At 43.3% G+C, this 65,398-nt stretch overlaps 3 protein-coding genes across 5 annotated transcripts in view; 1 reads left to right on the top strand and 2 right to left on the bottom strand.

The window, feature by feature from the left end:
* The window catches only part of LOC308119019 (tubulin beta-2A chain), a 4,832-nt gene extending 4,226 nt beyond the window's left edge, over positions 1 to 606 (bottom strand). The window contains exons 1-2 of the mRNA XM_080478792.1: positions 469 to 606; positions 52 to 160 (exon numbers count right to left, since the gene is read on the bottom strand). Of these exons, the coding sequence (XP_080334918.1) occupies positions 52 to 160; positions 469 to 525 (166 nt within the window). The 5' untranslated portion in view covers positions 526 to 606. The remainder of the gene's footprint in view (positions 1 to 51; positions 161 to 468) is intronic.
* Positions 607 to 5,614: 5,008 nt separating this feature from the next.
* On the bottom strand, positions 5,615 to 50,375 carry LOC308116753 (solute carrier family 22 member 23-like). Of its 2 annotated transcripts, none has more exons than XM_080475120.1 (10): positions 49,812 to 50,375; positions 35,987 to 36,090; positions 35,739 to 35,893; positions 20,487 to 20,655; positions 17,385 to 17,512; positions 15,623 to 15,725; positions 12,952 to 13,187; positions 10,823 to 10,855; positions 8,636 to 8,759; positions 5,615 to 8,167 (listed from the first exon to the last, which is right to left on the bottom strand). In XM_080475120.1, the coding sequence occupies exons 1-10, from the start codon at positions 50,271 to 50,273 to the stop codon at positions 6,583 to 6,585; spliced, it is 3,099 nt and encodes a 1,032-aa protein (XP_080331246.1). In that variant the 5' UTR covers positions 50,274 to 50,375; the 3' UTR covers positions 5,615 to 6,582. The 2 variants fall into 2 exon arrangements, with proteins under 2 accessions (XP_080331246.1, XP_080331247.1); XM_080475121.1 differs by lacking the exon at positions 49,812 to 50,375 and adding an exon at positions 45,053 to 45,075.
* Positions 50,376 to 62,127: 11,752 nt separating this feature from the next.
* Positions 62,128 to 65,398, top strand: part of dspa (desmoplakin a) — a 24,229-nt gene continuing 20,958 nt past the window's right edge. For both annotated transcript variants that reach the window (XM_080463045.1, XM_080463044.1), the window contains exons 1-3: positions 62,128 to 62,576; positions 63,824 to 63,908; positions 64,589 to 64,707. In XM_080463045.1, coding sequence (XP_080319171.1) covers positions 62,296 to 62,576; positions 63,824 to 63,908; positions 64,589 to 64,707 — 485 coding nt within the window. In that variant the 5' untranslated portion in view covers positions 62,128 to 62,295. The remainder of the gene's footprint in view (positions 62,577 to 63,823; positions 63,909 to 64,588; positions 64,708 to 65,398) is intronic.

Here is a 65,398-nt window from a genome sequence, read left to right as displayed (position 1 = left end):
AGTCACAGATATAAAAGTGGATTTTCATTTTAAGACGTTTAAACTAATTACCTGATGCCTCATTGTAGTAGACGTTTATCCTCTCCAGCTGCAGGTCACTGTCACCTTGGTAGCTGCCGGTGGGATCGATGCCATGCTCGTCACTGATCACCTCCCAGAACTAAAACGAGGACAATGGAGTTACTTTCACTCCACCGGGGATTTGGAATTTAAAAAACCCAAAACATTTTGAGGTGCGTGCAGGTCACACGGTGGCAGCGCATGCAGCGGCCAGAGCCACCGGACTGAACCGCACCCTGCAACCTCTGGCAGGCTTTAAGAATCAACACTTCTTTTATTTTATTTTTTTTAAATCTAAGATATCTTTCTTCACATAACAGGTTTAATTAACTCTATTCTGGGGTTGACGTAACGCACGGAAGAGGTGACGAGTTTCATCCCCCTGCAGACATGAGATGACCTTCATACCTTCGCTCCGATCTGATTCCCGCACTGTCCGGCCTGGAGGTGAACGATTTCCCTCATGGTGATGCTGCGGATGCGGGCAGGAGAGCGTGCTTTGTCGGCTTCCACTCTTCGGGGGTCTCTGGCACTCAGAACCTCCGGAGCAGCGAGAGGAAGGAGAGGAGGAGAGGAAGAGGGGGAGGAGGAGGAGGAGGAGGAGGAGGAGGGGCAGCAACGTGGAGAGATGTAGCCAGTGACGTCGCATGCATCCTCAGCATCTCTGTCAGCCAATCAGAGCGCAGCGGTTTGATGCAGTGGAGCAGAGGATGGTGCCGCATCATCCTCTTCCTCCTCCTCCTCCTCCTCCTCCTGTTGACATCACTCTGTCCCATGCAGGGGAACAAAAAATCTTTTATTTCTGCTGGACAGAGGTGCTTTTTTTTTTTTTTTTTTTAATAAATAATAGTTAGGAAATGCCACCGGCATGTTGTCGGTGTGAGACATGCAGAGTGCTGATTCAGTGTGCAGGAGCGACACGACGGCACCTGAGGGGACGGTCGATGGGCTATTTGGACATTTTAAGCAGTGCGATTATCCACCTACGACTCATATTGATTGGAGTTTATTTCAGCCGATTCGGTGTAAAACAAAAACAAACAAACAAAAACAAACGAAGCAGGATACAGTCAAGACAGGGACAAAGAAATCGCATTGGTTTCAAACCACATATATAAGACTAAAGCAGCTTTGTTCGATCCACAATCAAGTTTAAAAAACTAAAAAGCTGACCCAGTTTAACCCAGTTAAACTTAATATTTTCTATGTTTTTGGGGGGTTTAACTCTCTCTCATGCTGTTTAAAACACGCAGTAAAACATCCACCAAAAACCCAGAATCTTCCTGCTGTTCCGAATCACCATTTTAAAAGGTGCAGAAATACATTTTAATAAAACCGAATTTGCATTTTTAGGCCGGAGGTAAACAGCAGGGCAGTAAAAAAGCATCTCCGATAGAAACCTCCACAAACTTTAGCAGGAGATTGTAAATTCCAGTGAACCGGTGACAGGAAGATATCAAATGCTGGAATATTTCATCTCAACATTACGAGAAGTGTGCAAAACAGAAAAGGGAAAATTTCCATTAAACCGAGGGGGAAATGCAGGAATCATACGTGGAGGCAGCAGGATGCTGCAAATAGGCAGCTTGGCTTCGTGACATTTCTCTGTTTTGACTCAGGAAGCATCATGAAATATGTTGTCATAATAATGTGGACATTTTTCTTTAACTTCGTCCATCATTAAAATCTTTTAACAAAACTTGACTGAGTGGCGTGGTGGGTCAAATAGCTTTTTGTGGTCGGTTGGTTTCCATGGGGACAAATGTGGAGTCGGCGAGGTCTATGCGCTCTACCGCGTGCCCGTTCTAGTTTTGTAATGAAACCACACAAATATACACAGAACAATAACAGAGGTTCTTGCACGTATGAGTTGACGACGATGTTGGATTGTTATTACGGGAGACTCGACTATAATACAAAGTCCCGGGAGAATATGGCCTGGGAGTCATGACACTCTGGAGGCCGCCATTGTTATTCTACATCCACACATGCGTTTGCAGAAAATCTATTAACCAGGGCCGTGGTGCACATGCACAGTAGCAGCACTTCAGAGAAGATGCTTTTTCCACCGTTTCTATGGCGACGGAGTTGGGAGTGTTTTTGGAATGTTCCATCGAAGGAGCCATTTAAAAAAAAAAAAAAAAGTTGCATTTTCAGTGTCCCCGAGCAACTTTGCCGTGTAAATAGACTCCCACAATGCAACTAAGGATTTCCGGTGTCATGTGAAAAGGTATCACGTAAAAGGGGATTTACTGAGCTGATCTAACTCGGATCAACAGTCAAATATTCCAACAAACAGGAGCCACTTCCTGAGTCATTGTTCCAATGGGGATGGGGTGGGTGGGGTGGGGGCGGCTGGGGGTGGGGTGGGGTTTGCAGCAGCAGCAGCCTTCCTGTGGTTCTCCAGGGAAACCAGCAGCAGGGACAATGCGCAAAATTTAACAGAATAAATATCTCAAGGGATCGATAAAGATTAACCACACAGTCATAGCCTGGGTTGATCAATAAATAGTGGTTTATTTTAACAACAGGTATGGCTTATGTACAAGTGCATTACGTCTGTTAAAACAAAATGAAACACTTGGAACTTATAAATGGTACAATCCATGTTTTGTTTTTTTTTTGTTTTCTTTTTCTTTACATTCATTCAAATCTCCCTGCAGAGAGATTTTTAAGTCGCACAACTGAGAGAAGCAAAACCTGAAATGTATATCTGGGGGACTTCATGTGTCCGAAGCCCGTCCGCCCTCGGCCGGTCTCCGATTCTTCATCTCATTGAAATTGGGTGTTTTCACACATTTACTATTTACAATTTAAAAAAAAAAAAAAAAAAAGGCAAAACGCATTCTGCGCTCGAGCTCGTGTCCGCCCGCCCCGTCGCTGGTGCTGGCATCGCCAAGTCAAACCAAACTAAAACAGGATGTGTTCACTTCCCCATCCTCGCCGCGGACCAGCTGCCTGGGAGAAAATGGAAGCCACAGATCTCAGAGAAGACACTCTTTGTTTTGTGCTGTTTTGTTGACTTTTCACTGGTGTTGCATGGAAGGACGGGGTTTTTGGAGATTTCATTTCTGCAGGACACACACCAACACACACAGGCAGAGACAAACAGAACACACTCCGACCACTGCAGTCGACTTGCCCTCGACTCCACCTGCTAACATGACCTCAGCATCAACACCATCTTTCCAAAAAGTAGACGAAACATGAATCTGTTGGAAATGTTCACTGTAACGGTTTTCTGTTTTATTTATCACCAAACTATTTTCCCTTTTTGTTGTCTTAAACGGTCAGAATACCAAACTCCACCATGTGATGGCGAGCCATTGTGCTTTGAGGCGTAGCAGCACAGGCCGCACATATGTTGGACTTTAGATGATTGAAGAAATACTTTTAAGAAGTCGGAGGAAAAACCAAGTGAAAAAAGATGAAAAACAAAAAGGGGAAAATAAAAAAAATTCTAAAGAAGTTAAAGAAATGGAGGAAAAATAAATTCATAGTTTTTAAAAATTTTTTTTTTAAATAAATCCCCCCAAAATTAAAAAAAACAAAAAGGTAGAAATTTTTTTTTATATTTTAAAAAATTGGGGGGGGGAAAAAAGAGTCAAAATTTAAACAAAAACTAAGATAAAAAAGAAATTTTTTTAATTATAAAACAAATTTATAAAAAGAGAATAATCCAAAAAAAATCGACATAAGAAAAAGTACAGATTTAAAAAACTGAAACAAATTAAGAAAAGAACAGATTGAAAAGTAAATGAAAAATAGTTTAATAGAAATAAAAAAAGAAGCAAAAGAAAGGGAATCATTACATTTGAGCTGCATGGAGACGCAAAAAAAAAAACCCCAACTACCCCAGCTAGGATTATTCAATCATTTAAATCCAACAGATGTGCAGCCAGTCATCAGTACACAGCTGAGTTTGAGGAAGTTTGTTGATTGAAGTACCTGTGAGGGTCACAATAAATCGAAACCCCCAAAATCTGATAAACTGTGTGAACTTTATCACATCTGAAACCACTAGACACCCCTCAGTCGGCTCGGTTTTACAGTACAGTGTAATTATTATTCATATTTATGATTATTGTCATCAGGAGGATTGTTGTAAACAGCGCAATATCCAAAATCTCACTTTATTTTTTATTTTTTTAAACGCCTCCTTCGAAGCATGAATCAAGTTACTCACATTCAAGTATAAGAGTCTTCACAGAGGAACACGAACTTTGGAAGAAAACTGCTTCCTTTTAAAAGGGGTCAAATTATCCAGCTTTTCAACACTTTCACATGAGTGTCTTTGGTCCTAAATTCAAATTTTATTGCCCCAAATCCAGATTTTCCTTGATTTTCCTCCATTTGAATATTGGATCATAAGAGCTGCATTCAGAATCTGCTATGTCTGTGTGAGCTGGACTGGCTCCGCCCACACATACCCATCTTGGGAAGAGGAGGACGCACTTCCTCTAGTGTTGCCATGTGCCAGAGCAGAGCTCCCTGATTGTGGGAGGAGTCAAAGGGAGGGCAGACCTTGATTGGGTTTGATTTCTGATTCGCTTGTTGGAGCAACACACTTTTTTTTTTTTTTTTTTTTTTTTTTAAATGAAACAAGCCATGTAGAGAGATTGCAGATTTTTGTCACTTCACGGGTGTCATTCCAGGTCATGTTGAAAAACCATGAGAAAGTGAATTTTGTATAATATGACCCCTTTAACCAGAGTTTGATCATTTAAGGTTCCTCCAAACCAGAGGGCTTCAAAGTGTGACAGGATGAACCTTGCCTCAAATGCCTTAGCACTCAATCCCCTAAGCCTAACCCTAAATCCAATGCACAACTTCAGCCCCGAACCATAACTCCAACCCAGACCCCTAAGCCTAAACCAAGTCCTAAACCTAAACCTAATCTCATCCCCTAAACCTAACCCCTAAGCCTAACCGTTAACCTAATCTCAAACCCCAAGCTTAACCCTAACCTAACCTGAGCCTAAACCTAGCCCCAAGACTATGCCTAACTGCAACCCAGCTCTTAAAATGTGGTGTACATTGTCCCAAAAGTCATGCTCGGAAAAAGTGTCCCCCTGATTTGTCCTGAAGCTCTGGGTCGCCCCCCAGAGGCGGCCCACTGCACACTTTGAAAGCCACTTCTTTATCTAGAAAAGTGACCTGTTTGTTGTATCAAGTATTGCCTCATTATTATTATTTTTTATAGTCATTATTTTTATTTAATTTTTTTTAAAGATGAATGCAGATGTAGCAGTATAACGGTTTGAAAAAAAAATGTTAGCGATGTTGCGACGTTAGCGATCACATCAGACGGTTTTGTTTCATTTTACTTGTTTTGTTTGTTTCTGTTGTCACGTTCACAATAAACGTCATGCTTCGTCCCCACGGCGAGAAAAAAAAAAGTGGCAGCACACCGAGGTGCCACGAATACTGTAAGAATGAAGTCTAGCTCTGTACAATTAACGGCACGCCATGGGAGAATATTCCAAAATAATACTTTGATTATCAAAATTAGGTTGAAATAAAAAAAAAATAAAAAAAAGAATCAAGCTCAACAACTAATTATCCATTTACTTACATCATCACATTCACAAAACAGAAGAAGCGTTCGCTTACCATCAATTTCATTGGCTGAAACGACTGGAAAAATAAAGGTTTCTCGTCAGACCGACAAAATGCGGGTCGTTGTTTTTTTTATGAATACATCACTGCTTGCAACCACGTGTTGACAAAAGCGATTCATTTTTACTTTCAGTCAGATTTTCCCCAATTTGGAAAATGAGCCGATTCAATCTGCATACAGGCTTATGGCAGGGGGCAGCACTGAGCAGCATTCCCGCAACACTGCACAGCTCGTTCTGCTTTTTTTTTTTTTTGGCACTATGTATACAATAATTTTTGGTCAGGGTAGAATTTTGGCATTTTATTTAGAGGAATAACTCAAATTTGGATGGTTTCTTTCAGATTTTCTGTTCGCGTAAGTAATCGGACACACAAATTCATGATATTGACATTAAACTGGAGCGAAAGCTTCCTAGTTTTTCTTTTTTTTTTCTTCTTTCTTTTCTTTATACTCGCATCTTTTCACCAGTGCTGATGACACATCTCAGTGGTTTTGGGTAAAATGGAGTCTCTTCAGAAACAGTGGTTTTCCTCCCGATCGTTTACATCAGAGTAAGTTTATACGCTGGTGATTTCCAGTGACATTCACGAAGACCAGAAGTTCCTGTCACATTGTCACAAACCAGCCTGTGGTCTCGTTTTATTGGCTGAATGCACAAGGAGGGCAGCTGGGAGGAGGGTGGTGGGGTAGGGGTGGGGTGGGGTGGGGTAATTGAGAAACATTCAGCAGCTCTGTAACACACGTCCACTTGACTCCAGGTTGGATCAGCCTTCTTTAAGCTCCTGAAGTCCAAGCAGAACACTCCTTGCACCCCCCCGGTTCCATCTCCGGCCTCGTTCACGCCGGGTGGCTGCGTCTGGGTGCAACGCTTAAAGCTTCTTTCTCGGGACGGCGGCACCGGATCACGATGGCGCTGCGCCGCTGACGGCACCGCTTTCCATGCTGACGCTGTCTCTATTGTCCTCGAATGAGAGGACGCCGGAGTCTATGGGGGAGGACACGGTGGTGCAGTCCAGTAGAGGGGATGGAGTCACCTCCGCGGAGCCAGAATCTGAGCAGGACGTTGGTGCGAGGGGAGTGACTGAATCTGGTAAAACGTCCGTGACAGTCAGAGTGGTTGCTTCCGGGGTGGAGGTATGAGCAATGTCTGTGATGGGGACAATAGTAGAAGGTGGGGCAGTAAAGGAATCCTCCATTGGTGGAGGTGGTGTGGGTGAGGGTGAAATGGGGGCGGGGCTCGGGGGGCCGCAGGGATCTGTGGACGCATCGTTAAGATCCAACTGAGGCTGTTGGGAGTCTGTGATGGAAGGAGTAGATGAGGATTCATCTACGTTTTCTAACTGAAGAGGAATGTCAGAGTAAGGGGGAGGGGAAGGAGGAGGAGAAGGGGGAGGAGGAGGAGGAGGCTGGGTGGGGGGGTTCGAGTCCGTCACGGGAACAGGAGACGAGGGAGGCTGGGTGGGGGGGTCCGAGTCAGTCACGGGAACAGGAGACGGGGGAGGCTGGGTGGGGGGGTCCGAGTCCGTCACCGGAACAGGAGAAGGGGGAGGCTGGGTGGGGGGGTCCGAGTCCATCACGGGAACAGGGGAGGGAGTGGGGGAAGGAGGGGGGCTCTCATGCTCAGATGGAGCAGGGGAGTCGGGCAAAGAACCTGGAGGATCAACATCTTCCCCCGGCGGGTTCGGGGACTCTAACGTGGAGGTGGGCGGGGGCTCGATGATGGGTGTGGTGCAGATTAATAAAGAGGCGGGTATAGTCTGAGGGGCTGGGGGAGTGGAAGGGTCCGGGGAAGGCGCATGGGCTTCTCTTGCAGGAGAGGCAGTGGTGTGGTTCAGTTCAGGGAGGTTCGAGGCCTCCAGTAGTTCGATGGACTCCAGGGCGATGGCTGGAGGCTCCTCTGCATCGGCCAGCAGCGGGTCCATGATGGTCGGCGCTTTGTGCAGGGGAGTGGAAGACAGGAGATGCTCTTTACTGGCATGTATGACGCCGTCTCCGTCCGGCGGCGCCGTGGACGGAGACGCGGCTGAGCGACCGTTGTGGTCTTTGGATTCGAGCTTGCTTGGCTGCATCTCCATAAAAGTTGGACCAGTCGCGTCTCCGACCGACGGCGCGGTGAGATCCACGGCCGAGGAGGCGGTGGAGTCCATGGTGGACACGGCGGTGGCCGCCGCCTCGTGGAGCGGCGTGTCGTGGACCCTGGTATAGTCCCTGCTGCTCTCCGACTGCGGCAGCAGGAGGCGCTGTTCTCCAGGTTTCCTCGGGGGGAGCAGGGGCTGCCGGGTGTAGCTCTCCCCGTCGGCCAGCGTCTCGGGGAGGGGCTGGTCGCGCGTCTCTGGCAGCAGGAGGATGCAGATGATGCAAATGAGCGTGCAGCAGGCGAAGATGATGTGGTGGAGGAAGTAGCCCTTCTGATTGTGCAGCTCCATGATGGGCGCGGTCAGCATGCCGAAACCAGCGCTGGCCAGGACCAGGCCCAAACCGCCCCCCCTGTGGGCACACAGCACAGAATTACCCTGTAGGACCTGAAAGCTTCTTTCAGCGATTAACATTCACTTTATTTTTTTTCAAACACTGAATAATCCTCATTTAGCTCTCAGAGATCCTCTGTCATTTCTGTCTCTTTGTTCGGAAGCAGCAGAGAGCTGCTGCAGCAACACACACACACACACCCTCCTCTACATGCACTTCACCCTCCCCGTCCACCAGATGGAGCTCTTTAAACACCATCGGCATGGCGGCGCCCTTTGAATAACCCCACAGGATGAGCATCAAGTGCTGTGTCATATGCTGTGGAACGGGGGCGGCTGATTTTCACAAGACGTGGATTACGTCTGACACCAGACGGTTGTTTCCAGCAGGCCAATAACTGCACACAGGCAGGAAACGCGTACGATTCTTCATATATTACCTCACCATGATGGCACGGTCTGCTTTTTTAAAAACTATTATAATTACCTGATGACAGTGGGCGTGATCTCCGCGCAGAAGAAGATGCTCAGGTTGCTGACGGCGTGGGAGGAGAACATACCGATGATGGAGAAGGCGATGGAGAAGTTCTTTTTCAGTGTGTCTGAGCTATCTGCAGATGAGACAGAGACATGGGAGAGTTTCCCCGTCAGGACACGGCTGCACATGTAAATGAAGGGCAGGGGTAAACGTTTACTTTCTAATCGCCTGCATCAGGATAGTAAATTACAGCAATTCAGCTATTTTCAGGATGAAAGGGGGGACAGTCTAGGTCTGCACCCTCTTCAGCTCCTCTCTAGTGGCTCTTGGAAGATTTCACAAAATGACAACGACCGTCTCCGAACAAAGCCTCAACTGTCCAAGGTGACAAAGGTTTTATTGAAATAATGGTTCAATAATTTGTTCACTGAAGTGATTCCAAAGCTTGGTCATCTCGTACGATGAAATCCTCACAAAAGGAAAACACAGTTTCATTCCACGTGGACAAACTCATTTACGTTCACAGCTGATTAGGCGGCTTTGGCTTCGTGGTCAAAAGAAACTACAAAGAGTTTCAAGTATGAAAAAAAAAAAAAAAAGCTCAGGAAGGAAGCCTAAAACTATTAAAAAAAACAAACACCTGAGGAAAGAAAGCCTAATGGCTAAAAAAGGCAAAATAGAACTTGAAACTGCCAAAACTTTTAAATAGTTTAGATACTGAAATTGCTCAAAAATCGACAAAATGGCTATATTTTTTCCGAATGATTTGAATTGTTTTAAAGGGACAAATGGCCAAAATTGCAATCCAACTTTGTCGTCTGTCCGCATGAATTTCTGTGTACTCACCATTTTGAATGTTTATAGTGTATTGTCCTCCGCAGGCCTGCGAGTGTCGTTTCATTACACAAACAAACAATAGCCACTTGTGGCCTAGAAGGCTCACTTCATTGTTTTCAGCCTTGTATTGTATGCTTTTTTTTTTTTTTTTTTTTTGTGCTTTACATTTCACAAATAATGTTTTTGTTTTTCAAATTGTGGGAAAAATAAAGTGAAGTAAAGCAATCAAACTATATTATATTTTGTATTATTGACATGGGGCCTGAAGTAGATGTTTAAGATCCCTGCTTAGAGGGTATAAGCTGGTTCTATTACATCATCCAGCAGACGTATAAAACTCAAACACTTGGGGAGAGTGGGCGTGTCCACCCACGTTTGGCTTCATCCCGAACCACAGAGGGGGTCTGCAGCCTTTTAGAGCCGACCTGTGGGATCTCCAGGGAGAAAACCACTGATTTAAACCACGAGGAAGTTAATAAAAATAAAAATAAATGATCACTTGTGTATTCTAGGAGAAACTGCAGTGTGGAAATGAACCTCATTGACCACATGAAACCAGACGGATTAATTTCAGAGTGAAATCACATCAGCAGAGTAATTGTGTCTGTTGTTATTGAAACTATTGGCAGCTGTGGATCGTCTGAGGTTGTTCGGGGATTATCGCAGTTGCTTTCTCAATGTGAAAACCTCACGCTAGAGTGCAAATAAAGTGGGTCAAAACGTTCCGGCTCCTGGTCTCCGATGCCTTTTTTTTTTTGTTTGATGAGGTACCGGGAAAGAGGCTTTCAAACAAAAAGCCCATTTAGTCCGCTGATGTTTTTTTTTTTTTAAATGAATAAGACATGTTGAAGACGGCATCGAGAGGATCGGAGATGAGCGTGAGCTTCCCACTGGATTGATTAGAGAGCCGGGAGAAGAAAGAAAGAAAACTGATAAACAGAGGGGGGGGGGGGGGGGGGGGGGGGAAGAGAGAGAGAGAGAGAGAGAGAGAGAGAGAGAGAGAGAGAGAGAGAGAGAGAGAGAGAGAGAGAGAGAAGCAGAGGGTTCACAGCTCGGTAACAAAGAGCCTCGCCCTGTTCAACACAGAGGAGATAAATAAGTGAGAAGCTTGATGTAATTACATCCAGGACTTCATTACAGGTCTCTGCAGGGCTTTTTACACACCAAATGAAACACACAGTTTCTGAAACCTCATCAAGATACTGATGAGTAGAGCAGGAGAAAAGCAAGAAGGAACAGTGTGCAATCTTTTCATCTCGATCTATTCCGGCCTGCAGATCGAATCACTACTGAGAGACCAACAAAGTTTTTTCAGTCAATAGAGGCTCCGATCAAAAGAGGAATGAATGAAGCTCTTACCTATATTCAGGTGGTCACTGTACTTCCCCAGCACTGGAAATAAAGAGATACACACAGTGAGAATCACTCACACACACACACACACAAGATAAATAGTAAGATACAAATGAGTATGTATGACTGAACGATCATTCGAGTTCAGGCCACATACATTTCCTTTCACTCAGAGTTGGGTTGAAATGGTCAAATCAAAGCAGGATAACATATAAATGATTAAAATGACAACATTTTCCCTCAGGTTTCCATCCAAAATGTATCATAAAATATTGACTTTTAATGTACTTTTGTATTTGACTGATTGGAAGGTCATACCACGGTCCACTGTAATGACCGATACAGGGATGTAAAGCTTTACTTTCGCTTCGTTTCAAGATCTAAACACAGAACTTATCAAAGCAACCCAAAGCGGAGAAATCAGGAATGACCTTTTATGATGTACGGTGTAATCTGTTTTTCGGCTGCGGGGTACATGCCTAAACTCCCCTGGCACAGAACGACACCATCAAAGGGAACAAGACATATAACCTTGGTGTGTTTACCGTGTGGTTAAACATTAAGAGGAGCTCATTTGTGACCGACTGAACTGGCTTGTACGGCACCGATCATCTGCTACACATTGACTAGAAACCTGCGTTAAAAAAACAAAAAAACAAAAGAAAAAAAACCTTCATATACAAGATACGTTTCCAATTTAGGGTCACTGCAGCTCACTGGTTGTCGCCAAAGCGGAACGTGTGCAGATGTTTAAGAAGCCATCACGACTCGGCTCTTTCCGAGTGCCCATAAATGGTAACATCAAAAAAGAAAACCTGACAAAGCGAAATGGAATCTAGCCGTCATCAGCATTATTATTATTGTTACACACCTGCGCTCTACTAATTATAATCCATCTACAGAATATAATGAGGCTTCCACTGTGACTACAGAGTCGCCTGGGGATGGTATTTCTGTCTTTTTTTTATTGCATGGAACGAAATAAAGTTTAATATATAACTGGACATTCTATTTCAAGTCATAAAATACAGTTTCGGCTTTGTGACTCAAACCTTAGAGGACTTAGAAGAGTTCATTGTTTGATTGACATTCTCAACAGCCAATCAGACTCACAGGGGTCACCTGGTGTGGATGGGGGCGGGGCATAGACATTCAGGAGGATGACTCAGCAGTATTTATTTATATATATATATTTTTTAAACAAAATCAAGTTTAACAAGCAATGTGAACATTCTAAAATTTGTTTTGGGCAATTACTTAGAACAATAAAATGTTGTCTTATTACAAAAGACATTTCCTGCAGCTTTCGGTCTGAGTCACTAAGCTGATCATTGCTAAGCTTAGCGAACTTAATTAAATTCATCTTTTGTGCGACTGCTGGCAATATTTGTTAATCAAAACTCAATAAACTGGTATTTAACTTTGAGAATTAGTTATTTAAAGCAGTAAAACTTGATTTTTGATATTTGATTTTTATTGATGATTTTATGGGCACAGGCGCCAACACAGATACAGCAGATTTATAGCTTAATGTTTTTTTTTCGTCCATGATTTGATTTGAAAATAAATCATTAAAAGACAATCTGATGACATAAAATATCACTTCTGAAAAATGTGCCACAATAATAACGAGTCAAAAGCAGTTTCTAATACTTCTGCCTTTGTTTGATACAACTACTTCTACTCAGTTCCTGTTTGAGATGTGTTTTCCAAGAGTTATAAAGTACACAGACGAGTACGAGAATAATCTGTAGGTCCCTTATACGCAACAGCCATTGTGTATTATTACAGCTCGATATTGTGTTTGAACAAACTTGCAAAAAGTTTCTGATCCAATAGCGTCTATTAGAAAAGAAATGTAATTTTGAAACAGAAGTTGCTCCTCAGTGATTGTCCCTGACGTTTCCCCCAACTGTTGCATTGTTTGTGACATCAACTTTGAAGTTGTTGCCTCTTTGCACAGTACATCCCAGCTACAAGAGCTATGACAATATAAAAACAGTCAGTCAGACTGTTATGGCTGATTGCTGATCCCAACAAGACCACCTACTGGCAGAAAAATCAAACTCTGACGACGCCATAGTGGCGTCGCCTCAAAGGACAGTGCAGAAGCGGGAGAACGCGTGTCGACTCACAGTTGAGCAGACCCAGCTGCAGCAGCGATGCCAGAGCGGTGATGATCATGAACATGAGAAGACCACCACGCCGACCCATCAGCCCGACCGCCGGGCACAGCGCGATGCACGACGCCACCGCGATGCCCGCCATGGTGTAGTAGTCGGCGTAGAAGTTGTGAAACATGGTGGTTTCCTGGGCGTCGTGGTCCATCATGCTGCGGGCGAAGCAGTGGTGGATCCCGTACCCCGTCAGCCTGAGGCAGAGAGCAAAGCCAGAGGAAAAGCTGTGAACCTAAAAACATGTGGAAAGATGACGTCTGCTGATTGTACTCCCGTATCCGAAACTGGACTGTTTCACATGTATGTTGTACGATAGAGGTTTGTCATGAGATATGGTACCTTCATATGTCATCAAAAAGATCTTTCAAGAGTCCGACCCTGCGTCTGTTACTTCTGATTTAAGTTGGATGAAAAAAATCTGCCGTCTGTCACTTCAAATGTGAAGCAGAACTGTTGACTTGTGGTTTTGTTTGTTGTGTAGATGTCTGGTACTTTGTTGTCTTTTCCAGCTGTGCCTTAGGTGGTGGAATGGATGTTACCATCCAACAATGGGTTTGATTGTACACGCCATTATAACTATGATACGATCCTGAGATTGGACCATGCTGAAGTTGGCAAAAGCTTTTTCTGAGTTATCCCAAAGAAAAAGTCATAAATCTCTATTTTTCCTCATTGTCAGCCTACGTACAAAATAAGACACCCGGATTACACTTTAAAATTGTGTTTCCCCATTCCCTGTGATGTCGCCTGGCAGCCACTATAAAACTTAACTGAATCATGTCGAAACTCAATGCTAAGTAACTGCATTACATTTATAACATACAGCACATTAACCTGTTTTTCTAGTGCTATGTAGCTTCAGGCTAAAGCTATCTTATAGCCTTATACGTTTATAGCGAAAAAGATCTGCTTGTTTGTATGTTTGTAAGCGCCACAATGTCATTGGGCAGGAAACTCAAACAGTGAGTGAACAGTGAGCATGCCAGGGCAACCGTCAACCCACAAAAATCAAGAGTGAAAAACCGTAAACGCCACGTCTATTACTGCTGCCACTTTTAGCAATGTTGGCTAAAATCAATCTCAAGGATAACATAAGGAAGCATCAAATATAAATCAGGCAAAAGAAGTCTGGGAAACTTGGTATACACCAATCAGCCACCACATTACAACCACTTGCTTAATATCGTTAAAGGGGTCATATTATGCAAAATTCACTTTCTAATGGTTTTAGTTTCATCAGAGGTTGAACCAATCCCGATGAAGGTAGGCCCTCCCTTTGACCCGCCCACGGCTCTGCTCTGGCACATGGCACCACGAGAGGAAGCACTTCCTCCTCTTCCAAAGATGGGCATGTGTGGGCGGAGCCAGCCCAGCTCACACAGACACAGCAGATTCTGAATGGAGCTCCTATGATCCAAAATTTAAGTGGCTGGAAAAGCTGGATTTGGGGCAATAAACTTCGAATCCAATGTTTTTGGACAAACAAGACCCATGTGAAAGTGTACAAAGGCTGAATAATATGACCCCTTTAAGGTCCAACTTTACAAACCATAGATGCATGGACCCTAATCAGACGTCTGACTTTGTTCTGTGGTATACGGCACCATAATATCAGCAGCAAAACGTGCTTCAAGTCCGTCAACTTCACATTTTCGGGCTTAGCTGAACGTGACCCAGCTCACAGTTTGCTCCTCCTTCGAACAACGGAGCGGAAACACAGAAAAAAAGACAGATGATTGGAGATGCTCTCACCCAGTCTCGGTCAAATTTCCAGCTCTAAGATCAACTCTGAGGACTGATTGTTCACGTGACGTATCCCGTCAACTAACGGGAACCGTACTCGGTGTATAAAACACAAAAACAAAGACCGACATTCATACCAACAGTGCATGAGCAACCATGCAAGGTGCACGCCCTCCAACAGGAAAAATATAAGGGTAATTGCCTTGCCCAAGGACACGTTAGCACATTGACAGGTGGAAACTGGGATCAAACCGATCTCCAACCTTGGGACCGAAGGACAAACCCGCTCCACCACCCGACTCAGAGGAACCCCAAAGGGTTTTCACAAGGAGAGAGGACATCCACCAGGACGAAGCCGAGCACGCGAAGCAGAATGAGAACGAGAAGCGTTCATCATATATTAATGGCGTTTTCCTCCCATCCACTTATTCCCAAAAAGCGGCAGCACGCATGTAAACACATGCTCATGGACACAAAGGGACACACCCCGACAAACACACAAAATACAAGCAAACACTCGCATCCTCCCTTGCTGGTTGTCTAATGTTTCATAAGGACAAAGCTCATGTAAAATTTATGCCGACTCGGGGAGTGAGGGACACCGTGCACTGAGGCAGCGGTAGACCTCTGCCCGGGTAGAGAAGAGATCCCAGACGGAGAAGAGACGAGAGGGAGGGGGGTGGAGAGAAAAACAGCAGCGCTAATATGGAAGGACAAAAGGACTGAAGGCTGGAGAAATCCAGGATGCAGGTTAATAGTGGCCTCGTGGCGGCACGACTTGGCGCCTTTGTCTGGAATTTCCTCCTTTCGACCCCACATCACATCCACCAAAAACAGTTTTCAGACCTTAAAATGCAGTTTCCATTCTTTATCTCATGAGACTTACGAGTTGACACAGAGGACGACGATGTTCTTCCACAGGTTCCTCGTCCCGACCATTTTCACGATGCACGTCTTCTTGGGTTTCTTCTGAAGAGCCCGCTGCAGTTCTGGAAAAATACAAACTCAATCAGCCGCAAATAAAAATCAACAATATGACGTGTGTCCCGGGCGCAAGAACAAAAAGATGATTGAAATCTGGATGAGTGTCAGGAGTTTTTCCACACGCTGTCTGGCCAAAGCCTCCAGAGGCAGTTAGATATTCAAATAGTTTATCTGGATGAAGGTCGGGCCTCATCAGTAGGAGGAGTTTTGATATTGTAAGACCTGAAAGGTTCCAGGAAAACAACTGATGGACCGTCTTTATATATATATATATATATATATAGTTTTGCAAAGCAAGGCCATGAATGACTTCTGATTTTAAACAAATAAACAGCCCAATAAATAAATAAATGATGTGGTAAGTTTGACCTCATCTGAATTTTCAATGACACAGTCAATGCCACTTTGTCAACTCAATTTGTACCAGGTGTAGACCACCCATGCACAAATTATCCAGAGTAAGCGCTGTAATTATATGAAGTGGAGTATCTACACAGTACAAATCAGTGGTTTTCACAGAAATTCCCTCAAAGACACGGCTCCAGACCCCCGTCTGACCGCGGATCTGTCAAAAAGCGAAGCCGGACTATTTCTGATCTGGATTTTAGAAAGCGTCTTACTCTCGTTTTCTTTTGAATGTTGTTTTAATCTCATTAACAACGTCGTTTTAATCCACCTGCAAGTCCTCCACCTTCCCAACGTGGCTTCAGAATCACAGTTGGGAAACAATGGCATGAAATAAGGAACAAAGCCAAAAGGATCCAGAACGACCACCTTTCTGACGGCGAAAACTTCCCGCTGGGTCGCATGATGTAAAACCCTTCAGGGTGTCTTGAAGATGGAAGTAGTAAAATTAGGATTTGACAGCGGCCTGGCTTCTCGTCAGAGTCGGACAAGGACAATCCCAGAATTTTTTTCTTTTTTCAGCCACAGAAAAAATTCCACATGCATTTATAATGAGCCTCGTCTCCCGCAGCGGTGCGAGCCAGGTACGATGGCGCTCCGGAAAGGGCGATGTGACAACGCTACGCACTATCCAAGGTCTGGTGTGACACTTCTGCCTTCGCGGTACTGGAGGTACCGAAGATGATGACCGGATCAGTGCTGCCGATTCTTAACACCGAAGCAGGTTAAAGGTCTCGTGTGCCATCAGACAGGTTGGCGTCCCTTTCGAGGAGCCGTTCATCGCAGCTGTTTTGTTGCCGATTCTTTCATCAACGTTATATTTTTAGAGCATCTTCCTCCCAATAACTAAATATATCAAAAGGACCAAATGAGAATTTGGCAGTAAGTTCCCCAAGCCCGAGCTTGAACAAGGGACAAAAACAGAAGAAGAGAGTGTCGATTACATTTTGGCCTGGATGAGGATTGATGTCCGTTCGGCTCCTGAGGCCAGAGAGTCGGACATGTGCAGCTCACCGCAGGCTCCAATTCAATTATTCAACGTCTCAGAGTGCCGTAATGTGACGTTTAACATCCAGCACTGCCACGGTGGTGCATGTTACCATAGTAACAGGACAGGAAATGGGTATTACCTCGTTATTTTTGGTGAAAGCCAATTCAGTTCAAAAAAAATTACACCAGTTAAACGTTTTGCAGAATATCATGATCCGGACGTCCTTTAGTCCCGGGTTATCCAAGTTGACTAAGTTGGTCGTCGTTACCTGTGAGGATGTTGTCCGGGTCGAGCTCCATGTTGACTCGATTCTTCTTGGCAATGTGTCCCATGATCCACTTGGAGCGACAGTACTGCTGAGTGGCCAGCAGCCAGCGCAGTGACTCTGGGAAGATCCTGCGAGAAACACCGGGGGGACGTCCTCGTTAACGTCACGTGAAAAATGAGCCCTCCGCGCTTAAAAGGCCCGATAACTCGGTTAGGGAGAGCGGGATTAAATCTCGCTTGTGTGAACCAGTGAATCATTTCAACACATTTCGAGTATGATACGGGGCACACAGCAGTGGCGGGGAAATCGACTGTCAGCAGTATTTTAAACCAGGAAAATAACATAATATCTGTAAATATATCAATTCAAGCTTTTAGAATATTTGAAGCATGACCTTGAAATAAAACAAACATACTAAACCATGTGTTTATGACCTTTTAAAAAGATAATAGCCTGGCTGTGGATCAGTGCAAGTAACTGAATTTAGATATTCGATTCATTTCCGACACGGATTCAGGCCCCGCTAGAGTTTAACTTTAGTTGGGTTCTGTTGTTCTCTATCATTGCAAGAGCGCTTTGAGATGTTTGTTGATGTGATTCAGCGCTTTACAAATAAAATTGAATTGAATTGAACTGTCGCCGCTCTCAGAGCTCCTCTTCAGGCGCTTTCACCCCGGCACAGCCTCACCATGTCCAGGAACAAAAGCTCAACTATTACGACCAAAATACAGCCGAGGTGAAAGCAAGCTTTGGATGAGTTCTGGATTGGTTTCAAGATAGTCTCGGAACGGTTTCACGTCGGATTTGGACTGGTTTCAGGCACATTCCAGGCTTGATTCAAGAGTTCGGCTCACTTTAGACTGGTTCTGGACAAGGTTTGGACTGGTTTTAGGTGTATTTGGTGCCGATTTTAGAATCAAGGCCAGCTTTTGACTGGTGTCAGGAAAGTTTCAGAGTTGGTGGGAGTTTTGATTTCTTTTAGTCTTGCTATGACTGAGATTCGTGTTGGATTTGGCTTGATTTCAGGCAGCTTTGGGTTATTGTTAGGCCGGGGTTTGGATTGGTTTCATGCTCCTTTTGGGCTCGACTTTAAAGTTAGACGGGCTTTGGGCATTTTAGTCTAACAAATAGCAACACACACTGACATAACAAATAAAAGCAAAAGACAATAATAGGAATATTCCTGTAACTTAACATCTCTGTCAAAGGCTACATGGAATCATTGTCAGAGTGATAATCCCTTCAACCTCTCTGCAGTACAAATGCTCAAAAGTAGAGTGGATGCGTTCCAAAATTGATTGGCTGGCTTGATCTTTAGCAGCCCATAAAGCAGACAGTCTGCAGAGCTGCATGTGCATCACAATGGTGGGGCGGTGCCTAGAAATCAGGAAGAAAAAGCATACAGTTTATAGTCCCCACTCATCTATGAAATGGGATTTCTGTCCTTGGCTGCAGCGTCACACACACACACACACACACACACACACACACACACACACACACACACACACACACACACACACACACACACACACACACACACACACACACACACACACACACACACACACACACACACACACACACACACACACACACACACACACACACACACACACACACACACACACACACACACACACACACACACACACACACACACACACACACACACACACACACACACACACACACACACACACACACACACACACACACACTGGAGCACGTGGGCGATGCCTCATAGCCACGGTCACCTCTGTGCATGTTATGGTTTCGCACGCTCTATTGTCTGCCATTTGTATTATGTGGCAAACACTCATCCGGGCTGCCAGGTATCTACTTGCAGATTGAGTGCATGTTGATATGAACACAGTCAGCAAAACAAGGCAGCGAGTGGCGACTGCGAGCGTTTCCATGGAGCAGATGTCCACCCCAGCCAAAGTGCCTGTTTTGTCGTTTTGTACATTGCAGCCCTTTTCAACACAAATCAGCAGACTTGCATCTCCTGGCAGGACTTAAATCTTCAGCCCAATCAGCTACATTTCCAGATTTGCCGAGTCAGCACTGAATTTAACTTCACAACATTATGGGTACAAGATATACATTTTAAATCACTGTAACTAATGTACTTGCATATATTTCAGATATGCTAACCAGGTGGACCACACACACACATACAACTTGGGAGGACCCACTTTCTAAAAATACTTTTATACAAAACTGCACCAGACACATCAATTAAAGACAAACACTTCATTAAGTTTTACTTCATGCCTCATCTGATCATTCTGATACATTCGTTGTATTCACTATATTGTTATTCTTAATCTACAACATTAAAATTGTTTTATCACAAATACAATTTACAAATATTTAGGCCCTATTTATATATTGAGCCAAATCTGCAAGTTAGTGAGCCAGCCCGTTTAGTGTTGCAGTACCAGTTTATACCACAAGATGGTGTTTTGAGTCACTCAAAGAGGAGGAATATCATATTCATGTGATGAGATTGGTTTGAATGTGCGAAAACAAAGTGGGGTTGTTCTATTTTCAGGGTGTAATATTCAAACACATTAGGTGGAGATATTGAACAGTGATATCAAAACGTTGTTGAGTATATTTCAGAGTCACAGCTAATGAAGGTACTTCAGATCACCGACATGGATGTTTGATCACATTTTAGTATGTTTCTCAAAGGGATTCCTTTCTTTGTTCTTCTGATACACACTGAAGGAAAAAAATCAAGGTCTTTTGATGATAAAGATCTATAAAGTTGGATTTGCCCCCTCTGGCTTTGTACACATCAGCAGTACTGTTGGCCTCACGGTGGAAGAAATGCTGAAAACACACACACTTGTAGACTGAGCTTAAGCAAAAATGACTGCAGTCACAGCAAAGCGGGTAAAAGAGAGGAGTTTGATCAGGGACAGCAGTCACTGCTTGAATGAGCCCTCAGAAATAATATTTAACTTTTTTGTTCTCTGAAATGTGGAAATCTGTACAATAATGTTTAATCCCACTGCAGACTGGCCCACATATTTCATCTCCCGAAGTACTGAATGACACTTTGAGGAACGACGTCGGGCAGGTTTTCCTTACCAAATGTAGGACAGCATGAGCAGCAGGGGACAGATGATGACAGCTTGGAGGACCTGCCAGTCACGGCAGAGGTACGCAACGCCAGGCATCAGCAGCTGCCCGCCCAGAACTACGAAATTGGCCACCATGGTCATGGAAAACCTCCATCGTGGCAGGCACAGCTCAATCCCTGGCAAAGGAGAGGAGGAAATCAAGGTAAATACTGGACCATGTAATCATAGAAACATTATTATCATTACATTTGATTGAATGGTGAATCCATTTCTTGATTGGTTAAATACTAAAGTCACTTATTGATAGATTTGGTTTCGATGAAGATTATAACTATCCACAGCAAAACATTGTCAAAAAGCACCTGAAGGGTCAGAAGTGGTGTAGTACTTCAGAGCAGCCTTGGTATCAAGACCAGTTTTCAAGGTCTTGGGATGAACTGGTCTTGGTCTTTACCATGTCCCGGACCCATAATGTCTTGTTCTTGAATCTGCCTCGGACCCTTAAAATCTTGACTTTCTCACTGTGCAGCGACGCCACTAACCACTGACTCATTTTGCACATTTGAAAGGTGCAGCTTTTACAAGATAAGCAACAGAATAAATAAACAGCAGCCGTCGTCATGCATATACAGCTAATCCAGCCGTTAGAATACAGGCTGGAAAAAAACCCGCCCACATTTAACTAAAACATGATTTAGATTTGAAATAGTCTTCGTTTGTGTCAAGTTTTTTTTTTCTTCTCCCTTCAATTATGTAATTAACTGCTTTGTTGCAGCTCTTTGACAGTCATGTTTATGTAACTGGGATTCTTCACCATGCTGACAATAACAGACAAAAAGTTGCTGAGTCACCAAACAGAGCAGCGAACGTTTCTGACGAGGCCGGGCGGACAGGTCCCAGCCAGCATCCAACAGAGCGTTACACCTCTCTGATGACATGCAAGTTCGTATCTAGATGACAACAGCTGTCTTCTGTTTGACTAAGAGACAGCTGCTACCACAGTGAATAGAAGTCAATAAGTCTAAATACGTCAGAGATTACATAAACACTCATATCACCTCATTTGACGTTGGTACCCGGACATTTCGATTTTTACTCAAAATTATGGGGTAAACAATTGCATATTTTTTGGCACAGCATAATGGCTCAGTGATACTTACATTTTCGTTTTTAACGCATATTTTTTTCATTTAGCATAAATGCAAATGACCATATCTGGGAAATGTTGAAATTGCTGAAAAAAGCTAAAATTCTTTGCACAAAACCAAAGTAAACATTCGTGGATGCAGATGTTCTGGATCCTGTCCAGTAGACATTCCTAACAGTTGAATCAAGTTTTAATTTTGCTGATTTAAGGTACATATATCTATAATATGTATATATTTTACTCAATATTGGTGTGGCGCGAGTCAACATTAGAAACATTTGAATTTTTGGCTTTCAGTGTCTTGTAAAATACTGATTAGCAGTATTCAGTGACTTGATGATGTTAGTGCTTAACAATGGGAGAATTCCCTGCCTTTTGAAACAATTAGTTTTTTCCCTTCATCCTGATGCTTTTTTGATTAACTGACTAAATGATTAACTGATCAATCAAAAGACAAGGAAAAAAATAGATAAACACCTTCTGTAGGACTGTTGTTCAGAGACGGGACAGGGACAAAGACAGTAGGCCGCTGTGAGGGTGAACCAGCTAGAAAGGGCCTCCTTGTGTTCGTTTCTTCTTCGCCATAATGGCACCGATTCATTCACTCAGTCATTAGCATGCACACCACAGTGGCGGCCAGCGACCACAGTCGGCACGGCCCTTTAGTTATTGCAGGAACTAAAGCAGCGCTTCAAATCCCCGATGCTACTGTAACGTGCCGCTCTGTTCACAAATGGCAGTTTCTCCCTCCAAGTTTGCCACCCAGGAATGCGAGCAGCCCCCCCACATGGGCCATTCAAGGTGACAGGGCCGGGATAATACAGTGGGTGTCAGCGGCCCCGCTCCATTCCAGCGGAAAAGACTGGAATTTCAATTAGGACTTGCCCCCCTCTGAGGACATGAATAATGCTCTCTGTTCACAGATACTATCGCAGCTGGAATGACAAAGCCAATGAGCGCCGCGCAGGGCGATGGGTGCAAGACCTGCTGGGTTTGAACCAACTAACCTCCCGTCCCCGTGCGCTGCCGGCTCGCTGCTCACGGACCGCATGAGATTTGAATTCTCCGGTTATGTATCTGGAATCATGTGCTCCGAACACAGGCCGCCGCATTGTGACCGAGAGAGAACATGCTGTGGTCCACTGGAGCAAAGTGCTCAGAGACATTAAGAACGGTAATAAATCACTATTCCTAAACTCGGTTACAGGTGTTTCAGTGTCTCGTTGCTTTACGTTGTAGAGCTGCTGTCTCTTTATCCCCCAAGTGTCAACTGTTAGTTAATACAACCATTGTGGCTGAAGCCAAGGCTAACAGTATTTCACTAAATCTTTTGCCACAAAGTGACATATTGTTGTAAAAATAGTACTTCTGGGAGACGTACTTGATTACGATCGCATTTACAAGACGTTTTTGTTTTACACGGAAATGGCAGGAACGCTGAAAATGATGTAGTTTTCATGTTGGGCCACTAGTGGGTGCTGTTTGAACATTAACAATGGCGAGTACACATACATTTGTATGGACAGACGACGAAGTTGGATCGCTATCACGGGTGACTGGACTATAAAACTACCAAGGAGAATATGAACTGGGACTCGCGACACTCTGGAGGCCGCCATTGTAATCGTCCATCTACTCACACATGTACAGGCGAACTATTTACAACGGTCGTGGTGCGCATGTGCAGTAACAGTGTTTCCAAAATCTACAGAGACGTAGCCGGGTGTTTTTAAAAAGTTGCATTTTCAGTAGCTCCAACCACCGCCTTCTTGTAAGCGGACCCCCCCCCCCCCAAAATGTTTTTCACTTTCACTTGAAAACGGGGCCACAGTCACAGAGCTCCTTACAACCTACTTTTGCAACACTGCAAACGTTCTTATTTTCGGTAACTTGCACAACACCGACGACGAGATCTAGAAATGTATTAGTAATGTTCACATGTGTGTGCAGGAACTTCAGTGCAGGAAAAGAGTCCTGAGCTCCTTACTCCTGCTGACCCTAATCCTCCACAACCCACGAGTCAGCATTCCCACAATGCTCTGCTGCAGCCTCAGACCCAGTGACATAAATCTACCAACATCTACTTCGACATCACTGATTGGAAAGTCACCCACACCCAGAGCTCTCTAGAAACATACAAGCTCATGAAAATGAAGAAAACACAGAGATAGCATTGGGATATGACATCATCAGGACAACGGGCAATTAATAATAATGATAATCCCCAAAGGAGCTTTGGCTCGTTTGCTGACTTTGGCAATATGTGGGTGTGAGCCACACTGTCTGGTACAAGGCTGCAGGAGCTCACCAGACTTCTTTCAGGTTCGCCAGTGCAGCACAGAAAGATTTCCTGACCACTAAAGGCACTCAGTGCCGCCACTCCCAGCAACCACAGGCTAATGTCTCCACTTGATACTGGTCACCAGAGAACCATACATACCATCTCTCCACCTGAGCCCGGCCACTTGATCCGTTAAGTAGAATAGTTATAAGATTCATTGATTTTTATTGCACAATTATGATTTAGGTTTTTCCTGTAGTAAGAGGAGTCTGACGCATGAGGCCTGGTCTTGATATCGCAGGTTAAAAGCTGGAAGCGTTTAGTTTCTTCTTCTCCGATTCACTCTGCAATTAAGACAGGTTTAGTATCTGCCTATTACAAGGTGGTTTCACCATGGTAAACATGCAATTAAAGCCAGGGAGGTAGGACTAAGAACTAATGAGATGCACAACAGAAGCAGATTGAATCATTGTTTACATGAGCGATACTGATTGTTTACAGCAGACGACAGCAACAAACATGCAAGCGATCAGAAAGTGTGTCACTCGGAGCCGAATTCTGATCTTCTGGGAAATGTGCAGAGTCTCTGAAGCTCTGCGGAAAGAACAAACGTGAAGCTTCCAGAATCCCCTGGCTGACAGAAGTAGTTTGCGTGACGGGCCGCCATGACTTTGTCTGCTTCAAGGTTTTCAAAATTAGATTTGCACATGTCAAATAAAGCCATAAAGAGATACGTTAGAGAATCCCGAGGCAATGTAGGAAACTCCAAGTAAGAAAAAAAGGTTGAAATCCACTGATATAAACAAAATAAATAAACTTACAGGTGTTTTTTCGCCCCATTATTTCTCATGGGATGTTCTATACGTCTACATATCTTTTACCTCCTAGTCCCCCGGACAAGACACTGGACATGAAAGAATGAAGTGTAAACCAAGAAAATACCATATTTATTAAACAACTGTGAAGCAACCATTGACGTGATAATGTCCAATAACATGACACCAGATCATAACATCATTTTGGCAATTTTGAACGTAAAGAAAACACACTTAGTTCATTAGCTTGCTCAATAAAACATTTTGCTGTTGTATTTTCACAAAAATGTAAGGGACAAACGGAAGAGAAAATGTGAAAGCGCGTATCTCACTGTATGACTATGTAAAAGCCTATTAAAAAGTAATAAACAAGCACATGTAATAACTGCAGCCTGTAGTATAATAATCCATAAATAAGACTATTTCCTGGATATAAATCATCTTTGGATGGCTCCAGAGTGTACTGGAGATTTTTCTGGAATCTGTGCAAAATCTCCACATTGTTTGGCATTCAGCTGGATCTACAAGGTTCTTTACAAACCCAGAAGTACCGGGCGACATCGCCAGCAATGGGATGAAGGTTCGAGGAACTTTGGTCGTTCTTGCAGATTCAACCGCCCCGTCTAACTGGCGTTTTTTTTAAGTGAAATTGCAAAACTTAAGTTACATTTTGTGTTTACGCAACAACAATATTCAGAGTCACTGAAAACACAAATTTTTGAAAAAAAGTTCCCAAGGTGGAACTTTTTGAAAATGCTACGAATCTATCTCCGCGTAAAAGGGGGAAAACGCAACTTTTTGAAAATGGTCGGGTTCCGACTCCATTTAGACTGCACAAACGCTGCTACTGTACAAGCGCACCACGACCGTAGTTAATAGTTCTTCTGCACTATTATGCAAGTAGATAAACGCTAACAACAATGGCGGCCTCCACAGTGGCCTGTAATATCAATGTAACATCGGCGTGTCTCCACACGAATGTCCGTGTACTTGCCATTGTTAATGTTCATTGCCTATTGTTCTCCGCACAAATGTGTGTGGCTTCCTTGCAAAAACAACCAAGAGCACCCACTAGTGGCCCAACACGAAAACTACATGGTTTTCAAAACGTTGCTGTATAATAAACGTAAAAGATTTCCAGCAATGTTTTCCCTTGAAACATTGTCCTGTAAACGGGGCCTCAGATTGCCTCCTCGGTGCAACACACTGATGACATGGAAGAGAAAAAGCGAGCCAGCCCCGGGGGCATTGGGTGCGTAGACCAGGAAAAAGCCGCCCTCAGTCCGGAGGGAAGGCACATTCTTCTGACGATACCCTTGAAATAAATTGGAGAAGTGGTGGCAGGAAGCCGATGTGCTGACGGAGCGTGGAGACACTTACGCTGACGAGGTCAAAGGGCTTTCGTCAGGTCAATTAAAGACGTCGAATAATCTCCCTGCACATTGGAATTTGTTTTAGCGATGGCGGAGAACAAACTGCAGCTTATTTACAATTACTTTGGCCAAAAACAAAAAATAAAAACCTTCCATGAAGCAGCCTGAAGGGAGAATTTTCCCCTCAACCTTCCATATGTAGAAAATAACTGTGTCAGCACACACACTGAAGAAGGGTTATTTGCAAAGATCAAGGTCATACTCATTGATTAGCCTCTTATCTAGAGCTGCACTGAATGCCAACAAGCCCAACGTTCCCGTTTGATCCCTGTGAGGAAATCCTCAACAGGAGAACACCACCAGGAGAGCCTTCTCTTCTGCTAATGTTGGCGTTTCTGAGAGTTCTCGCGTGTCCCGACCACACGACACCTTCACCCCCACACCCCCGCCGGGGCCCACTTTTGAATAATCAGCAGGAAAACAAGCTGCCGACTGTCTCTGGAAGATACCGCGGGAGGAACCGGGTGACTGACGGAAGGCTTACAGTTGTAAGATAAAATCCTGAGTTGGCTTTGGAAAAGCAAAAGGCGGCAGATTCCGCCAGTCGATCTGGACTTCACTCAGGAATTTACGGCGTGAGATAATGCGAGATTACGTCATGCAGCACGGCGGACAAACAAGGGTCAAAACCTCCAGCGTGAGCAGAAATCCAAGCACACTGCTTTTTAAACAGGAGTATTCTTCCAAAAAAAGAAGCCTCTCTGTGAAACACGTGCAGTGCTGCGATATTGGTTTGTTTGTTTTTTCTTCCAACATGTGCAGCTCTAGGTTGCTTGCTGAGCAAACAAAAGTGCACGCTATGCACAAAAAGGAACTTTAACCCGAGAGAGAGAGAGAGAGAGAGGAGAGAGAGAGAGAGAGAGAGAGAGAGAGAGAGAGAGAGAGAGAGAGAGAGAGAGAGAGAGAGAGAGAGAGAGAGAGGAGAGAGAGAGAGAGAGAGAGAGAGAGAGAGAGAGAGAGAGGAGAGAGAGAGAGAGAGAGAGAGAGAGAGAGAGAGAGACTGCACCTTAACCCATTTATTGAGCGGATTGTGGGGGAAGAATGAGCGCGGTTCAAATTGTCCAGACTTTTGTTTGTTTCGGGTGAAAAGCATTTGCACACAGTCGACGTCCCACTCAGCTTCTGTGGAGGTTTCACCGTCTCCACCATCAATTCAAGCCATCAACCGAGTTGTGCAAGTTAGTGAAAGTCCCACAAAGTTACTTTATTTATTAGGGAAGTCAGTCAATACTTGGTAATGTCCTCCCTTTAGTGTATCCAGGTTAATAAGGTGCAAATAGCTGTGTCATTGTAGTTTTAGCATTATCATCAGCTGAGCTGTCAGTTCTGTGAGGGTCAGTCTAATGTTATTATTAATTCCAGAGAAAGTTAAATAAAGGGATTAATAAAGTACTTCTGTTTCTGATCTGTCAAGGAGGAAGATGCTTTATATTCAGGATCTTAGTGGGAGGAAGATGCTCTATAATCTGAATGTCAGTTGGAGGAAGATGCTATCTGGATGTCAGTGGGAAGGAAGATGCTCTATAATCTGGTCACCAGTCATTAACACACAGAATCAAAAAATGAGCTACTTTGTGGCTTTTCTGAATAAAATCTCCGCAGTGACGCAGAGCCGGGCTGCGTCTCCTGCGTCTTTCACCATATGGTGGAAAATCAAAATCTGCCTTCAAAGTCCAGACCTGGCGCACGCACAACACACGCGCGCGCACACACACCCACACACCCACACACACCCCCCCCCACACACACACACAAGTTTAGATTGAGCGCCATCCATCAGCGTGCACATAAAAACTGTCAGAGCACCGAGAGCGATACAGGTAAGGAGAGGAGCCAACAAAGAATGCTGTCTGTCTGGCTGCACCAACAAACAAGAATCCTCCACCGACACAAAGGAAGCCATTTACACACACACACACACACACACACACACACACACACACACACACACACACACACACACACACACACACACACACACACACACACACACACACACACACACACACACACACACACACACACACACACACACACACACACACACACACACACACACACACACACACACACACACACACACACACACACACACACACACACACACACACACACACACACACACACACACACACACACACACAGCTCCTATTTTTTTTCTGCGCTCGTGGCCCCTTGAGCCTCGTCCGTGTGCAAAGAGATTAATGCCTGTGGTAAGCTGAGGGCACCGCCGAGAGAACGCACCTCATTACAGCCAACAGTCGGGGACAGTGAAGGCCAGAGAAAGGATATCTTAGCGCCGCTGTGGGACGCGGTACTTCACCATCAGGAGGGACGGCGGCATCGAGACACACGATAGTGCTACAACATATATCCTGAATTTGTTTAAAGAAAAGTCCGAAAGCACAAAGACATTACCATCATCTGTGTATGTGTTAGTATTTAACACAAATCGTATCGTTTTCACAATATTCAACCACAACACAATAGACAAAGACAGATTCATTCTGATTCAGTCTTTTTCAAAACACATCACGACTCTTTCTTGAACTAAATCTCGCGCTCTTTAAAGTAAACACTGTCAAAGCTAGACCTTTACTCTTTAAGACATAACTTGGACTTATTGAACCTTAAGAAAGTCACAGATCTTAAGTCTTGGAGTCGTCAAACACATGGAATCTTTAGAGGACAATAAAGTTCTTTAATAGATTGATTCAAGATTTTTTGACCTCGACCCCTTTTTTCCTTTGACGCCTTCAAATTATCTTGCTCTACATATGAAAAAAAAAAAGGAAATCTAAAAAAATATTTTGAAAAAACTAAAAATCTGAAAAATATCGGCAAATGTTTTTTTTTTGATATTTAAAATAATTTCAAAATAATTTTTCTCATAGGAAAATAAGAAAATATAAACTGATAATTACGTCTCAAAATCATTTAAAATACACAAAAAATAGTAATAAATGACATTAGGTCATTATTGAATGTTCCCAGACGGCTACAACAATGTGCACCCCAAGTACCTTTTCTCATATTTAAGCTGGAAACATGACTGCATTCCTCTCCAGAGCTCTCTCTCTCTCTCTTTCTCTCTCTCTTTCAAAGACAGGAGGAGAATGGTCAGCGTGTTATTTGCATGAAGCATCAGCGCGGCGGGCGATGAAACCAACTTTTGTCTCGTCCTGAAAAATTCATGTCAAGGGTTACAGACAGACGCGTCATCGAGCTCTTTACAATGCACGACTATGAAGCAGTCATGTGATGTGTGTGTGTGTGTGTCATATTCCTGCACTCCGCGCGCGCACACACACACACACACAGCATGCACAGGCATGCCACTTCCCATTCAGACAGAGAAAGTGAGCAATCACTTCACTCGGGACATGTCAGGAGACGTTTGCTGGCTTTTAAAAGCAGTGAAATAAACTGGAGCATGTGTGGAGAAAACTTCAACGTGTCGTCAGGATCTGGACGATCTGGACTTTCTGAAGCAGTCAATCCACAATCCACAATCCACACACGCACACACACATACCCAACGTTCAGCCAGCAGCTCGCAGTGTGTCTGTGTTTACTGTAAAACTGCATTAGTGAGCAGCGCCGTGATGCTGAGCTATAGGCACTAGGAGCCTTGTGCTGCGACGCTGGAAAGGCGAGCTCACGCTGATGGAGCTCTGTGGTATAAATAGCCGCGCAGCATCAGATGACCCTGTAGCCAGCGGCTAGGCTAGCCTGCAGCTCAGAGCCGACATATAGATCCGCTTACGCACCACGCAGCTAAATGCTAACTAGCCTCATGCAAGTTACTGTCGGCGTGGTACTTCTTCCAGGAAGTTACCGGTGCTGTGCCACTTAGTGAAGAATAGTACTTCATTAAAAGATACTTGGTCGTACATCACAGTAAATTACTTTTTTTTTTTCCCCAGACGTTGCACATTCCTCAAAGTTTGACTTGTTATTATAAATGAAAAGTTATCGGCATTGTGCACGATTAAACTTGTTAATTCACCAAAAGGAGAAAGTTACTACTGAAAATTAGTACATAAGATCTACTAGCGACTTTGTTGGAAGTAGTAGTTTTTTGTTGTGTTGCTGTGAAACTTTAGCTCAGATGAGGTTACATCAGTTAAGGGGAGGAAGACGCCCGATAATCTGGATGTTAGTTCAAGTTGCGTCAGTTAGTGTTTGCATTTACATGAATCATATCATGACCTCATGTTTACCCCATAATGTGTAATAAGTAATTAGTTACATGGGTCTTTCAGCAACAAGTGACAGACATAATTTCTCAGAGTTCCACTTGAAACAGGAAAAGTTTCTCTGCTGTTGACGGTGTCGTCGTTTCACCTCCTCAGACATGAAAAGAATCTCACTTTCTCTCCCCGGTGTAATCTGCACATTCCTCTCGGTCTTCACGTTCCACCTCATTCTCCTTAAACTACATGCTCGGAGTCTGAAACCGCGCGGCTGTCACTTCTGTTTTTTTTTTGTTTTTTTTCCTCCTCTGTGAGTCAGACGCAGCGTAGGTGTCACATCACATCAGCCGGCTCCATCTCCACGGGTCGATCCTGCCGGAACGAGAAGCAGCCGCGCGCAAATTGCCTCGCCGTCGGGAAAAGAGAGGCTCTCGCATATCCTCCAAAGTGAGATAGATGCCCCGACTGGAGCCAATGAAGTCACATATGAGGGGTCCGAACGGTGTGCTGGTGCGTTTGTGATTCACAAGGGGGGGGGGGGGCATAAAGTGTGCGCGGCCTTTTTGTTTCGGATCGAGAAGAATCGAGCCGAGGCTCCGGTTTGCATGACACAAGACTTAATTGCACTGAAGTGATGAGAAAGGAGAGCGGGATTAGTGTAATGTCTCCGGTGCAAACACAGCTGAAGCTGGGATTTGGCTCCGGCTTTCCCTTTGTAAGCCGAGTCAAACAAAGCGAGCCAACCACACAAGGTCAGGTGGTTTTCCCGGCATGTCACATGACTGACGGGAGCGTCGGGGTCACGGCCCCCCCCCCCCCCCCCCCCGTTAGCATGTAGCCCCCCCACCACCTCCATGCCAACGCAATAAATTCTCTCGGCAGAATGCCTTGAAATGAAAGTATTGAGCGTGCCCCAGTAATGTGTTATTGAACGACTCTGTTCCCACTCCGGGGGCAGCTCTCGTCGAGTTTTGTCAATACCGAGGAGCCGCAGGGGCAAATATCATGTGACAGAGGCCACACGTGATTAGACATAAGGGTGGGCGGTATGGCAACGCTATGCAAAGTTCAAACATGCATCAAGCACGCGCTGTACAGGAGGAGTCGATGACACTTTACGCTCCATCGTTTTCATCTCAGAAGGAGCTCTAACGAGGAAATCAATTAAAATCACCCTCCTGTAAAAGTGCAGAGCGAAAGGAGGCGATGCTAAAAACAGCAAAAAAGAGAAGTCAGTTGATTGGGGGAACAATTTGACTTTTCATTTTAGATTCTCAAATAAGGAACTCTGAAGAGCTGGAATTAATCAGCATCTGATGGAAGGAACCTTGTTCACTGTGATTTCAAGAGAATCTACAATCTAAATTTGCTTCATGCAACGGCAATGCTTAGCAGACTGTAATTTTACAGGGGAAATCCACAAGCACCATGACATAACATTAAGACCCCCTGCATAGGGCCGTGCACTTTCTGACTCCAGTAGACCTGAAACCTACACGTTTCTTTGAACCATTCCTGAATCATTTGTAGTTTTCGACAAGCCAATACTAGTTGAAAATAGTTCGAAAACTAGTTACCACCCAGAACGCAAATGGTTTGATCTCCCGTCAAAGAGCCTATGAAAGTAAAAAAAAAACAACACACGACCAGCCAGCAGTTTCTATCCAGAAGCAATCAGCAGACTGAACTCTGCAATGTTTTCATGGACTATGCATCAACCAACACTGTGCAGCACCTGCTGACTGTAATGGCTGCTTATGTTTAAGCTCTATGCACATGTGAACACTGTAGGCGTGAGTTGTGAGCGTGCGTGCAAGCCAGTTCTTCAGAAAGTGTCAATTGTCTCAGGCAGCGCAACTCGGTGACAGTGAAGGAATCTTTATGAAAACTGGTGTCCAACAGTGCAAAAGCAGTATGAACTAGCGCCGTGTCAGGGTTACATTATGTTGCTGGAAGAGGCCGTCGGGTGGAACTTTTTCCATGAGGGTGTGAACGTGGTCTGTAGCAATGCGCCGTGTCAATGTCACATCTACATAGATTGCAATTTTCGGAAAAGACAGCCAAAAAGTAGGAATTATATCTGCAGAATCCACACAGGTGGTATTAATTATATGGACCTATGATGTATCTAATTATTAATTTCCAAAATGAAATGAGAAAAAGAAATGTATTACCCTTAAGAAGCAAACCCCCGCCCCTCCCCCAAAACACCCATTTCTGCCTTTCCCGACAGATGTTTTCCTTCTTTGGACCACCTTTGATAATTAACCGACCACTGCAGACCGGTACAACCCAACGAGAGATGCTTCCACCCAGCGGTTGTCAAACTCGAGCAGAAGAACGAGTGACTGTGAGGATCTGAACCTCCAGCTCCAGGACAAAATGTGGACTTGTTGCCTTGTGTGGTCCAAAACACCATCAAGAGAATCTCCACCCGTCAGTACTCATGCTATACCCTCGTGGTTTCGGGGCGAAGTGTACAACTTCTTCACTCTATGACAAATACTTCTTGGTGCACGTTGAAAGCTTGCATGCAGCACATTTTACCAAGGTGATTCAGCTTCCTCGGTAAACTAATCGTTTGCCTTTGAAGGGGGGGAAAGATGACCGACCGAGAGCAGAGACGGGAGAAAAGTAAACTAATTAAAAAGAACACGTCGTTGAAGTTTGCGTCGCAGGAATGTTCGACTCCATCAAACTGTTGAGCAACGCCGTCCCGTCCGTTTCCCCGAGCAGCAGGCAGAGGATTAACTCGACCATAAAGTGGTGAAAACAATGGCTGCAGATGGCAAGTCCGTTTAAATACGATACCACGCCGTACCATCCCCTGTGGCTCCGCCCCCTCGCCGGCTCCTTTGTCCTGACCGCACAGTCCGTCTATTATGGGCGAGCGGTTAAGCCTTTCAAGGTGTACAGTGTGGAGTAAATTAGAGCGACAAGGACACGGAGGGCCCCTTCCTTCATCATTTGCACCTCGTCTGCCTGCTCGTCCACGACCTCCCTCCTCGCCGCTCAATTACCGCGACCGCAGAGGCTTTTAAAGAGCCGGCAAAGAGGCCAGAAGGTTCCTTAAAACTGCCACCAATCTGGAGGCAGGATGTTTGAAGCGGGACTAGGTCTTTAGATTATCGATCAGCTTCTCGGGGAAACTCGGGCTGCTGCAGTTTCAATCCCCAAATTCTGTTCCTTGGTTTCTGTTAAGTTTACAAACTGGTGGGTTCTCCGTAAAGGGAATCTAATCCAAGTGTGTTTGGTTTAATAAATGTGAAGAGGTGCAACATGTGCAAATACACATATTGTGAAAAAGTGGCTGAAGCGCAATAAATGAGGATTCAAAAAGAATCCAAAAAGAAAGAAAAGAGGAATTAATTGACATTCATGTTTAAAAATGGGCAAACGCAATACTTTAATTCATATTGTGCACCTCTATAATATACATTTTCAACAGTGATGTGATGTTATAAATAGGAGATTTTTTTTTTTTTTCATGGGCAAGTGCATCAAACATAATTTTTTTCATTTTAAAATAAGATTTATAGCCGTTGGTCGGTTCATATAAAGTTGCAGAGATGCTTTTTAAAGGGCAACTAACCATATATTGCAAATACATACAAGTTTTGAAAGCTTTTTTGATGTTGAAAATACCATAATCAGAGCTCAAATATGAAGAACAAAAAAACTGTATTTAAGTTTTTATAAAAAATATAAACTTTTGTCCATATTTGGTTTATTTACATTTTTTATTCATATATTTATTAATTTATGACATTCTACACAGTATAAAATAAATATAATGTAACAGTTCAATATTATTTTTAACTCCATGCAAAACATAGGTTTTGGTTAATTATTATTGTGTGCGTGTATATATATATATATATATATATATATATATATATATATATATAAATAAAATTTTATCAAAAATAGGAACAATTGCTAATATTATTTTATTTAATATTGTCTTCCTCCTCCTCACATGAGGAAAAAAATTGAAAATACATTTTTTTGATAATTCATTTTTTTGTTAATACAATTAAATGTCACGTGAGAAAATTTGTACAAAACTTTTTTTTGGGATCTTTATTTTTATATTAATCAATTTGCCAAATATCTTTAATTTGAATTTGATTCAGGAATATAATTAGAGTGAACAAACCTACATATCTGAATTTTATAACCAAAAAAATTTTCTTAAAACTTTATTAATGTATTAATCTTTATCTATTGTTAATTAATGTAATATTACTCACTTATGATTTTGTAATTCATTGTTCTTCTGAAGGATTTTAGTATCCAAAGAGGAACTTCCTGCAACCAGAGCCGCTCCTGCTTCGTACACATGAAGCTGAACAAACCAGTCCGACCGCCAGGCGCTAATATTTCATCCTGAAGCGTCCCGCGTGCGAGCATTCTGCTTCCTGCACTATTTTCTGCAGCTCTCATGCTCCAAAAACTGTTTTATGCAATTATTCAAAATAGAGATGTTCCGACAAATGTGAAATTAAAAATAAAAAAATACATTTTTAAAGTAACAGAAGCATACTTTTTTTTAAAAACCATCAATCAGATGCTCTTTTGGGCAAAAATATTCAACATAGCCAAAGTGCAGAGAGATGACTGATACATGCACACAAAGCTTTCAATACCTTCGGTTCATTTAGATTTTTCCCTGGTGGACACGCCCACTCCCACCAACTTACAAAAGCAGAAGCCTTAAAAATCTATTTTCCCAGGTCTGCACTGGATCCCAGTTAGTGGAAAATATGACTTTAACAACCCCAGGGCTGAAAAGCTTTGAGGTGATCTGTGGCACCAGGCAAGGAGGACCCAGACCCGAGGTGAAGAAGCACACATTAAAGGTACATGTGAACCACAACCTAGCTGTAGACGTTATACAATACATTATCTTGTACTGTAAAAACCCTCTTTTTTCTACATTAGCTTTCTCCTTTTTTTCTCTAAATAAACAGTGTCCTAACCAACTGACTAATGAGGTCTTGTGGGATTCGATCCCAACTCTGCTTTTCTCGCCTTGAGGCCACCACTGCCCCGATCAGTGGATGTCGCTCTGTGGCAAGGCTCTCGATCCATCCAACAGGGGCAGCGTGGGGTTTCGTGCCTTGCTCAAGGACACTTTAACACGTGGAGATGGGAATCCGAACCTGCAACCTTCCGTATGAGAAATGATCCACTCAACCAACCGAGCCACAGCCACCCCATTAGCATTACGTATGACGGCTCATGTTACTCCTATCGCTGCAGCCAATAGACATGCTGGATTGAATTTTTAAGCCCCGCCTCTTTCTCAGTCAAGAATTCAAACTAAATGCACCCGGGTCCTTTGCCAACCCCTGGAATAGAGAAATGAATGAAAGTTTACTCACTGAGGACGTAGAGCGATAGGTTGATCCCCGCCAGGCAGAAGCCCTCAAAGAAGCGCAGCGTGCTGAACATGGGCACGTTGACGGAAAAAGCTACGGTCAGTCCGAACACCAGCATGAACAGCACCGATATGATGAGCACGGGATGTCGGCCGAACCTGCGGAAAAAAGAAAAAAATACAAACGGCGGGAGGACGCGGCGCTCAGGAAAACTCTGCTTGGTTTTTATATAAGAGTGGAGAAGAACTTACCAGTCAGCGAGTATTCCAAACACCAGATATCCAAAGATGGACCCCACCAGGAGGGAAAACTTCGCAATGTGCACTTTCCACGCCGAGTCGCACACCAGACTCCACTGCAGGGACAAACAAGTAGAGGGTGTTAACGATTTAGATTTGTTTTGGGTGCTCTAGACTCACACAGAGATGAAGCATGGGTGCATGGGTTTCCTCCCAGAGTCCAAAGAAACGTGAATTTGAGGCCGATCAAAACCAACTGTCATCGTTTCCATAAATCAAGGTAATCTGAGCTTTACAAAGCGGATGGTATCAATGAAATGTAGGTAAATAACAATATGTTTCAATTAAAAATGGATCGTTTTGGATACCTATGGCACTTTTTTTCCACAAATTTCTGGGATTTATCCTTAATACACTCGTGTGATTGGAAAAATGCAGATTTTTGTTTTTTGTAGATTTTTCTTCAAGGGGTCATATTATGCAGCTTTTCAACACCTTCACATGGAGCTCTATGGTCCAAAAACGTTGTATTCAAATTTTATTGCCCCAAATCCAGCTTTTCCTTGATTTTCCTCCATTTGAATATTGGATCATAGGAGCCGCATTCAGAATCTGCTGTGTTTGTGTGAGCTGGACTGGCTCCGCCCACACATTGCCCATCTTGGGAAGAGGAGCAAGCACTTCCTCTCGTGGTGCCATGTGCCAAAGCAGAGCTGCCGAATTGTGGGAGGAGTCAAAGGGACGGCCTACCTTGATTGGGATTGGCTAAACCCCCCCCCGATAACACTGTATAGGGTTTGATTTCTGATTGGCTGGTTGGAGCAACACACTTTTTAAAAACTGAAACAAGCCGGGGAGAGAGAGAGGACAGACTTTCTTCACGTCTGGGCCGTCATTCCAGGTATGCGGACGATTATTACTGTTGGAAAACCTTTAAGAAATAAGTTTTGCATAATATGACCTCTTTGAATAAATGTTTGAAGCAGCATTCCTGCCTATTAACGTGTCAGATTTGAGCCACACAGTGTGGAAACCAGACTTCTTCATCGACTTAGCAGCGAGGACGATCCTCGTTATCATCAGTAACGATAAGAATCCTTCCCCTCACAGACAGACCAATCCAATCTTTGTCAGCTCCATTGAACGGTTCCGGAAGGAGAGGAACGCTGCACGTTCATCCGTCTGGATGCAACCAGCCAAGAGAAGTAACCCTGTTAGCACCAATAATTGACTGAGTCCTTTTCATCATGGTCAGACAGAAGCGTCTGATCTGGATCTCAGTTATTGCTGCCGATTAATGTCTTGACGCTGTACAGGGCTGCAGCCGACTGAAGGAGCCTGGAGATAACATTTTTAGCTGTAAAAAAATAAGTGAGTCAGCATTTAATTCATTTCTGTCACAAAATGACTTAGTTTAAGTGTTTGCGATTAAAGTCTCTCTTCCTTAAAAGTGTCAGCAATGTACACAAAAGTAAACTCACAAAGCCAGCAGTGGTAGAAAAAAAAAGAGAAAGATAAATCAGTTAAAACGAAAAACACGGCTTCATTGAAGCAATGGAAACAAATAATAAAGCTGAATTCATATTGTGCAGTGAAAAATTGGCAAATGAAAGTTTTTGAAACTGAAGTGGCACCAGTTCACCAAACACCCTGAGAAGGTGTGTAAACCCAAAGAGTTTGTGGTTTCAGAATAGAACAAAGGTTCAGGGTGTGGTGGAGGTTAAATCGCCCAGGGTTACAATGATAAAACTTTGGAGGCTCGGAACCACTGCTCATGGTCAACTCTGGTCATGGAAAGAGCCTGTCCCGCAAGCCCCTAAGAAAGCATGATAAGGGATTCTAATTGCATAAGGCGTGTTGCAGCAGGTAAACATATAAAACATACAAGACCAGGATTTAACACTCCTGCTGTAGACGGACCTACAATCCCCAGTCGGTCAGCAACAGTCCTTCAATTGGAGGAATGGTGCACATGAATCATTTTTGCATGAATTGAATTGCAGGTCTAATCCAAATTAACACCGACAATTACTACAACTGATCTGAGGGCTTCGTGCTTCGTGGGTATCTCTACATCTACCACGAGATGTCAGAAACAGTTCTAATTGAATCATTGCTGGAACAGAGAATAATAATGTTGTGTATGAACCCAATAGGGAGCATGACTCCATTAGGACAAATCAACTAACAAAATCCTCGTCATGGACCGACTGAACCTCAATCTCAGGTTGCATTTCCCTCTTTGAGCTGCATGGCGGTGATGCTCTGTCTGTGGAAGATGTAAACTCGTCTTGACTGGTCACCAAACATCCCGGAAGCGTTGCACGGTCGGTGAAACGGTGCATGTTTTATCCTCTTGGATGAACCCTCAAAGAGATAACGGAATACCTATGGAAGAATGCTGGCTACACATCCTTTGAGTAACCCGATGGCCAAATTACACTGTGCTTCTGTGACTCTTGGCACCTTAATGGACAATAGCTGTGACGTTTCTGTGTTTTTCTTTAATGCCCAGGAAAGTAACAAAAGATTATCGGCTCACGTGATGATAAGTCGAACAAGAAACAAGAAACTGAAGAGGAACCGTGAAAATCTCCTTCATATGTAGGCTATTTCAGGTCATCCACGCTCCTATGGTATGAGGAAATAAGTGTTCCGCTTGTTGGTTATTTCTGTGCAAAATACACGTGACACTTTTTTTAAATTGCATAATTGCAGTTCAAGATGCGGTTTGGGGAGATATTGACTCAGCAAGTTGCTCCTCCACAAGCTGACGTAGATGCAAATCTCAGATTCTCAGATCACGTGTCACATTTAAGTTTGGAGAATCCCCCCCCCCCACCCTTTTTTTTTTTTTTGTCCTTTGGAAATAAACACCGTGATCTATATTTGTGGATGGTGAATAATGGGGGTCAAATCCTCATGAGCAAACACTTATGACTGTGGGTGTTTTTCCGAGGCTCCTGTGAGGAGCTGTCAAGCGATTCCCGGTGACTCAGCCTCGTCTCATTTTTCCCTCCACAGCAGAGTCGGTCCTACAGCGCAAACAAAGCTGTGTGTACCTGCCTTCGCATGCACCAAACACTCCCTTCGCTCCCCCCCCTCCCCTTTCTCTCGCTCACCAGTAGCTACAAGTTGTGACAAACATCCTTCAAAGACAGCACAAGTAATAATCGTCAAGCGGCACGATAAACAACAGAGCACAATAGAAACATGTGAGCTTTCCCACTGTAAAAAAAAAATTTAATAATAAAATAAAATCAGGTTTTCAGTCAATTCTAAAGCGGGATTTTCTTGATTTGTCAAATAGTAACTTCATTCAACCTAAAGTTTTGGACTTTCAATCTCACGTTGGGGAAAAAAAAGAAACCGTAGACGTAATTTAGAAACTACAAATAAATTTAATCTATTCAATATCTGCCTGCAGTGGTTCCACTGCAAAGACGAGCAGGAGTCCTATTTAAAATGAGTTTGTTCACATTTACTAACAGAAGAATGGAAGGAGACTCGCTTTATGTAAATACGCTGAATGCCACTATATGGCCTATATCTATAATATGACACACTTTTAAATGTCACTTATTCAGCTACATATCTTGGAAAACTGAAATATGAATTGTGTCCTAAAGATCATTTCACATGTGCGATACCTCAACAGAGAGATGTGTGAATGACTTCAAGCAAACTTTATTTATATACAACTTGCAAACGAGATCCAGAGCACTCCACAAGACAAATAATAATAATAAAAAATTAATCTTAGGTTTCTTAACTTCAAGGAAATTGAAGGATTGAATCAGCTTGGTAAATTTCTAATTGAAATAAATTCATATTCTGAAATTTATTTGATTAAGTCCCTTGTTTCCCACTTTTTGTCTACTGAAGTTCCTCCTACCAGCATCATTTTCCTTCTTTCCCTTTTTCTGCTTGTATGTTCGAAATAAAGATTCATTCATTCATCGTTAACGTTTGAAATCCTTCAAAACAGGTGGTCACATCTGGGGTGTAACAAAATCATCTTTATCTGAGGAATGTGGGTTAACAGATACAGTCAACCAGTCGCTCCAACGTCAGGCGTTTTATAGACTCACACAGTATTGACTTCCTTCTTCGCTGAAAAAAAAGGAACTCTACTCTTCATATTCGGATGTATGGATGTATAAAAACTGTGACGTTTGTACTGTTTGAAGCCATCCCTTTTCTTTTCTTTTTTATGAATATACACAGCAAACATGTCAAGGTGGTCCCTGACTTTGGAACAACTGATATGAAAGACTCTTAAATACATGACATTATGGTGCAGTTAAAAGATATTACCTTTCTTCTCAAAGGTGCATATTATGTGTTCCATGTCTCTGTGCAGGTGCATAGCACAGGCAAGGCTGATCGACTAACTTTAAATAAGTCATATCTGCCAAGCAAACTTCCCTTTGAAAATAAACAGCTGTTGGACGGCTGAGAAAGGTGTATTTTTATTAGTACAGTAATTAAACTCTGTGCCGGAACACAACATGTAGCTTGTTCTTGCATTTGTCTTCAGAAGGACACCAACCTCTCATAACCTCTGCCATAGTGACCTGTTCAGAATGGAACGCTCCAGGATTACCCAGAGCCACCCAGCCATCACATGATCCAGGCATGCCACTCATTCATGGTTTCAGTATCGATGTCCGCATAGGAAAGAAGAAGAAAAAAAAAAGAAAAAGACAAGAGGGAGGGAAACAAGTTCCCATTGCACAATCACAGAACAACCAAGGGTATTTCAAAAGAAAACAGAAGCTGCCTTCCCTCGGGACTGTGACTAACCAACAAAAATCACTGATTTGAAGCTTTCTGTTGGGGGAAGCGGAACTGTGAGCTGAAGTTTGGTGACTCTGCAGAACAGATGACCGATGCTGTAAACACCAACGTCAGCGCGGCCAAGTCACAGGTTAATAGCGACGTCTCAAGAAGCGTTAGGACAAGGCTTCAAGATCTGAGATAAATTTCACTGCCATCAGAAACATCAGGTTTCTGAATCGGACGTCAAAAATGCAAAATCTCTTATCACTTAGGAGACAGAGGAATTTGAATGTGTCGACTTCAGATGGACCACAAATCTGCGTGTGCAAATTTGACGAATGTTAGCTCAGTTGTAAACTTGTAAAGTTTCACAAAGTCACTCAGATTACATCTTTATGGTACATCTTGCAAAATATTTTGTGTTCCAAAGAGAAAAAAGACAAACAAGTGTAACCTTCGCTTGCCCACGCTCTGCCCATACTTCTACATGTAGGTCAGAGTTATCGACAAAACCGGACTGGGATCAGTTGTTTCATCTAATTTTACATCATTCAATCAGTACCAAAACAAAACCATGGCATTCCATCCTGAACTGGCCACAAGTTGACTCCAATAAAATATGTCAACACATCTACATTTCTGGCATGAAGCAAACATGTTGATATGAATTTCACTGTAAATAAAAACAACATTTTTCTTTTTTGAACAGAAAATATGGCTTAATCAAGGTTACTTTGCTATAGCCAATAATAATAGGTATACCAAAGTAATATTTCAATGGCTTTTTGGCAAAATTTGTAGAAATGCAAGTGTTTTCCTTTAACAGCACTTGTTTGTTTTTCACACTGCTAGGAAGTTCCTGTCCCACTTTACTTATGCCTTAACAATGCTTACACAGTTTTAAAATGTTACAATAGATGGATTGTGTTTTATTCTCAATAAAAGAAAATTTTGGCACATGTATGCATCTCTTACACAAGAGGCGTTATTTTACATTGAAATGATTTGCTTTGTGGTAAACCACAGTTTTCAGTCTCAATTTTGTCACTCCACCTTCAACGCAATTAGTGAACATTGTTTGTCTCTTCTGGATGTCAGAGAGCAGATAACACAATAAAATGTTTACCAAGACATGTGGTCGACTACACCAAAACCCATTATGCCAAAATAAAGTGATTTTCAATTAAAGTTTACAGTGCAAAGTCCAAACGTGGAAACCTGGTTTGATTTTCAGAAAGTACCCATTATGGGCTTTCAAATCAAAGGGCGGCACAAGAATGAAAATCACCATTAGTAAACTTGCAGGATTTGTTTGGGTTTTTTTCCCACACACTTGGCAATGAACTGCACCTCGGATCTTGAAACTTTTGAAATGTGCCTGCACACAGAGCGAGTAGGACAGATTTTACAAGTCAAAACAGGAAGACATTTTATTCCAAAGCATCTGCCAAATGTCTCAGACTCTTATGATTAGTAGGATAGAAGATGAAAGTGGTAGTAAGTGTTGTAGAAAGTAACCTTGCATTGCTTACTTGTACTAATGCAGTGTTGCTATAAAACATTAGCTCAGCTCACATTAGAGAGAAGATGCTCTATAATCTGAAAAAGATTTATGAGCTAAAAAATAAGCAGCAACAAAACAGCCGAGACAAACTACCAGAATGCAAACCGCTAACTGCTTAGCATGCCAATACAAAACCAGGCTAAAGCTAACCGAGCTAGTTCAGCATCAATTAGGCGCTTATCCTCAAGTTAAATACGTGAAATGGTAACTTGTATTCAGTGTTAGAAGAGGTAGGCTCATGTTTATTTAAAGACTAATGCCACTTCCAGTGAGGCCTCTCGTTCTGCTATCAGCACCGAGTTGATTCAAGATTAATGAGACGCTCTTCTCCTAATAAACGTGAGGTTTAATGGACGAGTAACTCCTAATGCTAAAGCTAACAATGAGCTCAGTGAGCAAGACGGAAGCAAAGCAGGCATTGTTTTATCTATTCTCACGTTTTCGATTTATTTACAGGTCTGCTGATGTGAAGCGCTTTGAAATGCCTGCTTTATCTTAATTTCTTAATCGGTAAGGCACCGCCGCGTAATCTTTGACATGAACCTTTCCAGATCAGCTGTGAGTCAGATCCAGTCCATCTCCAAAGTTAAATCGGTTCCCAAACTACAAAAGTCAAAATATTCGACCAGAACAATTGTCTTTTCACTGGTTTAAATGTTAAAATTATTTCCCTTCCTTACAGGTTTTAACCATATCCTCCAAATCTCCACTCTGCATCGGCTCTCTGTCTATTTTCAAACTGAGTAACTCAATTTTAATCACAACTGTTATATAGGGGCTTACCCCCAACTACAATATGATCCCCGTTCATTCTAAAGTTGAGGATAATAAGGTGGTCGTGTCTTTTCCATCAAGGCTTTAAAACAACCTTCCTGTGGAGATAAAGCCAGAACAACTTCCCTCAAAAAGCTCAATAAAACTAACTTTTACAGACTTGTTTTCAAGCGATAGCGTCTTTAAAAAACCCACCTTTAAATTTCCATTAACCCTTACTGTTAACAGTCTATATAAAAGTACACGATCGGTTGTTCTATAACAAATTATTCCTAAAAACACTGCTTATCCCAGCGAGAACAGATCTCCGAGCAGCTCATCGCTCGCTATTGTCTTCCTAAATTGGGAATAATGACCAGCAGCCAGTGTCTAGGCCAGGGTGGACGAGTACGACTGTTCGCCGACAGAAAATGTAAAACAATGTACTGCAATGTAATGGATCAGGAAGAATCCGCTGGGAGCCTCTTGACCTCTCTCCAACGACTGAGCGCCGATGATCGGTCGACACCGGCGAGGCCCAGACGGCGCTCTCATCAACCACAGCTGCACATTTCTGCACTCGGTGAACTACAGAGTGGTGGGCGGGGGTTTCAAAGGAAACGGAGCAGGCCAGGAGGGAGGGGAAGGACAAGCACATGAGAGTCGGAGCGAGTGGGGGGTGGAGGGGGGGCGATAAAGGAGTATATGATGCAACAAAAGGATGTTTACAGACATGTTGACAATTGCAAAAGGGATAAAGCAGACAGTGAGGTATGGAGCAGATGACGGGCGAGATGGGAAGGGATGCTCGAGAGCGGCTGTGAGGAGGGAGAAGGCAGAAAACACATGGAGAGACTTGCTGCATAGTTACTGCCTAGCAACAGACCATCTCTGAGGTTATCCGACTCCCGTCTGCTTCCAAGTGCAAGTTTTAGAGCCGCTGCCGTACCGAGGGGTTGAAATCCTATAATGTGACGGTAGCGTAGGTGAGGGCAAGCGAGAAAAGCAAACTACTGTGAAAACAGGGCGAACGAGAGCAAACAGATTCTGTAAATATACACACCGCACGCTCTGATCAGCCTTAACAATAGGACTACTGACCGGCGAAGGAAATATCAGTTTCTCTAAAATAAAATTTTAAAAAAATACAGCAATGGAAAGAGGAGGTGTACTACAATCAGGTTTTCTTTAACATGGATGATCGGGTGAGGGGCTCCCATGAGAAATGAACAGCGTCAGGTTGTGTTGTGGGCAGAAGATGAGCTGGTGGAGCAGCCTGACACTTTGGGCAAATGAAAGATAGCTACCTCAATATTGCTAGAGATCACGATATATACAGTCTTCACTGATTGCCTCTTTTAGCTGGATAATCACCCCAAAGCAGGAAAACTACACCTATTTGACATGAGATTCAAAGATATTTGAGACCAGAGTTCAATAGATTTGAGACCAGTTCTGGACTGGTTTGAACCCAGTTCGGGACATTATTTAGATTTTGGCCAACCAAATTAGGCTGTTGACGTGGCCTCCAAATTCCTTAGACGTCAATCCAATGGAGTGGTTGTGGGATGTGCTAGACACACAAGAAGTCTAATCATTAGATTAGACCTCACAACATCCAGGCCTTAAAGGGTTTTTGTCCATCTGAAAATATTTGTCAGGTGGTCACAATGTTATGGCTGATTGCCACATGGTAAAGCAAGAGAGAAAAAGGGAAGCCTACACATGTGACGGTGCGGATGCAACCTCGGGGACTGTAGTATCCAGATCACACTGAATGTCACATGGACGTTTGACAAGTGGGCTGCTGGCGTTTCTGTTTTCCTGTAATCAGCAGTGACGGGAAGCAAAACAACAAACCTTTGTCCGTCAATCTATTATTCATCGGAGTCCCGTTCACTGTAACTACACATCTGTGTCACTGAATTCCATCACACGGTCCTGAAAACAAACTTAGACCACGGCCACGGGTCACATACCCCACAACGTTCCCCCGCTCGTCCCTCCGACTCACCAGCACTTATCAGAAACAACACACGCACACACACACACACACACACACAGAGACAGCCTCAGCAGAGTTTTATCTTCTGGTCACACAAGTGTCTTTCCTTCACAGCTGACGCAGTGAGAGGCGGTCATTGTGCACGGCGGCCTATCTGCGTCGAGGCCTTCGCCTTTCGACAGCTGAGCGCGTTTCAGAGTGTCCCTCGCCGACGGGCGCTCAGTGGAAGGAGCGGGCCAGCTGGGTAAACAACAGTGCGAAAGGGACACGGAGAGCCGAGGCCCGCGTGGGTATCGTCTTTCAGATCTATGGGTGTGCGACCTCCAGCGCGCTGATATTGAGCTCTGGGTGTACCCGCCAAAGCACTTATACAACATGTCTCCCTTATCACTCACACACACACACACACACACACACACACACACACACACACACACACACACACACACACACACACACACACACACAACGCTTTAACCTACACTCTGAGTGATAAAGGTTGCAGTGTTATGGCTCCAGTCACTGGGATGGTCAACAAATCCAGGTATTGATGGGTTATTTCCCAAAAAAAAAAGAAATCAGTTAAAAAAAAAAAAAAAAGGAAAACTTTAAAATATTTCATTAAAACACACAGTGAAAGTTGGCACTTGATTGCACAGCCAGAAGGTCCATGGTTTGAGTCTGAGTTGGGGATTGGCAGCTTTTGAGAGTTTGCATGTTCTCCTCATTTCTCAGTTCACCTCCAACAATCCCAAAACGTGTCTAGGAGTTCCTCGTCGACTCGAGATGTTCCACAGGTGCGACTGCCGGCCTGGAGGCCCTGGCCACGTGTGACCGACTCAGCTGGGATCCTTTCCAGCACCATGATCTCATGGATAAAGCACAAAACTCTAAAAACTGGAGGAGTCCCAGTTAAGCCGACGGCACATGATAAATCTTCAAGTTACAACAGAAGCCATTTAGAACTTAAGTGTTTGAAACAATTACTAATATTTGCAAAAGACAAGATATGTGTTATACAACCATACATTACGACATGATTTGAGGTCAACTGCAGGATTCGAGATCATTCATATTAAAATAAAAGAATGGAATTACGTAGCCCAGAGGGGTCAGTATGTCTGTTCATGAAAGTTCTTTTGTCACTTAACTTAATGAAAAATATATTTACGGGAGAGAAATTAATAAAACGGCATCAATTCTTAAGGGGATAAACTTTTCAAATTGATTCATACAAAACCCAATAAAACTGAATAGTGCTGGGATCAGGAGGCTTTTTTTAAATCCCAAGATAAACATGAAACCTGGAATCAATCGGGTGTTTTGTTGTTGGGATGTGATCATTACAACGTGCTGCACAAAGACAGAAATTGAGGCATCAATCTCCTCCATGTGACTAATAATCAAAAAGATAGAAAGATACAGCACCCAAAGTGAGGAAATAAAATGTCAAATGATGCTACATTTGTAAGGACCATGCATTTAGGGTTTCTTTAAATGTCCTATTTGTTTTCCCAATAGGCTTAAAAGGTTTGGGACCAAAGTAAACAAGATGCTCAAAAGTGGCAATGTCAAAAGATTATTGAATTTGGTGTTTTTTTCACAAGTTTAAATGGTGCGTTTATAATCTAGGTATATCTGGTGGAGACGCTAATCCGATCCTTTAGGAAGGTCCTCAGGCCCGTTCCGTGTGCAGCTGCTGCCCGTCAGAACAGGGCAGGTTGCAGAGAGAGCCGGCCTCTGAGTGATGATACATTCTCATTTCGAAAGGCTCAGCTCAATTAAGACGGACCCTGAGGAGAGCTTTGACTCAATTAGGATGGGTCTCCACATTAACCACTCTGGATCCTCCGCCTCCACGAAAACTCTCCTTTCTGTGTCAACCTGAGATAAGATATGGGACGTTTTTCTCCTGTCGTACAGATTCCTGTGTGGCTCGCAGTGAAACCAGTGCTGTTCATTATTAAACACTCTGCGTCTGAGAGGATCAGCTTTCCTTTTACGAGATCTGGTCAGACCTGCTTCAGAAAGATTTGTGAAGATTCACTAAAGCATAGGATCAATTATAAAACATGAGTAATAATTTGCCTTTAGTATGAAGGAACATCACATACAAAGTGACATGAAAGATACACGATTGAGCAACATTAGCATCAACATGCTTCCACTGTGGATTAGATGAGCTTCAGTTTCTAAGAGCTGTCTGCACGTTGGTCGTTTGTTTCAGCTGTTATTCTCGTCATTCATTTATGAATCTGTTTCTTTCAAGAAAAGATGTCATCCAGATTAGAGCATCTTCTTCCCACTGACTGATGTAACTTCAACTAACATCAAGATTATAGAGCATCTTCCTCCCACTAACATCCAGAATATAGAGCACCTTCCTCCCACTAACATCCAGATTATAGAGCACCTTCCCCCCACTAACACCCAGATTATAGAGCACCTTCCCCCCCACTAACATCCAGATTATAGAGCACCTCCCCCACTAACATCCAGATTATAGAGCACCTTCCTCCCGCTAACATCTAGATTATAGAGCACCTTCCTCCCACTAACATCTAGATTATAGAGCACCTTCCTCCCACTAACATCCAGATTATAGAGCACCTTCCTCCCACTAACATCCAGATTATAGAGCATCTTCCTCCCCCAACTGATGTCACTTAATGAGTAAATCAGTACTAAACTGACCCACACAGCTATGTGCATCATAGTGGGATTTGCTTCATGTGGAACAACAAAAGTAGCACATTTACTTGAGTCGGTATGCAGCAAAGTAATCCGACTACAGCTACTTGTAGAGTATTTGAGTTTTTGTGCGTCTTGCATTAGCAGAGGCCCAGATCTGTTGCAGCATTTTGACAGGGACGCTGCCCGGGCTCCGTCAGTGTTGGCACTCCGCTCTGCTTTTTAGGGATAGAGTGTCACGGATAGCTGAGCCCAGTCATGTGCAGTTATGCCTACGCAATCCAAACACGGAGGAGAAATGCCCAGTCATCACATCCTGCTGCTGCGTAGCGTCACATCTCGGCTTCTCTGTGGTGGGGGAAAACAGGGCGGGGGGGGGGCCTTGGAAGAGCGAGGAACAGGTTGTCGTAGGGGACAAGGCCAAATGACGAGTGCAGACAGTTGGTGTGCATCGGTGTCTCCTGCCGGTGACCTTGTCAGAATGTAGACGGGTGTTGGGGGTGGAGGGTGTCAGGGAGGACACGGGAGTGCCAGACCCGCCACTGATTTGCAGTGGTGGTAGTAGCAACATGACATTCTGGGTATGTGTGCAAAGGCAACACAAATGTTGGTACCTACAAGCCACAATGCCTGCATGACGAGAGAAGGCAGGCGGGGAGTTTGCATTTTTCTTTTCACCCATGAGAGAACTAAAATGTTCAGAATCCACCCAATAAATCTCCCTCACATATGACTTCATATCAGGACAGCTTGGCCGTCTGTACAACCCCACCCCTCAAAATCAGCCGGTGGACACTGAAGCGAAACGAAAATGAATTTAAAAAAAGCACTTCTGGGCTCGCCGGCTAAATCACAAGTCATTTTAGTGGTGAAATGTAAAATCGGGACATTATCACTGATAAGCAGGTGGACTGCTGGCGTGTGACAGTGGGTGTAATCTTGGCGCGAGCCAACCCTCTGCCTCTCTCCAGCTCCAAATCAAACTCTTCCTCAGACGCCTTTTCATTAAGACAGACGTGCCAAATTCTTCAGAAGTGAAGCCGCTTCATATTAGAATGCGGTTTTGCTGCCCCCTGCAAGTGGGCGTCAAGTAATCAGAGTATCTAAGCAGTGGTCCGTGTTGAATATTTCAGCTTCAATCCAAGTATTTGGATTCATTTTATTAATAGGAACGTCAAGTTGGACGGATCCTGAGCGATGTAGGTATGCAGCATCCAGAACAGGAGAAGAGCTGATTGGTGTAACAAGATATTAAAAAAAAAAAAAAAAAAAACTTCCTCCAACCGTGTTGGCTGCAGACACACACGGTCTCTCTCCAGCCGGGCCTGGAACGTTTTAATGATCGGACTGTGAAGGCATCACACACAATCGGACCAAAAGTGTCTACAGTCACAAGTACAAGAGTATCTGCCCCCGGTTGTTTGGTTAGGGCAGTGACGGGGCGGGTGATGTTTGGCCAGGGATGGGATTGCATTATCCTAGAGAGTGCACTAATGACCTTTGCTCCAAATGAAAAAAAACATAAAAAAAATAGGGACATGTGTTTTCTGTGAATGGAGACAAACAGCAGATTCCATTGGCTCTTGTTTGGCTGGTGATGGGTGTGGGTGTGTGTGTGTGGGGGGGGGGGGGGGGGGGGGGGGGTAAACTGTGTGCATCCCTGTTGGGTCAGCTTGTGCAATGACTTGCATGTGTGGCACAGAAGACGGTCCTCCTGCCACTTTTATTATTTTGGATGGGGTGGGGGCGGGGTGGGGGTACCCCATTGTGCAGAACAGATCTGATGGAAGATGCAAGGCGGATGAATGCAATGCCACAATTTCTACATTCATAATATTGGAAACAGGGGGGCCATGAAGTCCATCTTTTGGGTGGGGATGATGGGGGGGATCCTGGCCCACTAGTACCCCCCCTTCCCTCCTCCTCCTCTTCCTCCTCCTCTTCCTCCCCGCCCCAGAACAAACCCGCCCATGTGGATGGTTCCATCACTGATGCATTAACACAATAGAAAGGATTCCCTTCCTCGGCGTTTAGCTTCTTACCTTCGTGACCACGTTTTGCACGAGTCCGGTGTGCAGCTCGAAGGTCCACTCACTGCACCGGCACTGCATGTTGGCCGTGTCATTGTGGCCGCCGAATCCGCCGCCGCCGCTGCTGCTGTAACTTCCATTGGCGTAAATAGACGCCGGTCGCGCGCTGGCGTTTCTCGGCGCGTCCAGCAGCGAGGAGTAGCCGGTACTCTGATTACTCAGGTTCGCCGGCGGCTGCACGCATGTGTTGTTCGGCTGCGCGAGGAGGACATTGTCCGAGTACTGGCTGAATCCGATGAACAGCGCCGGGATCCATGTCAGCACGATCAGCTGTTTCTGGTACTTCCCGAACTCCCCGAGAAACGGCAGCACGTACCCGTCGATGCGCGTCAGCACCCCCGGCGCGGTGCCTTCGGGGGGCACGTAGCCGTTCTCCGGCTGGTGCTCCCCGCTCTCGAGCTGCACCACGGCCATCGCGGGCTTTTCACGATAGATGCCTGCGATGTGAAGCGACGCCGGGGTTGCAGTGCTGCTTATCCCCCCCCACCCTCCTCCTCCTCCTCCTCCGCCTCCTCCTCCTCCACCACCACCGCCGCCCCCTGTCGACTCCACAATGCGTCAATGCCCCCAGCTCCGGCGGTGGAAGCCGTGCGCAGTTAAATCAGTGGCGAGCAAACGAGACGCACCTTATTATTAATATTATTCAAATTATTATTGCGAGGACGCACTTCCCCCCCCCTTGGAGACAAAAAAAAAAAAAAAATACAAAGACGGCCGGCGACGGGAAAACAACAAGTCTATGCGGTGACGCGTCGAGGCGCGCGGCTCATTGCCGCCCCGCGTAGTCTCGCCGCGCGGCGGCGCAGAGCGACTTTATGTGCTTCCTGCGCGAGGCGAGCCACAGGTAACACACCTGCCCATAAACGCCTACGAGCAACTGACGCTACCCTAACATGGCCACCTGTAGGCAGAGCACCGGGAACTAACTACCCCCCCCTCCCAAAATACACACACATACATCCACTGCGCTCTGACAGGCCAATAATCATTAAACATTCTCTTAACTTCCAACACCTTTCTCTCTTTAAACACTCTGCTCATCTCTTTTGACGCAATTCAAAAACAATCAACACATTCAAACAGAATTTACGCACGAGTCTTGCGCATTAAACTACCCCAACGTATGTCAGTGCATTGTTTTGTTTTTTTTCCCGTTTGTAGTCATGCAAACATAAAAAACACACACAAAGTACATATGTCATGTCAACAGGGGGGAGGGAGGAAGAGGAGGAACTAAAGAGCTGCCCCCGCCTTGTTTCCAGCATGTAAAACACTGCCGGGGCAATTGTGCAAGGCAGCACTGGAAGTCCCCCCCTGTCCTGCACGTGGACCATATAAGTGAATCTGCGCATGAGATTTTTTTATGCATTTTTTTTTTCAATTTGTGTTTCTGCAAAGTATTAAAATAAACTCTGTTGTTGGAGATGTCAACAAAGGAAGAATGGATGAAGATAGACACTTCACCTTCTTTTTTTTCCCCCACCATGCAAAACGTGGAGGTGAATTGTGCACGGCAGCATTTTGAATGAATAATTAGCATTTACATCTGTGACCTTTGTCCACACTTTAACCTGTAAAGTCGTATAAACATGCACCGGGTTCATTTCCATTTTTTTGAAAGCGTGGCATAAAATGGAAACATTATTCACTTTGAACATAAGTATTATGACGTCAATATACATACTTAAGTTAGTGAATTTACTGTGTATTTTTTAAGTTTCTTCCGCAACAACATTGATGGGACAATAACGTACTGTGAAGACATACACGAGTATGAAACATGTGATTGATCTACGTTTGTGATTTTTTCTTCTTCACAAAAAGAATCATTTTAAAGAGCCACACTGTTCAATCGGTGTTATTTATATAGAGGATATCTTTATAATCTATAACCTCAAACATAAATCACATATTATACTCTGTCCGGTACAATAAAACTAGTAAATTACTGTAAGTGTTGTGGTGAATAAAGTTTATTTTATGTGTAACTATCTGCATGCATTATGCATTTTTGATGTCCGTAGTGATGCAAAATAAAAAAGCTTTGCACTATAGATGAATAATTTACATTTAAATGACTTTAAAAAGACATGATTTAATCTGTAAGATCACGTCAAATATTTACAGTTTAAATCAGTGGCATCGTTTAACTCCTGACAGATTCAACATGAAAATCCACTAAAATATTTGATCAAATTGTTGGATCAAAAATGAAAGTAGTAAAAAACAAACCACAACGTGTGAGGATTACATTGAATTAAACACACGCTTGTCTATGTATATTTTTGTGTACGTTGTGCATTTCCCATTTGTATTTATGCAAACTATGAAGCAGCGCTGTGGCTGCAGATGTAATGTCCAAGGAGAGGGAAGAGGAAGGGGAAAGTCACTGCCTGTCTTTACAGCGAGTAATACGCTGCCTTCTCAATTAATAAACACAGAAACATATCGATAATTTGTATTTATGCAACTTTATTTTAAATGGTATTTTTGCTGTTTAATCAAACTTTCCAATCAGAACTGTCTGTACAGATGTCTACTTTTAAAACTCAGACATGACACTGACACATGTTGACAGAAAGCCACTGACCGAAGGCATAACAAAGTAAATCATTTCTTTGAAAACAGATTTCAGTTTTGCACGCGTAAACAAGTAAAAGGCATCACATGGAAATGAACACGTTTGAGTATTTAGGTGATTTGTAACTTTTAATAGCAATGAAAATGGAAAATTGGTCAATATACAAAAAAACATATCAACCATGGAGGATAATTCATGTTTTGAGTGAAAAATTAAACATTTAATATAGTTCCTTAACAAGTATCCACGTGTCCCCGTGACGTTCTCGTATGTGACTGCTACACCAACTCCTCTTCTCCACTCCACCTCCCAGGAACTACGTCCAGTCAGACTCTCTCTGCTCAGAACCTGTGAATAATCACTGAACCTCTCTGGATGATCAGGATGAGGCTGATCTTCCCGTGATAAAGTTACTTTTTCTGTTGCCGTCAGATAACGTCAGCTGGGCGTTTGGATCCAGGTTGATCGGCTGTGAACGTTGTAAGAAGTGCTCTAATGTTCACACAGAGAATCTCCATCACCTCAACGTGACGAGAGAATTTGTTCTCCTGGAGCCTCTTGTAGGACTCCACCTGCTTGTGTGTATTAAAAATCGGGGCATTCAAAGGGAAGTTGGAGGTGTTCCTCGCAGTATGTGACCGAGCAGACCAGACAGGACTTGATGGCTTCCAGCTTCCTCCCGGTGCAAACGTCACAGGTCCAGCACGGCGGAGATCAGCTGCTTCAGCTCCGAGTCGTCTTCTTGGGATCCTCCACTAACTCTAATATGATGTTTTTTCTGCCTGAACGTCTCCCTGCACAGAGTCCCATGTTGTTCTCCTCATCCCAGTAGCTGCGTCCACAGGTAACCGTGACCGGATCCTTCAGGAGATCCAAGACAACTTTGCTGAAGCCGGCTGATCTCCTCCCTCGGCCATTTTCTCCTCTCAACAACACCAAGAGTTCCTCTTCCTGCTCAGCAGGTTTGAGGCCAAACCTTCTTCTGGTTTCCTCCTCCGGTGATCGCCGGTCTGCCAGTTAAAAAGATATTTTAAAAAAAGTTCATACATGGCATGAATGTCTTTAAAAAGAACTGTACATTTTGATGACTGGAGAAGCAGAAGCGAGTCAAAAAAACGCAAGCAGGCTTGTATAATGAATGTGTGGAGTCCCTCCCCCCCCAAAAAAGCCGCTGTATAGTTCGCACACTGCCCATGATAATAACTAAAATGACAATGGAAATAAAAAAAATAAAAAATGATGACAGGTAATTTGGAGGGAAAACACAGAAAAATGGGTTCTTCACCGGTCTCACAGTCCGTAATACAATGAGCTGAAACTAAATAAAATTTACCGGAGTCACTCACTGCTAAGGCCACGCTAGTAGCATTAGCCACAAGCTAATGTCACAGTTCTGCCAACCTAAAAACAAAAGTAAAATTAAAAGAAAACATCAACAATGGCTGGATAAAGCACATCCTGGCAAGTGTGGCAACTAATGGACTAATCATCCTGTCTGCGGGGGCTCGTCCATGTGGCGTTCAGGTGCCCATCGATAATTGATAACTTAGAAATCATAATAAAAAGAAAATGAAACAGTGAAAAACTTATATATTAATATTATACAGGGCCACAAACAATAATAAGAAACCAAATGTGGATCAAAAATGCAACATGGTGGCGAGTGGAATCACCACCAAGCAACCGTTACATCAGCAGGTGCTGCATCCTTGTCGTTGTCTCTATGCCCAAAAACGCTCCCAAATCCAACTTGGACTTCAACCTAGGAACTTCTGGATGTGAGCTGACAGCGCTGACCACTACGCCACCAGTGCTGCCTGAGATTTCATAGCTCATGACAATCATTTCTTATGTTAGCCTATATGAAGATGATATTTTCAAGTTATTTGCAATTTTTACATTAGGAAATGCCTGAAATGGTGCAAATTGACTTCAGTGGTTGAGAATTGTATTATTGGGAGCATAGGTTTGATTTTCTAAAGTTTTTTAAGGCTTTTCCGAATCTTTTTGGACAGTGATGTTGGCATTAAACTCAAACTCCAGATGGTCGTATTTGTCCAATACGGTGAGGACAAAACACAGGTGTGTTAATGAGAGGGAGGCAGGCTATGATGAACAGAAGTTGTGGATATTGTTGATTCACTAGTCATAGTCCCAACTGCATCCCTTCGGTGGGTGTTTGAACTGAGAAGTATGCAAAAACCATGTATGCAAAACACTTCCCGGGTTAGAATGTAGTTGTTGACGTGTCCTGGTAGTAACTTACCTCTTCTTTCGGCTTTATGGCAACCCAGACAAATATTTCTTGTTTTATTGTGAAGTCCTTGAGCCTCTGGGTAAATTAAATAATCTCCAGTTGATTCGTCTTTAATTCATAGTTAATCTGAGGGAAAAGGGTTCGAACCAGAGACCTTCTAGTCACAAGGTCAAACCACTTCATGGGACGAGCTGCCACATATGGGTACTTCCAGCTTTGTCTTAATTATTTTAAACTATTATAAGTTGATAAATGTACATTGTGAAATACGTACAATCTAATCCGATTACGTGTAACTATTACATCCATATTATTTTTTACCCTTCTTTGTAAACCACGTGTGTTGTGTTTTTCTGTCAATTCCTTTCTTTCCATGCATATATTAGTCCTTCAGCCTTGTACATATTAATATTCAATATGTTTGTTTTTAAGTTTGCATCCTGCCTTATTTGAATTTTAACTTTCTGTTGAATTTATGAAGTTCTATTCTGCGTGGAGTAACGCTGTAAAATAATTTCCCTCTGGGAATAATGAAGTATTCTATTCTATTCTATTCTATTCTATAAAGATTGCCTTTGAAAAGTCATAAAAATTCCCTTCCTCACGTTTTGATAAAGCTTCTATCGATGCTGGTTAAAGATGCACTTATGTGTGAAATATTTCACGTTTCAAGCGTTTTCCTGTTGTTTACACGCGCACGATTGAGCAGCAGAAAGTTAAATATCTAAGGTTAATGCACTTACTAATTAAAGGCAGTACTAAACCTCTATTTCAGTTCTTATGGACTCATTTCACATCAAATTCTCCATGTTTGAAGCAACACGTTCAAATTCAGAAGAATGAAAAATTCATGATACCACTCATTTCATAGGCTTCAGAAAATCTATGTGACCTACTGTCAATGATGTATTTAAAACATGTTGTTTAAAGGAGTGCTCAGCTTTCATTTCTCCACAGTACTCTTGAATAATAAATGTGTTCTGATGTGCTGAGCTCTGTAATTGAGTCAGCGAGGATTTATTGGTATCACATATAACAGTGAGTTCAGGATCGGTCAAGTTGGATTTATAGTTCTGTATTTCTATAGTTCCTCCGCATGTTCAATGCTCCACCCTCCTGGCTGCAACCTGGTAGTGCACATTTCTCTTTCTTCATCCACGATGAGGACTTTAGGGGGGGGAAATGAGCCAATTAAAGCTTAAACCAGGCAAAAGGCAGAAAAGGTTCATTCAGAACTGCAGGAGGGAGACTATTCCCTATAAACTGTTTTATAAAAATATTTTTGGAACCATTTAGAATGAAATTAAAGCTCATAAAGGTGCTTTTTTTTGTCTTGCTTAAAAAAAATAAAAATCGTACAATTTTCGAAAAGTTCATGTTTACACTTTAGAACTTTAGATATTTTCCATTTATTAATTTAGCAATTTTATTTTATTTTGCTGTCGATGGAGCTTTTTAAGCTACATTAACTGATTCAGCCAATTTCTTTCTTTCTTTCTTTCTTTCTTTCTTTCTTTCTTTCTTTCTTTCTTTCTTCATTGCCATTCAGCTGTCCCCCATTTTTCAGATGTTTGCTTTTTTTTCTCATATTAACTGTTTAAACTTTCAACCTAAATTACAATTTATTCATTCATTAATTTATGTATTCATTTTTTTGCTGATTGCCCTTAACTTAGCTGTTGTTCAACCATTTGAGGGAGCAACCCCCACCCCCCTCCCCTCCCACTATTTTAACCATCTTTTAAAGATATTAGGTGTTTTAGCTGTTTTTAATCATTCGTTTTTAAAGTTCTGGAGTTGAGAGTCTTTTTGAAATCTTATCTACAAATAGAATTAAAAAAAAAAAAAAAAAGAATAAAGGTTTTAATTGATTTACATGTATGACAAACTTCAGGGAGCCACGACAGACGAATGAAAAACTAATAAACCTTAAAATCTAAATCAAAGTTTTGGATTGTTATGAAGAAGCTGGGGAAGCATCTTCCAGAGACTTCTTACTGTTGAGCAACAGTCCAAACCACTGCACCACTGTGCCACCTGGAGTTCAATGCCTCCTTCATCTGTACCACATCCACATATATACACACCATATAGATTCAATATAGCGCGTACACACTCACCAGTGAGTGGAAAGAAACCGCTGAAAAGCTGAGCACACTCAGAGAAACACGTCCGACATCCTGCAGGCTCAAACCAGGGACAAACGTCCAACATCCTGCAAGCTCAAACCAGGGACAAACATGCAACATCCTGCAGGCTCAAACCAGGGACAAACGTCTAACATCCTGCAGGCTCCCAGCAGTGCAAACCACTGCACCACGGAGTTGCTCCGTGCACATTTCCAAAGCAGCCTGCAGTTAGATTGTGTTTGCAACATGTCTTTCAACAACAACCCTGTTAGTATCACTACGATTTCATGCAAATCAACAATGACCTTGAGTGGTACCCTGATGCCCCCTGGTGGCAGGCTAGAGTAGCTGCAGGCTGTTTTTTTCAAGGGCTGCACGTATTACACCTTTTTTATTTTAAACATTTAGTTCATGATAGATAGATATTTTGTGGCAGTCAAAGTGTTCTTTAAACACATTTAAGCACGTTGTTTTGTTTGTCTTTTGTCATGTAATGTATAGTACATGCAATATAATGTTGAAATATTAAAAATATATATATAATTCTGCACTCCATGTTTGTTTGTTTTTCTTTTCTACTAGCTCTAACCTGTTTTTCATATATCTGCTGCTCCTTTCCAGGTAAAATCATTAATATCTCGATTTATTTGCCCAGCATCAGCTGCACATCTATCACCCAGACAGACTTTCATCAGTGTGTCGTCTCATGGCTGCGCGCCAACAGAAACCAGTTGACCGTTGCACCGTCACACTATCATAAGGTACTCTTTGTTATCATTCAAACTCACTTATTATCCTCCCCTGGCAACCAAATGCAGGTGTGTCAAGGACACGCCTCTCTGCCTTATGACTCAGGCCAGGTGTGTGTGTGTGTGTGTGTGTGTGTGTGTGTGTGTGTGTGTGTGTGTGTGTGTGTGTGTGTGTGTGTGTGTGTGTGTGTGTGTGTGTGTGTGTGTGTGTGTGTGTGTGTGTGTGTGTGTGTGCGTGTGCGTGGGAGTGAGAGATAAACCGGCCGGTTACAGATGAGGTGTGAAGCAGACAAACCTGAGGCGTGTCTGAGCTTTCACTCACTGTCTCGGTTCTTTGTGAGAAAAAGTCAAACTGATGCACACCTGCCTCTGCTTGGAGGACTGAAATCATATCGTAGTGATTATTTAAAGAAAAAAAAATCAACCTTATGCTGCCACTGGGGAACAACGTAATCAATGAGGAGTTTCACTGCAGTTTGGATTCAAAGTCCAGTCGGTGGTAAAAAATAAAAGTGCTTTATGGTGTCTGAGGTGATAAAAGTGTGTAGATACTGTGAGGGAGGATATCAATAAATCCGGGGGGGGGGGGCAAGTTGGACTTTGTGGGACTACACACACACACACACACAATAACACCCTTCTATCAACCCATTGAAGTGTTTTTACTACATCTTTTACTCCGGGTCAGTGCTCTTGATTAATGGTTTCTCTAGATGCTGTTTGAAATTAGTAAGAAGACTATCTGCTCTGTGCTCAGTGTCTCTTTTTTTTTTTTTTTTTTTTTTAATCTTTTTAAGTCATATCTATCTTCCCTTTGTGATCAAATAACACATCGGATTGTAAGAGAGTACTGTCCAATAGTGTGAAGGTAATGGAAATGTGTCCCTCAAGCTATAAATGAGAAAACATGTAATTCTGTTGAGTTTTAGACGTTTGAAAAGTCTTTTAACTTCAACTTCTTTCATCTGATGCTTTATTAGAGTTTAATAGAATTAAATAAGTAAGTAAATGATTACATTTCGAAATATGTTGCTGAGTTGTTGTTGTTAATGCTCCCAGAGAGATGTTATCGACTAACTAACTAACTCACTGACTGATTTAATCACTGATTCGATCAGCCTTCATCAACACTTTTCCTCCTCACACGGTTTCATCTAACTATCGAACTAAAGAGACGTCTGCTAATCCTTCTTCCTGCAGATAAGAAAATGTGGAGTGACTTTCACTCCCGCAGAAGACCAAGGTCGTGTCTTCTGCTGCTCGGAGGAATTCTGGAGAGTTTTTAACTCGAAGGAGTAGTCACACCCCGTAGTTAGAAGGAAATTCCCCGGCACAGAGCTGGAGGATCGTGGGAAAACAAACAAAGTGACTTTATATCAACAGGCTGCTGAAGCATCATTATCACATTTTTCTCAAATCTTCCCCCCCTGAGCAGATTTAACTCAACCTGAAACTTTCATTTCTCAGCAAAGCTCTGAAATCTCTTCCAATAACAGTATAAAGAAGCATGACTTCATACTTCTTCCCTCCATGCAGCTTCTGTTTCTTCAAAACATTAATAAGCAGGAGCATGTGAACCGGGTGCATTCTAATAAGCAGCTGTCAGAGGTTGGTGTTTTTTTTTCCTTTTCTTTACTCAGAGTGTGATGTCAGCTCGCTGTCTGGACATGATATGTGAATCACTACACGTCATCCCAGAGGCCTCCTCCTCCTCCTCCTCCTCCTCCTCCTCACCTGCCGTCACCCCCAACAAATCTGTTTGTTTTTTCAAATCCAGATGTTAACTTGTTTTGTCGTACGTGAGTCGGATCTCCTCTTCATATCCAGACCGGAGAAAGCAAACATGGAGTTAAATATTTACTCATTGTTGGGGAAAGCAGGGAAAGAGAGAGAGAGACTGGTGACAGAGGAGAGTTGCCAAATCTGCATACTTGCAGAAAGTTGCCACACCTCAATGCAACTGATGAGATAAAGCAACACCCTGGAGAGATTTTACGGTGCTGAGAAATAATCCTGAAGCGATTTTTAAATAGCAGCTACGCCTTTTGGAAACTGTAAATGAACAGCGGCTAATTACTCAGGAAAGTTCTTCTTGTTCAGATCTACAAAGACGCTCAATGATCTGGATGTCGTGTGTAAGCGACAGCACTCAGTGGGAGGAAGATGCTCTGTGATCTGGATTGAGAATGCTAATTTCGGGCTAAGGCTAATGTCACTTTGTGCTGTGTCAGCGTGCTTCATGCTGGTGTTTCCACATAGCGAGGCCAGATTCCTCCGCCTGGTTTACAGTTCAACATCCGTTTCTTTGACTTTTCCCAGATCGCCGCTCGGGGTCGAAGTTCAGCGTCCCGCCGCCTCGTCCGGCGCTCGTGGATCCGAGCTGCGCGTCCTGAAGCCGCTTGCTTGTCCAGTCATGCAGTGTTTTGGGTGGATAAAAGAGTGGAAATGGGGGGCAAGACATAAACTGGTAGAGCAAACCCAACCTGAGCAGGCATATGGAAAGAAAAAAATGCAGGGTGTGTTTTACCTTTGACTGTCATTATTACAGATTATGCGAATTGCTGTGGAGACTCGCCGGTGTTCGGTACACACACACACACACACACACACACACACACACACACACACACACACACGCACACACACACTTTTAAAAAGAAAGAAGCTTGATGGCTTTGAGATTCCAGGTCAGGGCGTTGGTTTGTTCAAGTCACCGGTTGAGTTTTTCTTTTTACACCCATGACCAAAAAAAAACAAACTCTGGCTCCTCTCCTCTTTGCCTCACACCGCGGTGAGATGTGCTGATGAGAAAAAACACCAGAGGGCAACAACGTGTCCGTCCGTCAGTCTCTCTTTGACCTCATTACTCACACACGCAGGCATTTCAGGCCTTCTAAGGACGTCACTCTGGCCTTATCTCGTTTTGTGTTTTTTCTTGACCTCTTTTCCCACTGAGATCTTCCTGACATTCATGCTCCTCCAGTTCAACACACACACACACACACACACACACACACACACACACACACACACACACACACACACACACACACACACACACACACACACACACACACACACACACACACACACACACACACACACACACACTTCACCAACAGTTAGGTTGAGGCTTTTTGCATTTTTCCAGTGGTAGGTGTGTGAGTGGCGCTCCCTGCTCTGCCTCCTGGTCGCTCCCTTTCACTTTTGAAAGCTCGGACACTCCCACTCCTGCGAGCAAACAGCAAAAGCTGCAGTGTTGAAAGAAATACAGAAAGGTGCTTCGGGTTCAGACATTCAGGCAAACTGACTCCTTTCCGCCTCAAGAAGGCTGAACTGGAGATTAGTACTGGTCAGATGAGCCCTCTGGCCCTCTTTAAGGCTAAATTACTTCATTCTCTCCTGTCCAGTTAGGATATTACTGAGTTGTGACCGTTTATATTAACTCTCTGCTTGTTGTTCCTCCTTAATAGATTAGAATACTTTATCATTCTACCAGTGTTATAATGAAAATGCTGCTCCCTTTGGCATCAAAACACATACAAGTGTTGCAAAAATACATTCGCAATCGATTGATGTGTTACAGTGTAAAAGCACTCATAATATAGATCAAAAAATAGAAAGTTTAAAAACGTTAAAAGGGTAGTGATTAAACACGAAGACACTTTGTAAAAGCCTCACAATGCAGTGAGATTAAAACATCGTTTGTTTTAGGTTTTATTACAGTAATGTTTACTGGCGTTGAACCTCTTGGTATTCCTCCCTCTCCTGCAGAGTCGGGTTTTGTTTCTTGTAATTCTGCATTATGGTCTTAATTGATGATTTTAAGTGCTGTCCTGCCACAAGAGTGCATTATTCTACAGTGGAAAAAAAAGCAACATGGACTCCAAATGATTGGTTGCGGGGTGAAAAACGAGAGAAAAATACGCAGGATCATCAACATTAAAACAAAAGATTTACATCTTTTTATATCTTTAACTTCGTGGCTTTAATCGGTTGAACTGAGAAGAAGTGAAATTTAAAGTTATAACGTCTGTTTTATTATAAAATTAATACAATTAACTGAAAGTAACAGGATCACACACACTACTGTAATACTGTAATTGATATTTTGGAGTAGTTCTGCTTTAATCTCCTATATTTTATCAGTCCTCCCACTACTTTTCTTTTTCACTACTTGTAACGTGTTTTGAAAGAAGTCATTTCTGCTTTATGCCTTCTATTGTTATTCCTCTACTGTCAACACACTTTGTTTGTATGAGAAACCTTGGGATCTTATTCACACACTGGATCCAGTGCTGGCGGTTACCATGTACCTAATGTGTTTTTCAAAGTAGCTTTGAATAAATACTTTGAAAACTTTGTTCAGCACCACGACGCACTGACGCGCTCTTAATAGTTTTTCTTCTCACCTGCTTGCAACGACACCTTCCAGACTATCTGAACAGTCGGGAAGAAGTGACAGTAACCTCCCCTGTAAGCAGTGTGAGTGTTTCGTAAACACGACAAGGTGTGGTTTCTCTCCAAAAGCAGCCAACTTCCGTCTATTCACAGCAGACCCATTATCTGCGCAACAGGAGACGGGGCGGGGAGAGGCGCACGGTCTGTCCGCTGTTCGGACAGCACTGCTCAGCACGGAGAGGGGGGAAACTAAATCACCATAAAAGAAAAGAGATAAGGGAAAACCTGTTATCAGGCTATTACAACGGCTCAGAACAAAATGAGTTTATACGGGTCCACGTCCAGACTGGCCACCATGGGTCAGAGGAGCAACTCCCGGCCGGATCTGTCGAGTTACCGGAGCAGCGGCGACGTGTTCGTTGGTGGGAACGGCTTCTCCGCGGAAAACGCGATGGGGGACGGCGGTGGATACACCTACAGCAGCTTCTCCAGGACCTCGATGCAGGGCGGGGGGATGCCTCCCCAAATGGCGCACAGTGTGATCGGCGGCGGCGGAGGCGGAGGATTAGGTGGAGGAGGCGGCGGCGGAGGCGCAATGAGGTGAGCGAGCCCAGGAGAAAGAAAGAAAAAAAGACACCTGTTACTTCTGGATTAGTGTAATTGTCAATGAAATGTGTATGATTCCACATGACTATAGCTGAAAAGCAGGGTTGATCCCAACAGGAAGACTTAAAGGCGCTCTGCATGTGTTTTAGATAATTACGCACAAAGACGCCTCGGCGCAGGTTCCAGTAATGCCACTGCAAACTCAGCACAGGCACACGTCAGACTGGGAGTGTTGTTGTAATTGCGCTGCAGGCCTACACGACTTTGTGAGACCGACCTTTCGTCACTCCCAATGCGTCCCAGAGAGGGTTTTTTTATTTTTTTAAACTCCCTCCGTGTGTATTCAAGCAGTTTCACTGAATTCTTACCCAATTCCCTGACTCACAACACATGCACGCCCTTCAAGTCTCCCCATTCGGTGTGATGTCAGCCTCTGACATCTTGTGCATTGCAGAAAAGTTGAAATATAATCCGGAATGGGATCATAGATTGGGGGAGTTTACAGCAGAAGTCAGTGGGTTGATTTTTACAAGCTGGTGACCTTTTGTTGACCCACAAACTGAAGTTACACGCTGAATGACTTTGTGTTAAAATAACTTGTGACATGGGTTGATCCTTAACTTTTCTTGCTTGTTGAGAGTTTGTTGCTGGACCTTTAAGAAGCATTGAGCAGATATTTTCACTTTTAATTGGAGTGAGACTCAGCAATCATTTACCTGTACGGTATTTATACAGCTTTAGTGACACATTGACTACATGTACAGCGTCTGACTTTCAAATTTTGCTTATTTGCAGCTGGAAAAAGTCCAAATAATCTGGTATTTAGAAGAAAAAAAACACATTTTAAAGTTATTTCAATTTAATTTACTGCTATTAACTCTTAAGAAATGGACATAAAACTGATTGATATGTAATATTTTTACGTAACTTCAAGGAAAATAGTTTTGCTGCGGTTTATTTACGGACAGGACATTAACTTTTCTGGTGAATTATACATTGAAAGCTTGGTTGCTGTGTTTTTTAGTTTTTTCATTTACTTCACGGAAATTAAAAAACTCCTAGATTTTCAACATTTACTGCCATTTTTAAGTGTTTACTTGTAGTTTCCTTATGTTCACTCAAGTCTTTCCAGTATTCTATATTTTCTTTCGCAGTTATTGTTTCCTTAAAGTGATTTCATGTTGCGAAATGGACGTTTTCTGGCTAATAAATTCCCTTTTCTTGCTCCTTTTCCCCTGCAGTGTCATGGCCATCCAGCAGAAAGCTGCAGTCCTCACAAACCAGTGTCAGGAATTTCTGCAGAGGGCCAAAATGATTTTTCAGAGTGTGAGTACAGCTGAACACACGTTCACTCCTATACGTATACACACACACACACACACACACACACACACACACGCACGCACGCACGCACGCACGCACGCACGCACGCACGCACGCACGCACGCACGCACGCACACACACACACACACACACACACACACACACACACACACACACACACACACACACACACACAGCAACAACATGATCGCTATGCTTTGTTGGTTTTAGATCTTTGGAAAGTACTCAGCAGAGTGAAAACAAACAACAGCTTTACTATTATAGTGAATGAAAACCTACAGATTTTAATAGATAATCAATGATAACATAATGCTATTAAACCGTGCAACTCATTCATTCATGTATTCCAATACGTCCTCAAATGCAATTAAACACATCCACAGTATTTATTTAGACACACACACGTAAAAATGTGTTTTTTTCCCCCCCTCCAAACTTTGCTAAAACATCCAAGTGAGGACAAACACATGAGGACACGCCCAATCTCATGACCTTACAGAAGTGTTAGGTCGTGTCCCGGATCTGTTCCACGTATATTTGGCATGTGTAGCTGTAATCCGGCGACCTCGGAGTGGGAAAAGCCCTCCGACCGGGGTCCCGGCCCGACAGGAAGTGACACGTACAGGAAAAGTGACGAGGTGACTGTGTGTGGTGTGTTCCAGGGCGGCCCGGCCGGGGAGGCTGAGCGGGCGCTGATCATGAGCGCCGAGACCATCGAGCAGCTGAAGGCCTGCGGCCGAGAGCTGCAGCAGCTGCGCGTGCCCAACGACATTTTCAGAAAGTAAGAAGAAATTGCATTGTTTTTATTAATTTTTTTTGCATTTCATATTCAAACTGTATGTTGAGTGCAGGCGGCAGAACCAGAGAAAAATAAATGAGGAGTCAAATCAACTTAAATGAAACCGTGAAATCAAGAATTACAAATCAAGTTAGTATCGTTACACAAATATACGTCGTATTGGAGTCAAAAATATCTGTTGAAAATACAAGACACTGGAACATGAATAATTCAAATAACGTGAGTGAATCTTCTTAAATTCATACATACCGCAAAAAATAACTCATCTATCTTTACTGTGTTTCGTTTGGGATTTTAAAACACCAAAAACTACAATACCCATAATCCATCAGTGTTCCCAAGCACCAGATAGAAGACTACAGACAAACTATCAAACACACACTCCAGTTTATACAGATGATCTAAGGATCCTGAGACAGTTCACTTTCCTTAAATTTTACTTTTCATGTTATAAAAACACGTAATTTAAACAAATAACAGTCTTGTTTTATCAACATAAATAATTGATGCAAAAAATTATTATTTTTTTTAAGTAGCTCTAGTAGAATTTGTACAAAACACATAATCTGACTTCCTGTAGCTCGGAGGAGTCCTTGGTCCTCTGCATGTGTTTACATCCACTCTCATGTAGTTAATATTTTAACGCCGCCCGCTTCCTTTGTCGGAGAACTGA

Source organism: Lipophrys pholis (assembly GCF_963383615.2).
Source record: "Lipophrys pholis genome assembly, chromosome: 1".
Lineage (NCBI taxonomy): Eukaryota > Metazoa > Chordata > Actinopteri > Blenniiformes > Blenniidae > Lipophrys > Lipophrys pholis.
This window is presented reverse-complemented; position numbering and strand designations above follow the sequence as displayed.

Bases quoted from the DNA above. Each gene is read 5' to 3' on its own strand.
- LOC308116753 (XM_080475120.1), bottom strand. From the start codon at position 50,273: ATGGCCGTGGTGCAGCTCGAGAGCGGGGAGCACCAGCCGGAGAACGGC. The intron at 15,726-17,384 runs GTAACGACGACC...GTATTTTTCCAG, and splicing joins CCCGGACAACATCCTCACAG to AACTGCAGCGGGCTCTTCAG. The intron at 13,188-15,622 runs GTAAGTCTCATG...TCTCTGCCTCAG, and splicing joins GTCGTCCTCTGTGTCAACTC to GCTGACGGGGTACGGGATCC.